Source organism: Hemiscyllium ocellatum, chromosome 30 (genome assembly GCF_020745735.1).
Source record: "Hemiscyllium ocellatum isolate sHemOce1 chromosome 30, sHemOce1.pat.X.cur, whole genome shotgun sequence".
In the NCBI taxonomy this organism is placed as follows: domain Eukaryota; kingdom Metazoa; phylum Chordata; class Chondrichthyes; order Orectolobiformes; family Hemiscylliidae; genus Hemiscyllium; species Hemiscyllium ocellatum.
The window spans coordinates 21,124,208-21,196,296 of NC_083430.1; the positions used below are offsets into that span (position 1 = coordinate 21,124,208).

Here is a 72,089-nt window from a genome sequence, read left to right on the forward strand (position 1 = left end):
TGGATCCAGAAATAGATAGGATTCCCAAGAGTGCTGCAGGACTATCTCCCAGATCTAGACAATTGGCGGATCTGAACAAAGAATTAGGATTGGTAGATGTATGGAGATGTCTTCATCCACAGGGCAGAGATTTTTCTTTCTACTCTAATCCACATAAATGTCATACCAGAATTGATATGTTTTTTGCCCCCTTGATTTTTTAAAATTCCATATCATCCTGTAAAATAGGTACTATAGCAATTTCCGACCACGCTGCTGTATATATGGAAACTAAGGCGAGGAACAATAGGACATCCGCTCAGCATTGGCGTATGGACCCCTTCCTGGTAAAAGATAGTAAATTTGTAAAGTACTTCTCCCAAGAATTTAAAACTTTTTTAGAAATTAATTCAGGTACAGCTAGCAACCCATCAGTGATGTGGGAGACCATCAAAGCTTATGTACGAGGTTTGATCATCTCCTACTCAGTGACCCAGAAAAAATTGAAGGGAGAACAACAGTGTCTGCTTGAAGCACGCTTAAAAGCAGCTGAAACAGCATACGCTGATAGACCTTCTATTATAAAATTGCAAAGGATTTCGGCTCTTAGGACAGCTCTAAACACTACGCTTACTCAAACGGCTAAGAAGGAAATATTATTTGCAAAACAAAGGTTATATGAATATGGCGACAAACCGGGTAGATACTTAGCATTTCTTGCAAAGAAAAAGAAGGCCCCTCAGACTATTACGTCTATCAAGGAAAGTACAGGTATTTTGACTCATGATCATAAAAAGATTAACGCAATCTTTAGAGAATTTTATTCTGAGTTATATAAATCGCAGGATTGTGAAGATAGGACTAGGAGGATGCAGTCATTTTTAAAAAATTTGACCTTTCCGGGTCTAACTCCGGAACAGGTATCGATCCTAAATGCTCCTCTAACAGTCCAAGAAATACTTGATGCAATTAGGCAACTTCAGAGCGGAAAGGCACCGGGCCCAGATGGTTTTCAAGCTGAATTCTATAAAGAATTTACAGAAATATTGGCTGGTCCACTTGTGGACATGTATAACTATGCATATAGTCAGGGCTGTCTCCCGCCTTCGCTGAAAGAGGCAAATATCTCTCTTATCCTTAAAAAAGGAAAAGATCCAGAAGATGTACATCATATAGACCAATATCCTTGCTAAATGTAGATTTTAAAATCCTTTCTAAAATGTTAGCACTGAGACTAGAAAGGTACTGCCACATATTATAAAGGAGGATCAGACGGAGTTTATTAAGGGCCGTAGATCATCCAATAATATTAGAAGGGTTTTGAATATGATTCAAGCCTGTCATCAGGGAAAGATACCAGGAGTAGTAGTTTCATTAGACGCGGAAAAGGCATTCGACAGCGTTGAATGGTCATATTTGTTTTACACATTGGAAAGGTTTGGCGTTGGACAGGTGTTTACCAAATGGGTCTCAACATTGTATAGTGATCCCAAAGCAGTTGTGGTTACCAATGGATTAGGTTCAGATAGCTTCAGTGTGGGTAGGGGCTGCCGTCAAGGATGTCCTCTCTCGCCATTGTTATTTACGCTAATAATTGAACCACTAGCAGAAGCTATACGGACTGATCCTAATATAACAGCCCCGACGATTGGTACAGGTAAACATAAAATTACCCTTTATGCAGATGATGTTCTTTTATTCCTCAGTAATCCTCTGATGTCCGTACCTCACCAAATCCAGGTTATTAATACATTTAGTGCATTCTCAGGCTATAAAATTAATTTTTCAAAATCGGAGGCTATGCCAATGGGTGGCCTGGTTATGACACCCCACTTAGTGGACGGATCCCTTTTTCCCTTTCGTTGGTCCCTGGAGGGCTTCTTATATTTAGGCATTTTTATTACTCCAGTATTTGGTCAGTTGTATAAGGCTAATTTTGTGCAATTACTGGAAAGGATAAGGCAGGACCTCCAGCGATGGGGAGACCTTCCAATTTCCTGGTTGGGTAGAATAGCATTAATTAAAATGAATGTTCTGCCCCGTCTCCTATATCCTATGAGAATGCTTTCGGTGATGCTGCCGAGGATGGCTCTACATAAATTATATAGCTGGCTGGGTTCCTTTATCTGGAATCATAGACGGCCCCTCATTAAGCTGAAGAAGCTACAGCTTCCACAGGCAAGGGGAGGACTGGACTTCCCAGACTTTAGGAAATATCAGTTAAGTTCCCTATTAAGTTACATAGCTGATTGGGTCTTGTCTGATCCACAATCAATCTGGCTGGACATCGAGGCTTCTCAGGTAAAATACCCACTTATTAACCTCTTATTTTCAGACAAGAGGAAAATCATTACAGATCACTGTAAAAACCCCATAACACTAAACACAATTAAGGCTTGGAATATAATGCGGCAAAATGAGGGTAATTTACATAAAACATCCCCCTATGCACCGATAGTAGGAGCATGGGGATTCCAATCGGGGTTTACAGATGCCACTTTTAAACTCTGGAGATCCAGGGGTATCTCATGTTTAGGGGACCTATTTAAAGATAGGGTCCTGATGTCTTTTGAACAGCTGTGTCAGAAATTCGGATTACCTAATGGAGACCTCTTTCGATACTTCCAAATTCGAGATTATATACAGAAGAAGACTACGTTATTAGATAGCCTTTATAAATCAGATAGAGAATGTAATGTCCTACGACCAGTGGGGGTATCCTCCGTCAGTACTATTTATCATTTACTACATGATGAAGTATTGGGAGATATGGACAATCTGCTTATAACATGGGATCAGGATTTGGGACTAGAAATCTCTATAGAAATGTGGAATGATATTTGGGAAAATGCTAGAAGAATTACAATCTGTAACAGAACCCAGGCTATCCAGCTGAAGATACTTCATAGGGCCTATATAGCACTGGTTCGATTGGCAAAATTTAAGGCAGGAGCATCTCCAATGTGTCCCAAATGCAAAATAGAGGTGGGCACTCTTGTACATTGCCTATGGACTTGTCATAAGATCCGTAGATATTGGACTAAAGTAACAAGTAACCTGACAGAAATTTTAGGAACCGAAATTAGAGTGGACCCTATATCTCTCCTTTTGGGCTTTTCGAACTTTCCCTCCCTGGATATGCATGGGAAGAGACTATTTTCTATTCTCTCTTTCTGTGCAAGGAAAAATATTTTGGTGAACTGGGTGGCTGAGGGCCCCCCTGGACTTTCAAATTGGCACAGATTAATTATGGAATGTATTCCCCTTGACTTCCTTACAAATATGGTGCACCGAAAGACTGAATTATTTTATAAAATATGGCAGCCCTTCTTGAATTACATAAATACAGATATTTCGGCCATCCTAACAAGGGCTTTTATTTAATGGAGATTACAAACCTGGCTGCTCCCGGGCCCCTTAGGAGAGGAATCCCGCATGAATACGGGTTTTATTACATTTGATGTTAATACATTCCGAGCATGTAAGAGACTTAAATATACACTCTGGTTAGTTATAGGTTAGATTAGTAGAAAGTTGAGTTTTGTTTTTTTTCTCTATTTCGGTTTTTTTTTCTTTTTTACCTTTGTTAAATTTTGACTATTGTATATTTGATTTAATTGTATATCAATGTTTATATTTGAGAGTTTTGTTTATTTTTGTAAACTTGTAAAAATGTTAAATTTCCTAATAAAAATATCTTAAAAAAAACATTCACTATCATAATCAGTATGTTTGATGTTCTTCAGCACTTTATATCAGACAACTATCACTAGCTTATGCAAGAAATTGGATGTTCAATGTATTACCTCTTATTTTCCCTGTCCCCAGTCAAACAATCTCACAGAATGCACTGTTCATACAATAAAATCCATGATCATTACATGGAAAGAACATTGCCAAGATTTTCAGATATCTATGTTAAATCTACATGCCACTCCTCTAGGCAATGGTTTACCTCTAGCAGCAACTTTCTTAACTGGAGGACAGATGGACATAGTTCTTCTGTTACACAATGCATTGTTAGAAAGGAAGGAAAAAGTAGATCACAAGTATGATCAGTATGCATACAGACATGTGTCACAACCTGAGCCAGGCCAAAGCATCAATGTATGAAATCCTTGCATGAATATATGGATTTGTGGTAAGTTGGTATAAGGAGTGTTTAACTCAGGTCATATGACAATGTCACAAATAATATGCATTGGAAAGTTGAGACAACTTGTACCAGGCACCTCAAAACACTGGAGAAATTATACCTTCACTAGTACCACAAAATCTGTTGATAAGTAAAGCAGTCTACCAGAGGTATCATCTCCCCAAGCCATTTTGCTGAGCATCACGCACTGAAATCTCAAAGTCAGTTTCATTTGACGTGTTTCCATATGCCTGACACTACACTCCTACAGCAACTGCTCTGCTGTGAAGGAAGAATCTCAGGAAACCAGTAGAAAGGTTTTGGTGATATCCTCAAAGCATTCCTGAGAGCATCCTTAAAGAGGTCAAACACATCTGTCACTCCTGGGGAGACCCACCAAACTGGAGCAGGCTCATTCAGAAGGCAGGTCGCTGATGCCACACGCTCAGTGACTTCCGCCACCCCTACTGCCGTGGTCACCACCACTTCCACCCCCACCAGCGCCACTCACTTGCATTCTGCTGACACGTGCCCCCCCCCCCCCCCAACAGACCCCACTGTCACTATCCCCACCCCCCAGAACCCCTGGTCATGACTCCACCCCCATTCAGCCCACCACCACATCCACTCCAGTTACAGGTTCCGCCCCCACTCCCAACTCCACACCCACACCAGATCCCAGCTCCCAGCCCTGTCGAGTTTTCACCATCCCTCCAGAACTCCCCCTCACTGAGGATGAACAATCAGTCCTCAGCAAAGGACTCACCTTCATCCCCCTCCGTCCACACATCAATGAATTTAATACACGCCGTGACGTCGATCAATTCTTCTGTCGCCTCCACCTCCGAGCTTACTTTCACAATCAGGATTCCTGCCCACCTTCCGAGGACCCCTTCGCCCACCTCCAACACACTGCATCCACCTGGACACCCCGCGCTGGCCTATTACCTGCCCTCGACCTCTTCATTTCCAACTGCCGCTGGGACATTAACCACCTCAACCTGTCTACCCCCCTTCCCCACTCCAGCCTCTCACCCTCAACGCGCAGCCATCCAATCCCTCTGCTCCAATCCCAACCTCACCATCAAGCCAGCAGATAAAGGGGGCACAGTGGTAGTCTGGCGCACTGACCTCTACACTGCTGAAGCCAAACGGCAACTTGGGGACACCTCTTCCTACTGCCCCCTCGACTATGACCCCACCCCCCCCATCACCAAACCATCATCTCCCAGACCATACAGAACCTCATCATCTCAGGAGATCTCCCACCCACAGCTTCCAACCTCATAGTCCGGGAACTCCGCACTGCCCAGTTCTACCTCCTTCCCAAGATCCACAAACCTGACCAACCTGGCCAACCCATTGTCTCAGCATGCTTCTGCCCCACTGAACTCATCTACCTACGTCGACACTATCCTATCCCCCCTAGTCCAGGAACTCCCCACATACATTTGAGATACCACCCACGCCCTCCACCTCCTCCAAGACTTCAGTTTCCCCAGCCCCCAATGCCTCATCTTCACCATGGATATGCAATCCCTCTACACCTCCATTCACCATGACAAGGGCCTCCAAGCCCTCCGTTTTTTCCTCTCCAGACGTCTCCAACAGTACCCTTCCACCGACACTCTCATTCGTTTGGCTAAACTGGTCCTCACCCTCAACAATTTCTCCTTCGAATCCTCCCACTTCCTCCATACCAAAGGGGTAGCCATGGGCACACATATGGACCCCAGCAATGCCTGTCTCTTTGTTGGCTATGTAGAACAGTTGATCTTCCATAATTACACCGGCACAACTCCCCACCTCTTCCTCCGTTACATTGATGACTGCATTGGCACCACCTCGTGCTCCTGCGAGGAAGTTGAACAATTCATCAACTTCACCAACACATTCCACCCTGACCTTAAATTTACCTGGACCATCTCTGACACCTCCCTCCCCTTCCTGGACCTCTCCATCTCCATTAATGACGACCGACTTGACACTGACATTTTTTACAAACCCACTGACTCCCACAGCTACCTGGATTACACCTCTTCCCACCCTACCTCTTGCAAAAATGCCATCCCATATTTCCAATTCCTCCGCCTCCGCCGTATCTGCTCCCAGGAGGACCAGTTCCACCGCAGAACACACCAGATGGCCTCCTTCTTTAGAGACCGCAATTTCCCTTCCCACGTGGTTAAAGATGCCCTCCAATGCATCTCATCCACATCCCGCACCTCTGCCCTCAGACCCCACCCCTCCAACCGTAACAAGGAGAGAATGCCCCTGGTGCTCACATTCCACCCTACCAACCTTCGCATAAACCAAATCATCCGCCGACATTTCTGCCACCTCCAAAAAGACCCCACCACCAGGGATATATTTCCCTCCCCACTCCTTTCCGCCTTCTGCAAAGACCGTGCCCTCCGTGACTACCTGGTCAGGTCCACGCCCCCCTACAACCCACCCTCCCATCCTGGCACCTTCCCCTGCCACCGCAGGAACTGTAAAACCTGCACCCACACTTCCTCCCTCAGCTCTAAAGGAGCCTTCCACATCCAAAGTTTTACCTGCACATTCACTAATATCATTTATTGTATCCATTGCTCCCGATGCAGACTCCTCTACATTGGGGAGACTGGGCGCCTTCTAGCAGAGCGCTTTAGGGAACATCTCCGGGACCTGCACCAATCAACCACACCGCCCCGTAGCCCAACATTTCAACTCCCCCTCCCACTCTGCCAAGGACATGGAGGTTCTGGGCCTCCTTCACCGCCGCTCCCTCACCACCAGATGCCTGGAGGAAGAATGCCTCATCTTCCGCCTCGGAACACTTCAACCCCAGGGCATCAATATGGACTTCAACAGTTTCCTCATTTCCCCTTCCCCCACCTCACCCTAGTTCCAAACTTCCAGCTCAGCACTGTCCCCATGACTTGTCCAAACTTGTCCTACCTGTCTATCTCCTTTTCCACCTGTCCATTCCACCCTCTCCTCCCTGACCTATCACCTTCATCCCCTCCCGCACTCACCTAGTGTACTTTATGCTACTTTCTCCCCACCCCCACCCTCCTCTAGCTTATCTCTCCACGCTTCAGGCTCTCTGCCTTTATTCCTGATGAAGGGCTTTTGCCGAAACATCGATTTTGCTGCTCCTTGGATGCTGCCTGAATGGCTGCGCTCTTCCAGCACCACTAATCCAGAATCATTCAGAAGGCACTAAACAATGGAAGTCATGATTTGGACTGGGGTATTTAAAGTTAGAGATCACACAATAACCTGATGAAAGAACAGCGCTCTGAAAGCTAGTGCTTCCAAACAATGAAAACACTCTGTCAGGAATGAGCTAAGGGAAAAATCAAGATGTTGACGTGAGTCCACAAAATCTCCAAGCTACCTACCTACCCAATCCTTCAAAGACCACCTATGTCTGTAGGGGCAGGATTACAGATCACATATTGGACTTATCAAGCATCTCAGAACCCAACAAACCAAAGTGAAAAAAATCAAGTCACCCACAATCCTAAGGGAGCACCTAAGAGACATGCAACAGCACCATCAGCAGGAAAGCAACAACATCACAATACCGCATTTTACTTAAAGAATATTGCATCTGTATAGCATCCTTCACATCGTCAAGGTACGTGATAAAGCTTCTATCCGATGTAGGGTTTTAAAAAATATAGCTGCATTTTGAATGTGTCTGCCAACATCTATCCATGAGCATGAATGAAATAAATAACAAGTTTTATTGATGGAGTTGGTTGCACAGGTCGGGGGAGTGGTGATTACCTTCATCAAGAATGCCCCTGCTTGCCACTGAAAGGTATTTTTAATATTCACTTGAGAATTACAGATTATTTCGCAATTGAAAATTAGACCACCTGCCAATGCAGAGCCCCATCAATACTGCGCTGGGATTACTGTACCCTGAAGTGTTGCTCAAGCCCTCAACCCACTGACTCAGAATTGAAATTGCTTTCCATGAAGTAAATTGCTTACTCATTTTTGACTCTCCTTGTTCTTTTTTCCATATGAGTTTGCTGATTTTACTTCCTCAAAGTTTTCAGGAGTAATTTTCAGTGGAGATATTAACCAATCAACCCATTCAGAGATGTAATTATACATCACTGGAGTAGGTGAGACCTGAACCCAAACCCTGGCCTCCTGGTCCTTGATAGGGACACTACCAGTTCAGGGTGAAGTTATGTTCTCAACAAGCTGTTCAGAGATGTCACTGCACAATCTTGGAGCTGGTGTGAATTGAACTCAGGCCTCCTGAGTCAGTGGGAGGGATACTAGCGTTACACAAAAGCCACCATAAAATCAATCCATTCAGAAAGGTTATGACATGAGCAGAGGGGACTTGAACTTTCTTGCTCAGAGGTAGGGACAGTACAATCTGAGCCCTAACAGTGAAGTGTTTACATTGTGGCACAGGCACTACTGGGATTTGAACTCAGAATTGCCCATTTTTAAGCAAGCAGATACTTTAACCAACTGAGCCACACCAGTCCCAGCTCAGAGTGAGGAGATATTTTCCAATCAATCTGTCCAGATCGGACTTAAATTCAGGCCCAAATTCAGAGATAGGGATGCTCCCACTGCTCCATAAGAATTCTCAAGTTCAGTGACCTTTATAAAATTAAAATGAATGCCGTTTCTGGATCTTGTTAATCAATTGCATCAGGTAGACTAGATGTTTCCAGGGTTCTGAAACTCAGTAAGTCGGACTCAACATTGACCACCAAACATCCAGTAAATTGTGAAGTGGTTGCTCCCCATTATTTAGCTCCAACGTTTGATATATGAACATTGCAGAAATTCTTTGTTCCAAAGTTTAACCTTTCCTGATTCCAATTAGTAAAATGCACCCTGTTGACCACCAATACAGCAGTTGGTAAGTGCGGTGCTGGAAAGGCACAGCAGGTCAGGCAGCATCTGAGGAGAGAAGTCAGTGATAATGTTTCAGGTGAAGTATGCCTGCCTCAGAACTCAAAATTGTCAGTCTTATCACAATGACGTTTATTTAATGAAGAAAATGAAAGTGTCAAACTGGGGTTGAAGATGTTCAGAAGATAGACTTGCTTCACTTTTGGCTGAAGTAAAGAATGCTTTATTTAACATCCAGAACATACTGAGAGTGTTTCAAACTATCGCAGGCTGTGAATGGTTAAAAATAAATTGTGAAGTGCACTTAAACAGTGCCTTGAAAAATATATAATTACAACACAGCAGAGTTTAGAAACTTTCCGCTAACCACTTCTGTGATTTGTAGCAAAATAAGAACTAAGTCTTCAAATCCACTGGCAAATGGCAGTTTTCCAAATAAAACAGGAACGCTTTTCTAAGCGTTGTGGATTGTTATCCTCGGGGAGACATTACATTATAGGCTAATAACACCTTGCCTGTAAACCTGTAACGCAACAAAAAAAGATTTCCTATTTAATGCCGTGTCATATAGAAAATAACATCAGGACACACCCTAGAATAATGAGAAGTGCAAAACTGAAACCCAGCCAATAGATTGTCCGCGAGCGACCGGAGACACCAGTTCTCAATAGTATCTGGGGCTTGGAAGTTGTAGCTGTCGAATTCGCCGGTGAGTATTCCTCTGAACACACTTTCTGTCTACTTTTGAGATCTCCTTGTCCAAATCAGACGTGGAACAAGGTAGAAAGAACTAGCCTATCTTTTGAGACTGGTCTTTGTCTGAGCTAACGTTGTAAACTGTTTTAAATTCGTATCTTCACATGACAAAGTTACAGAAACAGTTCAGGGAAGATCCGGTCTCGATCTTTGATCGGCATTTTAAACAGCCTCCAATCTGAGAGCCCCCTCAGTGAGGGGAAATGAGGCTGAAGTCTGGGCACTGGTATGTTTACTTACATTTAATCTGAAGTATCTCCAGAGCAGAAAGAAAGGTGTATCACTTGGGGGATTTTAAGTCTTTCCTTGTCGAACCCTATTCAGTTAAGGGATGTTGCGTTTTAATTAAAACAGGCACAGTCAATCAGCGCACCTGAAATACTGCTGAATTGTTTCCAAAGAATACGCCAACTAAATTTAATCAGATTCACTCCAACAATAAGTCTGGCAGTCTGATTTATGTACGTTAATCCGCACTTTATGGGAACTGTCTTGTGATTTGAAGTTGTGCCTGTCAATGATTAAGGAGCATAACACTCCTGCTTACCCTCTTTCTATGTTTCTAAAGCTTGCTGTTGTTTACATTTTGTGCCTATAAGTAATTGAAATGTATTTTAAGGGTTTCCCCAAACAGAAAGTCCACCAGTTTAAATCATTACTTTCAAAAATGTTTGATGGTATAATGACGACAGGCCGCTGCGCCATGATTTATTGTTTAGTTGTATTTTGTTTTGAAAATATAAAATACTCAGAGGAAGCTCTCCAGCCCGAAACCTGAATCCTTCAGATGTTAGTATGAGAGTACAATTTTACAAGTTGCTTTGAATCAACTAAAATATACCCAGATGCTTGGCACTGCATCTTTAATTGATAAAAGGCACTGAGTTAAGCTTTTCTGAGGGGATTTTGTCTCTCCCTGTCTTTTTACAGTTCCAGATCGCATGCCATCAAAGCTGAAAAACAATTTGTCTCCCAGAACCTCTGGCAATATTAATTTAAAGCTGGCTGGTGCATATGTTGTCCCTTCCTCTGAATCAACAATGAATTGAAAGGCTGTAGTTCAGATTTGGCCAAGGAGAGAGAACTGTGTTGAAAATAATTTGCATTTGTTGGATTGAGAGATTTAACACAGCTGTTGGTTTTCGCAATAGTGCTCAATAATCATCCCTCTGTTGGCAATTAAAACTCTTGCTGAACTGTTACTAATATGTGGATGAATCTCCCTTTCTCTCTTCCTATCGACTTTTAGGCCTTCATTAAGGTTAGTTTATTTCAATATTAATTTCCCTACACTGTCAATGCCTCCACAAGTCTTTAACAGCTTTATATCTGGGAAAGGGTACTGGTTGTTAACATATAACATTTCAGGAAGGTCACATCGTTAGTTACTTCATACAGCTACCACTTCAGACTTTAAGGCAATTATGTAGCATAACTCCTATTTCAGTCCCATGAGCTCTCTATGTCATTCTTTCACAATTGCAGCAGTTGTCCATTGACCTGCAGTGAGGCTGAAATTGGTTAGAATCTGTAAAAGGTTAGCTAAGCTTGAAATGATGTGGAGGTGTAGGTGTGGACTAGGGTGGACAAAATCAGAAGTCGCACTACACCAGGTTAGAGTGCAACAGGTTTATTTAAAATCACAAGCTTTAGGAGGTCACTTCACCTGACAAAGGAACAGCGCCCCAAAAGATTGTGATGTTAAATAAATCTGTAAACTGATGTTGTGAGACTTCTGACTAAGCTAGAAAGCAATGGCTTCAAGGTTAATTTCAGGAACTTCACCAGCACATTGCTGAGAGAACGCTTTGCTGACAAGTCTGCTTTTTTTTGGGTAAGTCCAGAAAAATATCCATCTTCTCAAGTGAATGTAAATAACTCCATTTCAAAGAGAGCTGTCCCACAGTGTTCTGGCCAATATTTGTTCCTCACCCATAATGGATAACACAAATAGTCTTCCCATTACTGGCCACCCTTTTGTCAGTGGAATTTTGCTGTCTGCAAGTTGGATGTTGCATTTCCTAATTTATAAATATGACAGTATTTCAAAGTACGGCAGTAAGTACTCAAAATCTACTGAGTTTTTGAAATTAAAAATCACACAACGCCAGGTTATAGTCCAAAAGGTTTATTTGGAAGTATTAGCTTTTGGAGCGCTGCTCCTTCTTCAGGTAGTTGTGAAACAGGATCATAAGACACTGAATTTATAGCAAAAAAAATCACGGTGTCATGCCTGCCACTGGTACGATATATCAAAGCTTTTTACTATCAATTAAGCATTTTTGAAACAGCATACAGCAATCTTACATAAAGACCAATGTGATAGTGACCAGATTATGTGTTTCAGTGTTGATGGAATGATAATTGATGTTGATGGAATGGTGGGCGGCATGGTGGCACAGTGGTTAATACTGCTGCCTCACAGCGCCAGAGATCCAGGTTCAATTCCCGACTCAGGCGACTGACTGTGTGGAGTATGCATATTCTCCCTGTGTCTGCGTGGGTTTCCTCCCACAGTCCAAAGATGTGCAGGTCAGGTGAATTGGCCATTCCAAATTGCCCATAGTATTAGGGGTATGGGTGGGTTGTGCTTCGGCGGGTCGGTGTGGACTTGTTGGGCCGAAGGGCCTGTTTCCACACTGTAAGTAATCTAATTATTGGTCAGAAAAAGTTCTTCCAAACAGATCCTATAATCTTTTGTCTCCATCTATAAGAATCTGTAAAGCTACAATGGTAAATGTCATTAAGAAGCATGGTTTCCCCCCACCTCGGTCAAATCCAGAATTTTCACCATTAGTCTAACCTACTTTTGGATAGCAGGCAAAATGCATTGGCTTCAACATGGCAGACCAATTTAAATGGCATGGACTGCATTAGAATCTGAATCAGAGAAAATTAGCCCTGTAAGTGAGGAAGCTGGTGAGTAAAGCCGTAACTCATGCTTTGTCATTTAGTGCTGCACCCCAGAGCTTCAGTGTACTGCAGTGCATCATCACCACTCATCCTCAGTACTATAGTTGTTTGGTAAGTGTTAAAGGCACACAGCCAATAGCAATATGCTCTCAGCATTCCAATCGCCACCCAATAGGATTATTGACCTTTACAAGACCTGGCCAACCCTGTTTACATATATCACCAAAACACAAAATAATTTGTTTTAGGAACGTCTAAACAAGATCAGTCCATTCAGCTCATCAGTCCTGTAGTGCCATTCAATTAGATCATAGCTTTTCAATATCTTATCAATATCTTCCCACGTCAGTTTTGTAACTCCTTGTCAGATGGCCAAAAAAAAGGCTTGCAGTTTATGTTTTGAAATTTTGAATTGATCAAAACATTTACATTCCCAAATCAGGAAAAATCCCCACATTCCATTGCCTGTGCGAACATGCTCTGACTTTAACACTATGTCCCTTATGCCCAACTCTCACACCAGAAGGAATGAATTTTCTCTACATGACCCTTGTAACTTTTTAATCTTCATATAGATTATACCAATTGTGTCACCACTTAATCTTCTATATTCAGGAAATATAAATTTAACAAGTTGGTCTTGTAATTTAATGCTTTTTATCCAACATATCCTTCTGCAGTGCTTAGAATGGATTGATTAGATTAAATCAGATTACTTACAGTGTGGAAACAGGCCCTTCGGCCCAACAAATCCACACCGACCCTCCGAAGAGCAGCCCACCCAGACCATTCCCCTACATCTAACACAATGGCCAATTTGGAATGGCCAATTCACCCAGCCTGCACATCTTTGGATTGTGGGAGGAAACCGGAGCACTCGGAGGAAACCCACGCAGACACGGGGAGAGTGTGCAAACTCCACACAGATTGTACTGCTCCAAATGGATAAACCAATACTTTTTATAACTCGCATAAATTTTATCACTTTTTCAATCCAGTTTCAATGTCCCATTGCCTTTTCTTTTATTGTTGTCCACTAATCCTTAATGGTTTTAGCACTTGGACTTATGTTCCTCTTACTCATTCTTACAATTTTTTCATCATTTAGAAAATAGCCCAGTCTACTTTTGTGAATCTAAAATGGATGTCCGCACGCTTTCCCACATTGAATTCCATCTGCTATCATTTTGCCTATTTTCTTAATCTAGTCAGGTTATTTTGCAACTTTGTACTCCCACCATCATTACTTATTGTGCCATCTAAATTGGTGTCACCAGCAAACTTGGACATATTTCTTCTGCCCTTTTGTAATATTTTGGGCTATGGCAGAATTTTTCCCCTTCTAAACATGATGTCAGAATGAGGAAGGAACTTCTACATTCCCAAACTGGGTCAGCAAAAAGTTAGCACTGAGGTTTTGGAGATCTTGTTCAAAGCCAAGCAGTTGTTAAGCTTGCTACTAACATTTCACAATCTTCTTTTCATCACCTGTCTTCGCTAATCTTCCTGACTATCCTGTTTCTCGGTGGCATTATCCTTTACCGCACTGACCTTGTTCTTATCATTATGAAATGTGCAAATTTTTGCCGCAGTTAATTCCCACTGATAAAAGTTCAAGTAGCACCTCTTTAACGGGAAATATATAATTTTAAAATCAAGTCCCAAACTTTTAAAAATCCATTATCAGTTTTCATTTATTATGTGGGAGTGACGTACTAAAATATGATGTTATTAGAACTCGTGTAAATCTGCAATATTTTTGATAATGCTAAGGATTCTTACCGAATTATTACACTATGTATTTCATTATTATAAAGTTTTAAATCATATCATTGGCTTTCCATACTAAAAACAGTTCCATCTTCATAAATCTATGCTTAAGGTCTTGATTTTTAAATCCAGGATCAACCGTAGTCTTTTGTCTCTATATATTTCTTAGACCCTCAAATTTTTTTTCAAAAACGCAACTAAAGCTAGTGTTTATAGATTTCCTTTTACCTATTGCATACTCTATGAAAGCCATTGTTCGCAATAGTTTTTCAACAGATGTTGGATAATACAGCTTTTGCTGCATCATCTCATTTTCCGTGACTCTCTAGAAAAGATTCCTCGTGCTTTGGGTTGATCTTAGAACACAGTTTTAGGGTGAAGTAACTGTCTGAAGGAAATGTGAACCCAACTCGCCCAGCGAAGTTTGAACTTAACTCATCCTGGAACAGTTGCCTGTTAATGTATTCCTGACTGTTACATGTCATTGATACCAGTGAAATGTGAATATAGGCAGACAATCTAATTGTGTTTTTACCTGACATAACTTCAACTAAAATTGTCTCTTCAAGGGTTTGGCTTTCCCTGTACCATCCATTCTGTTCATCAATATTAATATCACTCATCAGTTAAACAGATGCAACATGAAAAGCAGTTGTTCAGTTTTTTTTGCTGTTCTTTTTGTTTTAGATTGACAAGTAAATACATTCCAGGTGCAATGGACTGGGGGACCCTGCAAGGTGTGCTCAGTGGAGTGAACAAATATTCAACCGGATTTGGACGGATCTGGCTCTCTGTAGTATTCATCTTTCGAGTCCTGGTCTATGTGGTGGCAGCAGAAAGCGTGTGGGGCGATGAGCAGAGTGACTTTGATTGCAATACCCAGCAACCTGGCTGTCCAAACACTTGCTATGACCATTTCTTCCCCATTTCCCACATTCGGTTATGGGCTCTGCAACTAATCTCTATCACCACACCTTCCCTGATGGTTGTCCTTCATGTGGCATATCGAAAAGAGAGAGAGCGGAAGCACAGATTGAAGCATGGCGAGAATTGTTCCCAATTGTACAAAAATACAGGGAAGAAACATGGTGGGCTCTGGTGGACCTATTTGATCAGTCTAGTATTTAAAACTGGTTTCGAAATCGCTTTCTTATATATACTCCATCGAATTTATGATCGTTTTGATTTACCTCGCCTTGTCAAGTGTTCCATGTTCCCTTGTCCAAATATAGTTGATTGTTATATTGCCAAACCAACGGAGAAAAGGATCTTCACATACTTCATGGTTGGAGGATCAGCTCTTTGTACCGTCCTTAACATTTCTGAAATACTATACCTTCTCTTCAAACGATGTTTTCGGTGTTGCAAAAGGAAAAATGAAAGGGAAGAAGACACTGTAGCAAAGCCAAGAGGAAGACTCCTTCATAATGATACTGTCGAGAATGGAATTAGTCTGGAGGAATACATCCACAAGGCCTAACAAGCACTGTTGTCAATCAGTATCAACATCTTTTTCAGTGACATGTTTTGGAAAAGCTTAACATGAACAAAATGTTCTTATTTTTACCAGAAGAGATACAATGCTTATAAACAAATAAGACTCAGTGAGCAAGTATTGCAAAAGCCATTTGAATTAACTCTAAGGTTATTAATCCACATCCTTACGATGACAAGTCACCAATGGAAAGTGGAAGCATTGTTCAAGTTTGTATTTTCATTGGACGAGCAGATCCATAGCTTATGGAACATTAGCATTGAATAAGCAACAGCATGAATAGAGCTTACTCATCAAGGGACAGTTCAGGATTTGGAGAAAATTAATTCATCAATAGAGTAAAAAGGACATGAGCAGAGCATAGGCAAGCAAGTGAAGAGCAGAAAGCACATAACCACGACAGGTTTAACATACTTGGACACGAAGAACAATTGCAACAGGAGATCTTGAACTATCAGAAGGAAAGCGAGAAGTATTGTGGAGGATTATGCGATATTTGAAATAATAGACAAATTACATCATGAACTGTACAATATGCCAGTACAGAGAATACAGAAAATCTCCTGATTAAAGTGCACTGTATAAATCAATGATTCTTATTGTAAGTGCAGAAAATTTCACAAAGTGTTTCCAAAAAAATCTCCAAAATTATAAACATTGGGAACAGAACTTGATTTATACAGTCACCATTGAACATGCCTCAGATTTTCAGCTCAGCAATCTAAACTGGATAGTTCAGTGCTGAAACATTGCTGTATTGTTGGAAGTGCCACTTTTCTAATGAGGTGTTAAGTCAAGGTCTTGATGCCTCCTCAGGTGGATGTAAAGGATTTTAGTGCACCATTTTAAAGAAGAGCTGGGTAGATAATTCTGGTCAATAATAATTCCTGGTGAGCAACTATGTTAAAAGAGTGTTGTTTGTGGGATCTTCCAGTCCACAATTCAACTCACATTTTCTACATTACAAGCGAAAACAGGCACAAGACAAATCCAAACATTTCTTTCTTCTTGAGATTTGAGCCGGGTGACAGTGAATACTCAAGTTTTAGAAATAAGGATGCTGCAGTTGTCAACAGTTTGGAAATTTTGTGGTAATATATCAAGAGGCAGAGAAAGAGGAACATTGCCATGGTCCTCCCAGACCATAGGGCTGTTCTCTTATTAGAGAGAGATGACGGGAATGTGGTTATATGAGTGATGAAAGAAGTGTCTGGTATGTAGATCGTGTGGTGCTGACAAGCACATGGAGCACAGAAAATAGAGAATGGAAAAATACATCACTGCCAGATTAGCATTCAATTCTTATTTATTGGAGAGCTGCATATGCATTATCAACAGTTTTACACTGTCAGTGATGACACTCAGTGCGATCGGGTCTGTCTTCCCCCGCAACTATCATTATTAAGATTAAGAGAATGGCACAATACATACATATGGATACCAGATTAAATAATTAACAGCGCCAATTGCAACAAAAACAATTTTAATTGTACTGCGTACGAAACAAAACCTTTGGCACAAATTGCTACACTGCCTGCAGACAGAAGGCACTGCAATTTGAATCAAATAATAATCAAGGCTGTATATAGTGTTATTCCTTTTACTTTATATATTTGTTTACAAAATGTGTTTATATCACTGGTAAAACCAGAATGTATTCCCCAGCATTCAACTGTGTGGCTTGCTAATCTATTGCATTAGGAGAAAGTGAGGACTGCAGTTACAGGAGATCAGAGTCGAAGAGTGTGATGCTGGAAAAGCACAGCTGGTCACACAGCATCCAAAGAGCAGGGTAATCGAAGTTTCAAGCACAAACACGTCATCAGGAATTCCTGATGAACGTCTTATGCTCAAAATGTCAATTCTCCTGCTCCTCAGATGCTACCTGACCGGCTGTGCTTTTCCAGCACCACACTCTTTGACTTGGCTAGTTCATTACTCCATATTGCAATAAGTCTGGAGTACCATACAGACATCCTTCTTCAAGATAAAAAAGCCTTGCCTGAAGTTCGGACATTAGCAAACTAAAGGGGTTTTTGCTTGGTCACTATTATTCAAAAGAGTTTTTTAATTCCAACATTTTTTTAAAAAATGAAAATATCAATAAACCAGATGCCACAGTGTAATTTGAAATCATGTCATTCAATCATTAGTCATGGCTTCTTTTATTACTACCATTCCCTCATCACTGGATTTACTTGTAAATTTTCCCATAATAAACCATATCAATAGGGTACATCATTATTCTTGATACAGATAGTTACAGATTTAAATGATTTGTATTGTTATAATTTCCTCGAATTTCTGCAGTGGTCCTCATGACATTCACTGAAAAGGGGGAGTGACTTGTTGACATGGTATGATCTATTGAAATCAAAACAAGATTGAGCATTCAGACTTAATCTAACTGATCTTTGTTATCGGTTACAACATTGCAGAGAACTGATGGAGGACTCAGAATCTGTAAACAACTCAATCACTGCTCAAGCTTGCGAGATGATAACACTTCAAATGATTTCTGTTATAAACTCAGTTGTAAATGGAAGCCCCAGTTTAACAGTATAACATGTGATTTGACAACTAGGCATGTGCTGATTTCCCCAACTGATACCATTTTATATTAATATTTATTGAATTTTCTGCACTAATCATGGATTGCAGATATTAAATATGGCTGAGATTGTGCACGAGAGAATCTCTTATTATTTATTTTCAATAAGATTTCAGTACAAGCTCTGTCAAATTGGACTTGGCCTGATATTCTGGCTGTACATACTGCAATCCATACCCAAGTTACCAAGATGGAGCCAAGACTCATGAGCATATCTCTGCAAAATAACCCATTGTTCTCTTATCAATGGAGTCCCAAAACCTTAAACATGTAAGAGACATTGTCTATGTCACTCTTTACCCATTATTATAACCACTGTAATAAATTTAATTATCCTTCAGCACTGAGATTTTGTTTAACTTAGATATCCAGTGCCAAAATCCAGAATCTTTTATTACTGTAAATCCAAATCATCAGTCTTTAGTTCCATCCTTTCAGGACCACAGCCACACAGTGAAGCTCACTGACATTAGGGACATCACACCATTTACACTCCATACCATGAGCATTCTATGTAATAATAATGTAATGAAGAATAATTTTATGAAAGAAATTGCTACCCCTAATTGGTAGTTGCCCATAAGAGAAAGCTGAATGTTTGAACTTGAAAGGGCAATGGTGTCATTATCTATTATTAGATCGTATCTAGCAATGAAAAACTCAAACTGTGACTGGAAGTGCCCATTCAAACTGTGTGTCAAAAGAAGGAAATATCTCTGGAGTCTGAATTTCAGACATAAAGATTCTCAAAAAGTATATATTTTTTTCTATCTTTGTTACATATTTAGTACATCTGATATATTGTTACTGCTGTCTACGTTTTCTAAATAAATGGCTTTAAATATATGGAGTCACAAACTGAATTTGTTTTGTTCAGCAAGAAACCTAGCACCATGTTTAAGAGTTTCCAACCAACTGCTGAGATTTCAGCACATGTAGAATTGTTTTCTCAATCTCTGCGCAAGTTTTTCTTTGTGTAGAAAGAACCCTAATTAAATCCAGGGAAGAGGTTAACAACAAGGGCTGCAAATGCTGGAAACCAGATTCTAGATTAAAGTGATGCTGGAAAAGCACAGCAGTTCAGGCAGCATCCAACGAACAGGAAAATCAATGTTTTGGGCAAAAGCCCTTCATCAGGAATAGAGGTAGAGAGCCTGAAGGGTGGAGAGATAAATGAGAGGAGAGTGGGGGTGGGGAGAAAGTAGCATAGAGTACAATAGGTGAATGGGGGTAGGGATGGAGGTGATAGGTCAGAGAAGAGGGTGGAGTGGATAGGTGGGAAGGAAGATTTTATTGGTGGCTTTTACTGGTAGGGGAATTGAGTTCCAGAGTCCTGAGGTCATGTTGAGATGTATAAAACTCTGGTGCAGCCGCATCTGGAGTATTGTGTGCACTTTTGTTCGCCATACTATAGGAAGGATGTGGACGCACTGGAACGGGTGCAGAGGAGGTTTACCAGGATGTTGCCTGGTATGGTAGGAAGATCGTATGAGGAATAGGCTGAGGCATTTGGGACTGTTTTTACTGGAGCAAAGAAGGTTTAGGGATGACTTGATAGTGGTGTACAAGATGATTAGGGGTTTAGATAGGGTTGACAATGAGAACCTTTTTCCACGTATGGAGTCAGCTATTAGGAGGGAGCATAGCTTTAAATTAAGGGGAGGTAGGTATAGGACAGATGTTAGGGGTAGATTCTTTACTCAGTGAGTCGTGAGTTCATGGAATGCCCTGCCAGTAGCAGTGGTGGACTCTCCCTCTATGTGGGCATTTAAACGGGCATTGGATAGGCATATGGAGGATAGTGGGCTAGTGTAGGTTAGATGGGCTTGGGTCGGCGCAACATCGAGGGCCAAAGGGCCTGTACTGCGCTGTATTTTTCTATATTCTATGTTTAGATAGGCAGGTAGGACAGGTCATGGGGACAGTGCTGAGCTGGGGTGAGATGGGGGAAGGGGAAATGAAGAAACTGGTGAAATCCACATTGATGCCCTGGGGTTGAAGTGTTCCAAGGCGGAAGATGAGGCGTTCTTCCTCCAGGCGTCGGGTGGTGAGGGAACGGCAGTGAAGGAGGCTCAGGATCTCCATGTCCTCGGCAGAATGGGAGGGGGAGTTGAAATGTTGGGCCACAGGGCGGTGTGGTTGATTGGTGCGGGTGTCCCAGAGATGTTCCCTTAAGCGCTCTGCTAGAAGGTGTCCAGTCTCCCCAGTGTAGAGGAGACCGCATCGGGAGCAACAGATACAATAAGTGATATTGGTGGATGTGCAGGTAAAACATTGATGGATGTGGAAGGCTCCTTTAGGGCCTTGGATAGAGGTGAGGGAGGAGGTGTGGGTGCAGGTTTTGCAATTCCTGTAGTGGTAGGGGAAGGTGCCAGGACAGGAGGGTGGGTTGTTGGGGGGCGTGGACCTGACCAGGTAGTCACAGAGGGAATGGTCTTCACGGAAGGCAGAAAGAGGCGGGGAGGGAAATAAATCCCGGTGGTGGGGTCCGTTTGGAAATGGCGGTAATGTCGGCGGATGATTTGGTTTATGCGAAGGTTTGTAGGGTGGAAGGTGAGCACCAGGGGTGTTCTGACCTTGTTACGGTTGGAGGGGTGGGGTCTGAGGGCGGAGATGCAGGATGTGGATGAGATGTGTTATCGGGCATCTTTGACTACGTGGGAAGAGAAATTGCGGTCTCTAAAGAACGAGGCCATCTGGTGTGTTCTGTAATGGAACTGATCCTCCTGGGAGCAGATACGGCAGAGGCGGAAGAATTGGGAATACAGGATGGCATTTTTACAGGAGGCGGGGTGGGAAGAGGTGTAATCCAGGTAGCTGTGGGAGTCGGTGGGTTTGTAAAAAATGTCGGTGTCAAGTCGGTCGTCATTAATGGAGATGAAGAGGTCCAGGAAGAGGAAGGAGGTACCAGAGATGGTCCAGGTAAATTTAAGATCAGGGTGGAATGTGTTGGTGAGGTTGATGAATTGCTCAACCTCCTCACGGAAGCACGAGGTGGCGTCAATGTAGTCATCAATGTAGCGGAGAAAGAGATGGGGAGTGGTGCCGGTGTAACTACAGAAGATGGACTGTTCTACGTAGCTGTCAAAGAGACAGGCATAGCTGGGGCCCATATGGGTGCGCATGGCTATCCCTTTGGAATGGAGGAAATGGGAGGATTCAAAGGAGAAATTGTTGAGGGTGAGGACCAGTTCAGCCAAACGAATAAGAGTGTCGATGGAAGGGTATTGTTGGAGACATCGGGAGAGGAAGAAACTGAGGACTTGGAGACCCTGGTCATGGCAGATGGAGGTGTAGAGGGATTGTTGTGGTTCTGTTCGCCGAGCTGGGAATTTGTGTTGCAGACGTTTCGTCCTCTGTCTAGATGACATCCTCAGTGCTTGGGAGCCTCATATGAAGTGCTTCTGTAATGTTTCCTCTGGCATTTATAGTGATTTGTACCTGCCGCTTCTGGTTGTCAGTTCCAGCTGTCCATTGCAGTGGTCGGTATATTGGGTCCAGGTCAATGTGCTTATTGATAGAATCTGTGGATGAATGCCATGCCTCTAGGAATTCCCTGGCTGTTCTCTGGTTGACTTGTCCTATAATAGTAGTGTTGTCCCAGGTGAACTCATGTTGCTTGTCATCGAAGTGTGTGGCTACTAAGGATAGCTGGTCATGTCGTTTCGTGGCTAGTTGGTGTTCATGGATGTGGATCGTTAGCTGTCTTCCTGTTTGTCCTATGCAGTGTTTTGTGCTGTCCTTGCATGGGATTTTGTACACTACATTGGTTTTGCTCATGCTGGGTATTGGGTCCTTCGTCCTGGTGAGTTGTTGTCTGAGAGTGGCTGTTGGTTTGTGTGCTGTTATGAGTCCTAGTGGTCGCAGTAGTCTGGCTGTCAGTTCAGAAATGTTTTTGATGTATGGTAGTGTGGCTAGTCCTTTGGATTGTGGCATGTCCTCATTCCGTTGTCTTTCCCTTAGGCATCTGTTGATGAAATTGCGTGGGTATTTGTTTTTGGCGAATACATTGTATAGGTGTTCTTCTTCCTCTTTTTGCAGTTCTGGTGTGCTGCAGTGTGTTGTGGCCCTTTTGAACAGTATCTAGATGCAACTTCTTTTGTGTGTGTTAGGGTGGTTGCTTTCATAGGTTAGGACTTGGTCTGTGTGTGTGGCTTTGCTGTATACCTTTGTGATGAATTCTCCGTTCGGTGTTCTCTGTACCATCACGTCTAGGAATGGGAGTTGGTTGTCCTTTTCTTCCTCTCTAGTGAATCGGATTCCTGTGAATATGGTGTTGATGATCCGGTGTGTGTTCTCTATTTCTGTGTTTTTAATGATTACAAAGGTATCATCTACATATCTGACACAGAAGCGCTTCACAGGAGGCTCCTAAGCACTGAGGATGTCACCTAGACAGGGGACGAAATGTCTGCAAAACAAATACCCAGCTCGGTGAACAGAATCACAACAACGAGCACCCGAGCTACAAATCTTCTCACAAACTTTGTAGAGGGATTGGATATCCATGGTGAAGATGACGCATTGGGGGCCGGGGAATCGGACGTCTTGAAGGAGGTGGAGGGCTTGGCTGGTGTCTCGAACGTATGTGGGGAGTTCCTGGACTAGGGGGGATAGGACAATGTTGAGGTAGGTAGAAATGAGTTCAGTGGGGCATGACATGCGGAAACAATGGGCTGTCTAGGGTGGTCAGGCTTGTGAATCTTGGGAAGGAGGTAGAACCAGGCAGTGCAGGGTTCCCGGACTATGAGGTTGGAAGCTGTGGGTGGAAGATCTCCTGAGGTGATGAGGTTCTGTGTGGTCTGGGAGATGAAGGTTTGGTGATGGGGGGTGGGGTCATGGTCGAGGGGGTGGTAGGAGGAGGTGTCTTCAAGTTGGTGCCTGGCTTCAGCGGTGTAGAGGTCAGTGCCCAGACTACCACTGTATCCCCTTTATCTGCTGGCTTGATGGTGAGGTCGGGATTGGAGCAGAGGGATTGGAGGGCTGCACGTTGTGAGGGTGAGAGGTTGGAGTGGGGGAGGAGGTTAGGTTGAGGCGGTTAATGTCCCAGCGGCAGTTGGAAATGAAGAGGTCGAGGGCAGGTAATAGGCCAGCGCAGGGTGTCCAGGTGGATGCAGTGTGTTGGAGGCAGGCAAAGGGGTCCTCGGAAGGTGGGCGGGAATCCTGATTGTAAAAGTAAGCTCGGAGGTGGAGGCAGAGGTGGCGGAAGAAGTATTCGACGTCATGGCGTGTATTAAATTCATTGATGTGTGGACGGAGGGGGATGAAGGTGAGTCCTTTACTGAGGACTGATCGTTCGTCCTCAGTGAGGGTGAGGTCTGGAGGGATGGTGAAAACTCAGCAGGGCTGGGAGCTGGGACCTGGTGTGGGTGTGGAGCTGGGGGTGTGGGGGGGGGGGTGCAGAGCCTGTTACTGGACTGAGCATGGTGGTGGCGGGAATGGGGGTGGAGTCATGAGCAGGGGTGGTGTTCCCCTCGGGGTTCTGGGGGGTGGGGATGGTGACAGTAGGATCTGTGGGGTGTATGTTAGCAGAATGCAAGTGAATGGCATTGGTGGGGGCGGAAGTGGTGGCAAACATGGCAGCGGGGGGAGCGGAAGTCACTGAGCTTGTGACATCAGCGATGATATGAGGGGCAGAAGTAATGTCATGTGTGGTGCATGAGGAATTGTGAGGGGTGGAAGTGGTGTCATTGATCACTGTGGGGATGGTAGTTGCATCAGCCACATGGCTAATGGCATCTGAGCAGTTCCAGAGGCCGGGGGAATCTTCTGGAATGTTTGAGGAGTGCTGGTTATGGAAGTGGGTAGATAAAAGTTTGTTGTACTTATAGTTTTTGGAGATTGAGATAGTGTTGAAGTACTGTTTGTTGAGAGTATGAATTCTCCTGAGAATATAGTAAAGGAGCGGTCGTTTGCAGTTCTAAGAGATTGTGGCCCTCAGCTGAGGCAGGGCAGGGAAGTTGGGCTTAGGTTGATTGCAGTCAAGATTTTAGACTTTCCACTGAGTCACCAAGGCTTCATTTGGGCAAAGCTCAGATAGAATAGTTTCCACTTGCCTGGATGGATGCAGCTCCAATAATACCATAGAAGCTTGACGCCATCCAGGACAAAGTAGTTAATTGATTACCATTCCATCCACCTTACACATTTAATCCCACCCCACTGATACCTATGCAGTGGCAATTGCATTTTCACCTGCAAAGTGCACTGCAGCAACTCATCAAATTTCCTTAGCACTTTCCAAAGCCACATTCTCTACCATCTCAAAGAACAAAGACAACAGATACATGGTAACACCACAACTCCAAGCTACATACCCGTCTTGACCTGGAACTGTCTAACCATTCCTTCACTGTTGCTGGGTCAAACCTCTTAGGACTTCCTTCCTAACAGTCCTTTGGATATTCATGCACCAGATGGACTGCAACAGTTCAAGAAAGTTGCTCACCACCACTTCGTCAAGGGCAATTAAGGTGTGACTTTTAGAACTATGGATTATGTAAACTTATCTGGAGTTGATGGTACTCTCCATTGCTAAGTCCCATAATAAGCCAGGCCTACTGATCAGTGCCATGGTGCAATGTTCCACTGTCAGGTGTTTTAATATGCAAATTTCACCCCAATGAGTTATCTCCATTTTATAATAGGCAACAAGTGTTTTTATTTAGATAGTGCCTTGAACACAATACACAAGAGCCTCATTAGAGCAATATAAACCACCATGTCAAATTGTGGCCCATTAGGAGATGACAGGCAGATGATCAAATGTTGGTTTTAAGGAGCATTTTAAAGAAGGAAAGCAACATTGATTGTGAGGTTTGATCAGCAAGTTCTCAAGGCTCAGGCCCTGGCACCTGAAGGTATACCCACCTAGAGGTGCAACACTTAAAACTGGGAATGTTCACATGGGCAAAATGGGTGGTGTACAAATATCTCAGAGGGCTATGGGACCAGATTAGGTGGCAGAGAATTTTAAATTAAAGTGCTGCTTAACCTGGATGCAAGGTAAGGCAATGAATGATTGGTGAACATAACCTGGACTAGGGTATAAGAATGAAGTTGCTGAAAATGTGTTGCTGGGAAAGCGCAGCAGGTCAGGCAGCATCCAAAGAGCAGGAGAATCGACGTTTTGGGCATGAGCCCTTCTCTGGATCAGATATGTTGATGACACCTTTGTAATCATCAAAAACACAGATATAGAAAAAACACACCGAATCATCAACGCCACACTCACAGGAATCCGATTCATACGAGAAGAGGAAAAGGATAGCCAACTCCCATTCCTAGACGTGTTAGTAGAGAGAACACCCAACGGAGAATTCACCACAAGGGTACACAGGAAACCAACATACACAGACCAAGTCTTAAACTATGAAAGTAACCACCCCAACACACACAAACGAAGCTGCATCAGGACACTATTCAAAAGGGCCACAACACACTGCAGTACACCAGAACTGCAAAAAGAGGAAGAGGAACATCTATACAAGGTATTCGCCAAAAACGGATACCCACGCAACTTTATCACCAGATGCCTAAGAGATAGACCGAGGAACGAGGACATGCCACAACCAAAAGGACTAGCCACTCTACCATACGTCAGGAGCGTCTCAGAACTGACAGCCAGACTACTGCGACCCTTAGGACTCATAACAGCACACAAGCCAACATCCACGCTCAGACAACAACTCACTAGAACAAAGAACCCAATACCCAGCATGAGCCAAACTAACGTAGTTTACAAAATACCATGCAAGGACTGCACAAAACACTCTATAGGACAAACAGGAAGACAGCTAACAATCCGCATCCATGAACATCAGCTAGCCACAAAACGACACGACCAGCTATCTCTAGTAGCCATACACTCAGACAACCAGCAACATGAATTTGACTGGGAAAACACCACTATCATAGGACAAGCCAGACAGAGAACAGCCAGAGAATTCCTAGAAGCATGGCATTCATCCCCAAACTCCATCAACAGACACATTGACCTGGACACCATATACAAACCACTACAGCTGAAACTGACACCCGGAAACGGCAAGAACATCCATCAACAGACACATCGACCTGGACCCCACATACAAATCACTGCAGCTGAAACTGACACCCGGAAGCGGCAAGAACAAACCAATATAAATACCGGAAGAAACATCAAAGCAGCGCTTCACACGAGGCTCCAACAGCACTGATGATGTTCCCTAGCCAGGGAACGAAACGTTTGCAGCAAAAACTTCCAGCTCGGCGAGCAGAACCACAACAAATAACAAGTCGTCAAAATGTTATGATCTCAGTTGATGTTATTTTGGGGTAATTCAGATCTCAGACTGAAATCTGGTTGGATCAATCTTATTGTGAATTTTTTTCTTTGGTTTAATGAAGTGTCGCCTTTCAAAAAGATAAATATGTAACGTTGCAGATTTATTTTCACTCAGAAAGTGGTAAGGGCATGGAATGCCCTACCTGCCAATGGAGTCAACTCAGCCACATTAGGGAGATTTAAACAATCTTTGGATAAGCACATGGATAGTGTAGGGGGACGAGCTGAGAATAGTTCACAGGTTGGCATAACATCGAGGGCCGAAGGGCCTGTTCTGCGTTGTATTGTTCTATGTTCTATGTTCTATGGAACAAAGTTCATTGTGCAAAAGAAATGAAAATAAGTCGTCCAAACTATTTACATATAAGACACATTTGAAGATTTTGTAACAGATTAATCCCATTACTCCCAAAGGCATTTCTTTAATGTAGTCACACTAGATAGAATTTCCTTCTCTATTACCCTATAGAAGTTAATTTAAATATGGCTTCAGCTACCAGGCTTGACCCTCTGAGAGCTTCATCCTGTAACTGGTATACAACTGAAATTACATTTTCCCAATTATAAATAACCTCTTCAGTGTTTTAATTGAACACTTCTGGTGTGGAACTTTTTCGAAACTCCTTAAATTGAGGAAACCTATTTTTAACAATTCTGAACAGTCTTTCTTTCTCAGGAGAAACTGCAGCCAAGATCAAATTTCACCCAAACCCCAAAGAACCATCCAGTTCTAACTATACAAAAAAGAACATTTCTTATCAAAGCTATAATCACTTCACCTAATTGAAAGAGAAAAAAAAATCACTCTATGGACTTTTCTAAACTCGATCCTAATGCTCAACTGTTAACTTTGATCACTTGTAAAACCCCACTCCGGCCTATCACCCTCACCTTGACCTCCTTCCACCTATCGCATTTCCAACGCCCCTCCCCGAAGTCCCTCCTCCCTACGTTTTATCTTGGCCTGCTGGACACACTTTCCTCATTCCTGATGCAGGGCTTATGCCCGAAACGTCGAATCTCCTGTTCCTTGGATGCTGCCTGACCTGCTGCGCTTTTCCATCAACACATTTTCAGCTCTGATCTCCAGCATCTGCAGTCCTCACTTTCTCCACTTGTAAATTTCGCCCAGTGTGAATAAAAAACCTTTACCTCGCAGGAAGTCTTACACTCAAACTGCTTTAAAATGGTTTGGAGATGCCGGTGTTGGATGGGGTGTACACAGTTAAAAATCTCACAACACCAGGTTATAGTCCAACAGGTTTAATTGGAAGCATACTAGCTTTCGGAGCGACGCTCCTTCATCAGGTGCTCCGAAAGCTAGTGTGCTTCCAATTAAGCCTGTTGGACTATAACCTGGTGTTGTGTGATTTTTAACTTTTAAAATGAATCACCATGGCTGCAGAAATAGTTAAAAGTTAATCATTAAACCTCTTCAGATGCACAGCACGAAAATAAGGTGCTATTTGTTGTTTAAGCACCAATTGAACAACAAATTCTGGCACCCATATGTTAAATGTGTATTTTATGATTTCTTGTGTCAAACACCACTCTCAGAATGATATGGTCTGAGTACTTCCCCACATGTAAGCCCACGTAACATATATATGAAGAACTGGTCTTTGCTGTTATGAATCAGGCCAGTCCCCCTCAAAATATTTCAAGAAAGTAGCCCAGACCCTAACTTTGCTTGTTGTTTTAAGCAGGTGTATGCAGATATTCCAGGAGGGATGCAGCTGGTCAAACCACTTGGTTCTAAACAAAACAGAATTTATTTAAAAGGTTACCGAATGAAACACAAAAGAGAACAGAATACAGAATAACTTAACCTATCCGAAAACCCAACAGATTAATGATGCCAAGTGTTCCAAATACTTGCAACAATCCCCATAAACACCTCTTGGCACAAAAGGTAAAATCAAGCACAGGGTCTTACAGGAAAGATGTCAGAGAGAGAGAATCAGCATGGACCTGCTTCTTTTATGTCATTGTTTCTTGGATCAGCAGCCTCAAAACTGACAGACTGCTTTCAGCGAACAGCCAGACAATACCAGAGAGAAGCTGAGCTGGGAGCACTAGCCACTCCCCTTTCAATGTACACGTTTTCTTTTTAGCTTGAAAGCTTTTCGTCCAAGGCAGTATCTGTTGGTTATAATCAAATTGGCCCTAAAACTCTTCAAATCAGGAACTTTAGAATTGCTGTTTTCATGGTATCTCTGATAGAAAATGCTAAGGAGAGCATAACCTTGTTAAAGGAGCATCGTCACATTGTTGAGATAGATGCCTTACATATTATTAAGAACGTTAACTAGTTACAATGTTATAAGATCTCAGGCTTACATGTAGTCTGGGTTCTGTGCTGACTGATATTGCCGCTATATTAGATGACCATAACCCTACAAATCAATCTCAGAAATTATGACACATTCCATTGATCTCATTGTTCTGTGCTGTGACTACTAAAGTCGAATAAGTACTGTTATACTAGAACATCATATATTGGAATGTTATCTAACTGTCATAATGGTACACAGCCTTAGCATTGCTGCCTCACAGTGCTAGGGACCTGGATTCAATTCCAGCCTCAGGCGAACTGCCTGTGTAGAGTTTGCACGTTTTCCCTGCATCTGTGTGGGCTTCCACTGGGTGCTCCAGTTTCCTCCCACAGTCGAAAGATGTTCAAGTTAGGTGGATTGCTCATGCTAAAATACCGAAAGTATTCAGTAATGTGTAGGTTAGGTGCCTTTGCCATGGGAAATGCAGGGTTACAGGGATAGAGTGGGGGATAGGTCATGGTGGGATGCTCTATGGAAGGTTGGTGTGAACTTATTGGGCCGAATGGCCTGTTTTCCACACTGTTGGGATTCTATTAAAAAAAACTATTGAATAGATTTGGGATTTGCTCATTGTGATGCAATTCTGTCCATTTTAGCCACTGAAAATTACATTGTGTCATTTGGGTCATGTTTTGATTGTGTGAGTGAACTGCAAGTCCTTCCCTGACATAGTAGGTATTGGTTAAATGCACCAAAATGAGATAAGATTTGCTATTTATGTATGTGGTATATATTATTTTAACATTGTGGCTTAATTAATGCCAAACATCTTCTGAAACTAGCTTTTACAGGTAAAGGGCTGGATTTGGTGTTCCTGCCAATGGGTCCCACTTCTGGTTAAAGAACTGCTAGGAGACTAACATTGGTCTGATTGGGGAGACCTGACTAAGTTAAATATGTGGTCAGTGTCAAGCCTTCCCCAAGATTTTGGACCTGAGAGGGAAGTGCAGCATCCCATGAGAGAAATTGGCATGTCAGTGTCAGTGTCACTGGGAGTAGTGGCTGCTGCTCATACCGCACCTACCAGAGACACAGCATCAACGAGGAAACCAGGTTTCACCCTATGTGATGGAGGGCTGGAGGTTGCAAGGATTAACTCCACTGAAGAGAGGGTGAGGTAACTCAAGGGCATCAGCAGTGGATGGCTCTCTGATGGCAACCACTTCCCCACAATTTCTGATTCCTTGTCTGCCAATTTGGGCAATAAGTGTCATTGAAAAGAAGCACCTCATTGGAGGCCACTGGCAAACCTACTAGGGCGTACTGCTCAGGTTTTCTGACATCTTTGGAAGAATCTATGAGCCACCTTTTACATCCTATTTAGGTCAGGGATAATGACCATTAAGTGGCTCATCAATGAGCCTAATGAGCCAGTGCCAGGTTTCCCCATCAGGCGATTGCCAATGCTGAGTTCATGGGGGTCAGTTTTCCCAACTGAGGGTGCAGAGCTTCCCCAGCAATTATGGGGGCGTCACATTCTACCTAGCTGAGAATCTCATTCTTTAGGTGCCCTCATGTGGCACATTGGTAGTGTCCCTACCCCTAGTCTGGGAGGCCCAGGTTCACGTCACATCTGCTCCAGAGGTGTGTAATAATATCTTTGAGCAGGATAATCAGTAAAACAATTTGATAACAAAAATCCTTCAGCATCTATATATGTTGGGGATGCAAAAAAATTGCAAGTTTCAAAATTCTTTGATCTCTGATCTTTCTTTTAATTTCATCTTTAAATCCCTCTATTTTCTTTTCTATATCCAATATAATGTTCAATTTACTTCTCTAACATACACTGCTAGATCAGACTCTACACTTTGAGCTTAACGAGTTGCACTGTTCAAATACATGACAGATACGATGTTGAGGCGTAATTGACTGACAGGAATATTTGTCACAAGGCCAATGAAAGTCTATAACCAAATGGTAACGAACAACAAGTGCCACTTACCCTTTGGCCACAATAAAAGCTGAAATGATATCTGTCATTGTTAAACTAGCATGCCATTCAAATTATAATGAGTAATGTTATCAGATATTTCTAAAACTCAAATTCTTGAAATAAATTTATAGGGAGTCTCCAAAGACAATTAAGATAAAATATTTATCAAATAATTATTATCCATTTGCTTCCTTCAATATTTTTGAGAATTTTTTTTCAAAAATTTTAAGCTAATAATACAGGGAAGAATAGGAGTTTCAGAGTCACTGCTCCCAACAGTTCAACAAAGCCGAGCTATCTTTGTACAATTGATGAAGCGCAACCAATGAAATTCTTCCTGCATCATCAGCATGGGTTAAATTAACTCTGATTCATACTGCCCTTTTGTGTCATTAACATCAGTTGAAATGGAAAATAACACATTGAGAGGCTTTTTGAATACAGCTATGCTGGAAAGCTGGAATAATAACGGGAGAGTTGTTTCAGTGAGTGTGTAATTTCCACTGGTTATTGCTCCTTTGCAGTAATTCCTTCCATGATGTTGTCACTATTTAGTGTTTATGCCAAAAGATTTTGATGACTATCACTTTGGCTTAATCACGCACATTAAAGTGGCCGATAATGCAAAGCCTAGTGAAAGCAAAGTCAAGTTGAAATAAATTGAAAGGACAGCCGTAAAATAGATGTCACCAGCAAAAAGTGAACAGAAGCTTTCAGGAATTGCCCATTGAAATTCCTGAGGAACAACTTCAGGATCGATGTCGGGAAATGTCGAGGTCAATTATATAACATGACATTTGAATACACAGAAAGCCCAAAGATCAAGAGACATAGATTCTTTGTTCCATTGACATCATATTGTTACATGCAGAAAAAGAAATTAAAAATAAAAACGACTTAAACTATGTGCATGGACTGGCCATATGGGTTACTTTGAGCTGATGAATTCCTTTGCGTATCTGCCCTCCTTTCCATCAGGCCTCTCTTTACCAAAGACATTCTTTTTGTTCCAGCAAGAATACTTTAAACCATCCTAGCTGCCCAGTCACACTTTCACCCCCTGCTGATGGAGATCTGAGAGGACTGCTCAGCTCCCCTTGCTCAGTGTCCTCTGTCACTTTTATTACCTGCCACTAAGTGATCCTCTTACACACTTATCTGCTTGAAATTTGACTGTGTGCTGAGCAGTTGCATGATTAGAAGGTCCAATTGTGTCATGATGGCTAGAATATTCAAGTTCACATAAATAGGAGTGCTCTCTTTTTGCATCATCTGGGCAAATGATAAGGGTTGGGATTATATCCAGTATTGTCTTGAGAAGGCCTTTTCAGATTTTTATATGTACTGGTGTTTTCTGGGGGATCTGGGCTCTGTGGCGTATCTCCTGCACTGGGGTGCAAGACAGTTGGGTACCCAGGAGTTGTTTGATAGGTGGCACTAGTGCTTCAGTTTAGATTAGTTACAGTGTGGAAACAGGACCTTCGGCCCAACAAGTCCACACCGACCCGTCGAAGCGCCAACCACCCAGACCCATTCCCTACATTTACCCCTTCACCTAACACTACGGGCAATTTAGCTTGGCCAATTCACCTAACCTGCACATCTTTGGACTATGGGAGGAAACCGGAGCACCCAGAGGAAGCCCACACAGACACGGGCAGAATGTGCAAACTCCACACAGTCAGTTGCTTGAGGCGGGAATTGAACCCGTCTCTGGCGCTGTGAGACAGCAGTGCTAACCACTGTGCCACCGTGCCGCCCTCAGTTGCTAGTCCTCCCTGCAGCATTTCCAGGGCAGGAGCAGGTCTCCCCAGTCTGGATAAACTCCCTGGATTCTCAACGCTCCAGTCCCTCCAAGATTCCACAACACCAACTAAATCCACTTTACTCGAGCTAACAGACAGCAAGGTTCTGAAACATTTTGAATGAGCTACTTGCCTCCATGTCAGCCACTAGACTCCTGGCCTCAATCAAATCCCTGCTGGGAACTATTTTCTGCGGCTATCCCCAGCTATTAGTTCAATAATGCAAATGTGGCCACTTGTGTGCCCAGCACTACTGGATAACTCTATGCGGTTTAGGGTCCCACACATCCTGTAGCTTACTCTGAGTTCTGATATTCCAGTATTGAAGGGATCCCCTTATACTGATTAGAAGCTCAGTCCTGTCAGGCATGTGATCAGTCAATATTTTTCTTCTCAGCATTTCTCTCTCAGTCCTCATGGATGCCATCTTGAACACTTTGCTTAGCCTCATGTGATGCTTAGTGATCCATTCATTGACCTGGCATCCCCATCAGAAGTTATGGCAATACTGTGGGAATAGTCCATTGGAAGGACTGACTCTCACTCAAAGATGGCATAGCAATTAGAATAATCCATGATGAGTGATTTACTATTATAAGGATAAACTAGCCCTGGAAGGTACTGAGGCCACTTTTGTCTACTTTCAGAGGCAAGGTGTGCAGATGGTCACGCAGAGTAATGTTGAATCATTCCCCTATCCATTTCCCTCTGGATGTTAGGGAGTGGCACAGCTCTTGACAATTGCATTGACCTTGCTCCTGTGGGGTTTTGCCCCCAATATTGCACACTCAATCATTTTAACCCAACATGGACAAATCAATTATGGACTAAGCACCTGGACACAGTTGAGGCCTTTTGGTTATAGATGAAAATAGCCTGCATGAACTTAGTGAAGATTTCTGTGAGTATATGAATATGCTCAGACCCATTAATACTGGAATCAAGGACCATAAAATTCATTGCAAGAACCTTTGGAGATCTGTAGATGATCAGGGATGTCATACTGAGGTGAAGTCACTTCCCTTATTTGATCAAAATAAAACTCCCACCATTGTGTTAGTAGTTATTAATATTAACAGTCATCCTGAGTCAGTAACACAATGTTCTAGTCAAGGTAGTCACATTTGCAGTTATTTATTGTCCTGCTTGCTCATAGACTGTTACCAACAGTTGACCCTTGAGGCTGTCAGGAAGGATGAATTGCTTCACTTCTGTCTCATCATTACAAACCAAGTGTCACTTCTGTCTCATCATTATGAATCTCTTCCAGCACCTCAGTCATTTCAGTGCCTGTTTGGATTCCCTCATCAACTGGGGTTGCGTTGGTAGATTTTGGGTTTTTCAGTGATGGTGCAAGCTAATGATCCCCATTTCAATGAGCTGATCAGTTTGCGGTCCTTTTTCCGAGGTTGATGACCAAGGTGAAACCACACCATGCACTATCTGTCTGGACCTGGTCTTGATTTTACTGAAAAGTGCATCGATGACATTCGAATGAACCTTTGTTTGAATGGCATAGGATTTATTGTTGGAATGCTGCTTCTGACTAGGGGTATGGGCACGAATATGTTATCAGCCACACATCAGACATGTTCATACACACGTTCATCCTTCACCCAAGGGTGTCAGCATTTCTATCACAGCTGCCTGCCTTATACCAAGTCTGGAACTGAAACTGCATGAGGTCAGTGACCCATTGAATCTTTGTTGCCCCCATCTTGGTGAACATGTGAAAGCAATTGAGTGGGTTATGTCAGTAAACACTTCAAGCTCTGCATCAATCAGAGTGTCTCTGAGCCTCTGGGGGATAGCTCACCTCAATGCTAGTTGTCTGAGTTTCAAACTGGACTCATTCTCTATATTCCTCTCATTCAACTTGAGAGTCCAACTGGCATTAGTGATAACCATGTTATTTTGTCCTCGAACCTGTGACAGCATCCCTCCTCAACCAAGGAAAGTGTTGTTTTTTATCTGTGTGAAACAGAGTTGGAAATCTCCAGAGCCAAGGACAGGGTGTAAGACCAGCTCCTGCTCGAGTGTGCAAAAGGAGTCTTCATATTCTGGAATCTCAAACCTAGCTGGAGAGTAAACATCCTCATGAAGCTTTGTGCTGAGTGTCCAATAATTAATTTTTAAAAATCCTCATTTACCTGTCTTTCATCTTATGAAAATAATGGGACTTGCGAATTGGAAGGTCTGTCTGGATCTGTGAATTAAGTTTCATCGAAATCCTTTGAGACAATTAATAAAATGAGATAGCTTGTGTAGTAAGTGATTAAATTAATCACCATATTTTTTTTTAAATCTGTAGGTTAACAAGGCCTTTGAGAACTCCATTATGAGAAGCTGTCAAAGATGAACATGTGTTACTGCTATTATTCCATTGTCCCATCAAAACTTAATAATAGTGTTTGCCAATATAAAGCTCTAATCATACTTTTGTGTTGGAGCAGTGACTTATGGAGACAAGAAGGATTTGATAGATGCATTGGACTGAGTCATTGGTATAAATAATATACAAAACAGCTCAGTGTTCACTGTTTGAGAGCAATCTGGCCACTAAATCTCATTGCTTACACACACATATCTGGTTAGAACACACCAGGTAAACTGTGAACAGTTTCAGTCCCCTTATTTAAGAATACATATATTGGCATTAGTGTTACAGTCCAGATGAGCTTTGCAAGGTTCATCCCCAGTATGGGGGGACTGATTTATGAGATAAAGTTGAGTATGTTGTACCTGCATTCCTGGACTGAGAGACAGCCTCATTGAAACTTTCAAGATTCTTAGACAATTTGATCGGCTAGATGCAGTGAGATTGTTTCCCCTTGCAGGGGAGTCTAATAATCTTAGAATACGGTGTTACCTATTTAAGGCAGAGATAAAGTAGGAATTTATTCACTCAGCTAGTAGTGAATCTATGGAAAACCTTACCACAAAGGGCTTTGACATTGGGTTACTAAAGACTAAGATATACAGGTTTTTTTAAAAACAGTCAATGAGTCAATGATGATGCGAGAAAGGAAGGAAAATGGTGTTGAGGATTATCAGATCAGCCATGATCTCATTGAATAGCAGAGCAGATTCATTCAGCTGAATGGCCTACTTCAGCTCCAGCTCATCATCATGTAAGATCCATCTGGTAGATTTACAGGGAATGTGCAGAGCCTGGTTAGTCTATAGTGGCAGGGGAAATACCCCTGGTAGTCTAATAAGAAAAATAGTCAAACGAAACATAGTTTATTGCATACAGTACAAGTTACTTTGGGAGAATGGACATTGTTACAGAGACCAAGAGGAAGACCTCGAAATTAGATCTTACTACTTCAAATCTGTTCTCCTGCCCAGGTCTGTGTGACATTATTATATTGGGTGCTATTTAACACACTCCTCAGTATTAACTCTTTCAGACTCTTACAGCTTATACAATATTATAGACTTATCACTTGTCATTTTTACAGGTGCCACATTGCAACTGCCAAAAAGGTCCCTATCTGAGCAATGGTCCTGATGAAGGGCTTTTGCCCGAAACGTCGATTTCGCTGCTCGTTGGATGCTGCCTGAACTGCTGTGCTTTTCCAGCACCACTGATCCAGAATCTGGTTTCCAGCATCTGCAGTCATTGTTTTTACCTAATGGGCAGGTGAGCATGCTCCACATGTTGTACACCTTTCCTGACAGCAGTCATGATGGTTTTACTTTTACTGCTGTGCCATAAGCCGCCGCAAGAGGTGACAGGAGGGCTACACAGTGACAAGATCTATCTGCCGTTCAGCTGCCTCATAACTCTGGATATAAAAACAAAAGATGGTAGATGTCAGTAGTTATTGAAAAAATACAGATGGAGCTGGAAACACTGAGCAGATCTGATGGCAGAGAATCGAAACAAATTTTTCAGATCTCTGGGTATCATGTATGTAATATTAATTGCCCTACTGTTGAGAAGATAAATCCAGCAGACTACTGGAGTGTTTAAGCAATGCTTCTGCTGCCGGGACTGCACTGGAGCTGCCCTGTGTTAATCATTGGAGCTCATCTCATGATTCATTGTGGTCTGCTGCATCCCAAGAATACTTTCCTTGCCACCAGTGATACAGGAAGCAGCTGAAAAGCAACAGCAGCAGGAAGGGTGGAGGTAACCAACACACACTCCCTTTCCATTCATGCTTCAGTTATCTGCTGTTCAGACCATAACAACAAAGAATGCAATCCTAAATCTCCATTCACTAACAGTTCCACACTTTAACTCCCTCTGTAACTGCCCATCCCTGTACTCTCCTGGGCACAGGGCTACAAAAGAAGCTACTACAAAGTAATCGTTATAATTCATTTTTACCAATGCTAAATTATTAAATGCTCTGTTGCCTTTAGGAAGGCGAGGGTTGAATGCTATTATTCTAGACTATTAATTCAGACAAGTAAAAAATGAGGTCTGCAGATGCTGGAGATCACAGCTGAAAATGTGTTGCTGGTCAAAGCACAGCAGGCCAGGCAGCATCTCAGGAATAGAGAATTCGACGTTTCGAGCATAAGCCCTTCATCAGGAATGAGAGAGAGTAGCCAAGCAGGCTAAGATAAAAGGTAGGGAGGAGGGACTTGGGGGAGGGGCGATGGAGGTGGGATAGGTGGAAGGAGGTCAAGGTGAGGGTGATAGGCCGGAGTGGGGTGGGGGCGGAGAGGTCAGGAAGAAGATTGCAGGTTAGGAGGGCGGTGCTGAGTTGAGGGAACCGACTGAGACAAGGTGGGGGGAGGGGAAATGAGGAAACTGGAGAAATCTGAATTCATACCTTGTGGTTGGAGGGTTCCCAGGCGGAAGATGAGGCGCTCCTCCTCCAGCCGTCGTGTTGTTATGTTCTGCCGGTGGAGGAGTCCAAGGACCTGCATGTCCTCGGTGGACTGGGAGGGAGAGTTAAAGTGTTGAGCCATGGGGTGGTTGGGTTGGTTGGTCCGGGCGTCCTTGAGGTGTTCTCTGAAGCGTTCCGCAAGTAAGCGGCCTGTCTCCCCAATATAGAGGAGGCCACATCGGGTGCAGCGGATGCAGTAGATGATGTGTGTGGAGGTACAGGTGAACTTGTGGCGGATATGGAAGGATCCCTTGGGGCCTTGGAGGGAAGTGAGCGTGGAGGTGTGGGCGCAAGTTTTACATTTCCTGCGGTTGCAGGGGAAGGTGCCGGGGGTGGAGGTTGGGTTGGTGGGGGGGTGTGGATCTGACGAGGGAGTCATGAAGGGAGTGGTCCTTGCGGAACGCTGATAGGGGAGGGGAGGGAAATATATCCTTGGTGGTGGGGTCCGTTTGGAGGTGGCGGAAATGACGGCGGATGATACGTTGTATGCGGAGGTTGGTGGGGTGGTAGGTGAGAACCAGTGGGGTTCTGTCTTGGTGGCGGTTGGAGGAGCGGGGCTCAAGGGCGGAGGAGCGGGAAGTGGAGGAGATGCGGTGGAGGGCATCGTCGATCACGTCTGGGGGGAATCTGCGGTCCTTGAAGAAGGAGGCCATCTGGGTTGTGCGGTGTTGGAACTGGTCCTCCTGGGAGCAGATGCGGCGGAGACGAAGGAATTGGGAATATGGGATGGCGTTTTTGCAGGGGGCAGGGTGGAAGGAGGTGTAGTCCAGGTAGCTGTGGGAGTCAGTCGGTTTATAATAGATGTCTGTGTTGAGTCGGTCGCCCGAGATAGAGATGGAAAGGTCTAGGAAGGGGAGGGAGGAGCCTGAGACAGTCCAGGTGAATTTCAGGTCGGGATGGAAGGTGTTAGTAAAGTTGATGAACTGTTCAACCTCCTCGTGGGAGCACGAGGCTGCGCCGATACAGTCATCGATGTAGCAGAGGAAAAGATGGGGGGTGGTGCCAGTGTAGTTGCGGAAGATGGACTGTTCCACATATCCTACGAAGAGGCAGGTATAGCTGGGGCCCATGCGGGTGCCCATGGCAACTCCTTTAGTTTGGAGGAAGTGGGAGGATTGAAAAGAGAAGTTATTCGGGGTGAGGACCAGTTCAGTCAGTCGAAGGAGGGTGTCAGTGGAAGGGTACTGGTTGGTGTGGCGGGAAAGGAAGAAGCGGAGGGCTTTGAGTCCTTCGTGATGGGGGATGGAGGTGTACAGGGACTGGATGTCCATAGTGAAAATAAGGCGTTGGGGACCAGGGAAGCGAAAATCCTGGAGGAGGTGGAGGGCGTGGGTGGTGTCCCGAACGTAGGTGGGGAGTTCTTGGACTAAAGGGGACAGGACTGTGTCGAGGTATTGGGAGATGCGTTCGGTGTGGCAGGAGCAGGCTGAGACAATGGGTCAGCCGGGGCAGGCAGGTTTGTGGATTTTGGGCAGGAGGTAGAAACGGGCGGTGCGGGGTTGTGGGACTATGAGGTTGGAGGCGGTGGATGGGAGATCCCCTGAGGTGATGAGGTCATGGATGGTCTGGGAGATGATGGTTTGGTGGTGGGAGGTGGGGTCGTGGTCAAGGGGGCGATAAGAGGAGGCGTCCGCGAGCTGGCGTTTGGCTTCAGCCGTATAAAGGTCAGTGCGCCAAACTACCACCGCACCTCCCTTGTTTGCAGGTTTGATGGTGAGGTTGGGATTGGAGCACGTTCTGAGGGTGAGAGGTTGGAGTGGGTGAGAGGGGTGGACAGGTTGAGTCGGTTAATGTCACGGCGGCAGTTGGCTATAAAGAGGTCGAGGGCGGGTAGGAGGCCAGCACGGGGTGTCCAGGTGGATGGGGTGTGTTGGAGGCGTGAGAAGGGGTCGTCAGAGGGTGGGCGGGAGTCTTGGTTGTGAAAGTAGGCACGGAGGCGAAGGCGGCGGAAGAATTGTTCAATATCTCGGCGCGTGTTGAACTCATTAATCCGAGGGCGTAGGGGAATGAAGGTGAGGCCCCTGCTGAGGACTGATCTTTCATCCTCAGAGAGGGGGAGATCTGGAGGGATGGTGAAAATCCGGCATGGTTGGGAGCTAGGACCTGGTGTGGGACTGGAGCTGGGGCTGGGGGCGGGGTTAGGGGCAGGGACAGAGATCGAAGTAGGGGCGGAGTTAGACGTGGTGACACCCAAGTAATGTTTCCAGAGTAGTAATCGCGCAATGGCAGATGGTAGAATTTCAAATTCTGGAATTCAATAAAATTCTGGAATTAAGAGTATGATAATGATCATTAAATCATTGTCAGAAAAACCCATCTGGTGCATTAAAATCCTTTAGGGAAGGAAACTCATCCTTATTTGATCTGACCTACATGTGACTCCAGATGCACAGCTTAAGCTGACTCTTAACTGTCCTCTCAGCAATTCGAGATGAGCAATTAATACTGGCCTATGAATGAATATAAATAAATAACTTCAACAATTAAATCAATCTTGTGCCCTCCCTCTACACCAGTCTTCCATCTCCTCCTCCCTGTTCCGGTACAGTGCTACCCCAGCGACTGCAGTCTGGCTGGAGGAAGGCTGCTGAATTTCATTGGGAGAGACTGCAGATGGCCTCGGAGGATGTTCATGAATAGCCCTAGGTCTATATGAACTGCCATATAACAATATAGGCCCTCTGCGAAGACTGGCCGACAGGCTATCAGCAAGGCCATGAGTTGAGTTGAACAACATGCTGCCATTCTGGGAGACAGCAGCAGGTTGTTGCTTCCTGGATCCACAACTTTCCCCTGGAAGCAATGCCTCAGGTGTCAAAGCAATGCCTTAGCAATGTGAGCAATGTGTTGGTGTTAGATTACTGAACCAGTGTCATAGTCCCTTTAAACACTGGCATCTGCAGCTATGATGGCAACAATATGAACAGGCAAGGCATTGCACTGACATATCTGTCTTTCCAATGCAGCACTCAGTATTGGGAGAGGGGGGCAGTGGAGGGGAGAAGTTGGAGCTAGTGCTACAGTGGAAGCTGCATCATTGGCCAATGACTGGTTTCAAGAAGGTCACTCTCTCGGCAGAGCAGGTAACGGCTGTCTGGTGGTGTTTTTTGAAGTCGTGGGTATAGTCCAGTTAGTGTTTTTTAACAGTTAAAATTTAAAGTTTTTTTAAGCGCCTAGCGGACCCAGAAGCTGGTGTCGCGCTAGGTTACCTGGGGAGGGTTTTTTTTTCTTACGTAAGTGCGCCGGTGAGGAACCTGAGGCACTACAGGGGTAGAGCCTCCCACCCGCCCTCCTCCTCTAACCTAATAATAAGACCCGTTGTGGTAAGCAGGTAAGTGCTGCATTTTGCTTGTTTGTTTCTTTAGGTCTAGTTTTTAAAGTTTACCTTTTAGAAGGATGGCAGCGAAGGCAGTGCAATGTTCCTCTTGCAACATGTATGAGGTGAGGGAAGCCATTAGCGTCCCTGCTGATTACACTTGCAAGAAATGCACCCATCTCCAGCTCCTCCAAGACCGTGTTAGGGAACTGGAGCTGGAGTTGGATGAACTCCGGATCATTCGGGAGGCAGAGGTGGTCATAGATCAGAGCTTTAGGGAAGTAGTTACTCCAAAAGTTATAGAGAGATGGGTGACAGTGAGGGGGAGTGGGAGGAAGCAGCCAGTGCAGGGACCCCCTCAAGAACAAGTATACCGTTTTGGATACTTGTGGGGGGGATGACTTACCAGGGGTAAGCAATGAGGTTCAGGCCTCTGGCACGGAGCCTGTCCCCGTTGCTCAGAAGGGAAGGGTGGAGAAAGGTAGAGCGATAGTTCTTGGGGACTCAATAGTGAGGGGCACAGATAGGCGGTTTTGTGGGGGCGACAGAGACTCACGTTTGGTATGTTGCCTCCCAGGTGCAAGGGTACGTGATGTCTCTGATCGTGTTTTCCGGATCCTTAAGGGGGAGGGGGAGCAGCCCCAGATCGTGGTCCACGTTGGCACCAACGACATAGGTAGGAAGAGGGGTGAGGATGTCAGGCAGGCTTTCAGGGAGCTAGGTTGGAAGCTCAGAGCTAGAACGAACAGAGTTGTTGTCTCTGGTTTGTTACCCGTGCCACGTGATAGAGAGTCGAGGAATAGGGAGAGAGAACAGTTAAATGCGTGGCTACAGTGATGGTGCAGGAGGGAGGGTTTCCGGTTTCTGGACAACTGGGGTTCTTTCTCGGGAAGGTGGGACCTCTATAAACAGGATGGTCTACACCTGAACCTGAGGGGCACCAGTATCCTTGGGGGGAGGTTTGCTAGTGCTCTTTGGGAGGGTTTAAACTAACTCTGCAGGGGCATGGGAACCTGGACTGTAGCTTTATGGTACAGGACCTTGAGTGTAGGGAGGTTAGGACCAAGGCATCGATCTCGAAGGAGGGTGCCTGTAAACAGAAAGGTGACTTGAAGTGTGTATACTTCAATGCCAGAAGTATAAGAAATAAGGTAGGTGAACTTGCAGCGTGGGTTGGTACCTGGGACTTCGATGTTGTGGCCATTACAGAGACGTGGGTTGAACAGGGGCAGGAATGGCTGTTGCAGGTTCCAGGGTTTAAATGTTTTAGCAGGGTCAGAGATGGGGGTAAAAGAGAGGGAGGTGTGGCATTGCTTGTCAAGGATAGTATTACAGCGGTGGAAAGGACGATGGAGGAAGACTTGCCATGTGAGGTAGTTTGGGCTGAGGTTAGAAATAGGAAAGGTGAGGTCACCCTGTTAGGAGTTTTCTACAGGCCTCCCAATAGTCCGAGAGAAGTAGAGGAAAGTATTGCGAGGATGATTCAGGAGAAGAGTGAAAGTAGCAGGGTGGTTGTTATGGGGGATTTTAACTTCCCAGATATTGACTGGGAAAGCTATAGCTCGAGTTCGTTAGATGGGTCGGTGTTTGTCCAATGTGTACAGGAGGGTTTCCTGACACAATATGTAGACAGGCCAACAAGAGGTGAGGCTATACTGGATTTGGTTCTAGGTAATGAACCAGGCCAGGTGTTAGACTTGGACGTAGGTGAGCACTTCGGGGGCAGTGACCACAACTCGGTGACTTTTACTTTAGTGATGGAGAGGGATAAGTGTGCACTGCAGGGCAAGAGTTATAGCTGGGGGCAGAGAAATTATGATGCGGTGAGGCATGACTTAGGATGTGTGGATTGGAAAAATAGGCTTCAAGGGAAGGACACAAATGATATGTGGAGCTTGTTCAAGGAGCAGCTATTGGGTGTCCTTGATAAGTATGTACCAGTCAGGCAGGGCGGAAAGGGTCTTGTGAGGGAGCCGTGGTTTAATAAGGAATTGGAATCCCTTGTGAAAGGGAAGAGGGCGGCCTATGTAAAGATGAGGCATGAAGGTTCAGTTAGGGCGATTGAGAGTTATAAGGTAGCCAGGAAGGAGCTAAAGAGAGAGCTAAGAGCAGCGAGAAGGGGACATGAAAAGTCCTTAGTTGGTAGGATTAGGGAAAACCCAAAGGCTTTCTATAGGTATGTCAGGAATAAAAGGATGACTAGGGTAGGTATCGGTCCAGTCAAGGATAGTAGTGGGAAGTTGTGCGTGGAGGCGGAGGAGATTGGAGAGACACTAAATCAATACTTTTCATCAGTATTCACTCAGGAACAGGACACTATTGCTGATGTGAATATTGAGTCACAAGTGATTAGAATGGATGGCCTTGAGGTATGTAGGGAAGAGGTCTGGGGAATACTGGAAAGGATGAAAATAGATAAGTCCCCTGGGCCTGATGGCATTTATCCTAGGATCCTCTGGGAAGCTAGGGAGGAGAAAGCAGAGCCATTGGCCTTGATTTTTAAGTCGTCATTGTCTACGGGAATAGTGCCAGAAGACTGGAGGATAGCGAATGTGGTCCTCTTGTTCAAGAAGGGGAGTAGGGATAGCCCGAGTAACTATAGGCCAGTGAGTCTCACTTCTGTTGTGGGCAAAGTCTTAGAGAGAATTGTAAGGGATAGGATTTATGAACATCTGGACAAGAATAATGTGATCAAGGATAGTCAGCATGGTTTTGTGAAGGACAGGTTTTGCCTCACAAACCTTATTGAGTTCTTTGAGAAGGTGACTAAGGAGGTGGACGAGGGTAAAGCAGTAGATGTGGTGTATATGGATTTTAGCAAGGCGTTCGATAAGGTACCCCATGGTAGGCTAATGCAAAAACTACGGAGGTATGGCATTGAGGGTGCATTAGAGGTTTGGATTAGGAATTGACTGGCTGGAAGGAGACAGAGGGTAGTAATTGATGGAATAGGTTCATCTTGGAGTGCAGTTACTAGCGGTGTTCCACAAGGATCTGTTTTGGGACCATTGCTGTTTGTCATCTTTATAAATGATCTAGAGGAGGGGCTTGAAAGCTGGGTGAGCAAGTTTGCGGATGATACGAAAGTCGGTGGAGTTGTGGACAGCGAAGAAGGATGTGGCAGGTTACAGCGGGATATAGATAAGTTGCAGAGCTGGTCAGAAAGGTGGCAAATGGAGTTCAATGTAGCTAAGTGTGAAGTCATTCACTTTGGTAGGAGTAACAAGAAAATGGATTACTGGGCTAATGGTAGGCTACTTGGTAGTGTGGATGAGCAGAGGGATCTTGGTGTCCATGTACACAGATCTCTGAAAGTTGCCACCCAGGTAAATAGTGCTGTGAAGAAGGCATATGGTGTACTGGGCTTTATTGGTAGAGGAATTGAGTTCCAGAGTCCTGAGGTCATGTTGCAGTTGTATAAGACTCTGGTGCGGCCTCATCTGGAGTATTGTGTGCAGTTTTGGTCGCCATACTATAGGAAGGATGTGGAGGCATTGGAACGGGTGCAAAGGAGGTTTACCAGGATGTTGCCTGGCATGGTAGGAAGATCGTATGAGGAAAGGCTGAGGCACTTGGGGCTGTTCTCATTGGAGAAAAGAAGGTTTAGGGGAGATTTGATAGAGGTGTACAAGATGATTAGGGGTAGACACTGAGAACCTTTTTCTGTTAATGGAGTCAGCTGTACTAGGGGACACAGCTTTAAATTAAGGGGTGGTAGATATAGGACAGATGTTAGGGGTAGATTCTTTACTCAGCGGGTTGTGAGTTCATGGAATGCCCTGCCAGTAGTAGTGGTGAACTCTCCCTCTTTATGGTCATTTAAGCGGTCATTGGATAAGCATATGGAGGTTATTGGGCTAGTGTAGGTTAGGTAGACTTTGGTCGGCGCAACATCGAGGGCCGAAGGGCCTGTACTGCGCTGTATTTTTCTATGTTCTATGTTCTATGTTCAATGGCATTGGCCTTTACTTCCATATCAGCCACAATGAGCACTATACTATGCATATCCTTGTGTCGGCTTATCACTAACTGGACACCCTCCTGCTCCAAGATTTCAACCAGGTCTTCAGTATCTCAGTGCATGAAGCCCTCCGTGTTCTCCTGTACATCACAATCTTCATTCAAGTCCTCCTCAGCAGAACTATCATGTGACATCACCCTCTGGTCTGTTGGCACCAGTGCTACCTTTGCCTGCTACCCTGGCTGCAGGGCATTTGTGCTCAGTCCCTTGCTGTGCACTGATCCTGCTTCTAAATATTTCTAATTCTCCTATTCAGGGATGTTATAACATATCCCATAAAGCAGAGTTATCCAACCTCTTCACATGGTACAGGAGGGGGGCACCTTTCAAGTCTTCTCTCACCAAGAGAGCTGTGAACAAATTTCAGAAAATTGGCAATAACACTAAAAATGAAATTTGCAAAATAGGCAATTCCAAAGCAAAGTATCAATCATTTAAATTAGTAATTAATAAAAATGACCATTAAAAGGCACCAAGCAACAGAATAAATGATTGGACCTTTTAGTTTGGCTGCTTATTTAAGAAATGGAGCGAGAAACAGACTTGGAGCCCAAGTCCTGAACACCAGGGAAGGCATTGGGACCAAGGCTGAGAGGAGTTGTAATGAACAAGCATTGATTTTGGTTCACCTCTGGTGAGACATACTCTGAGCTGCCTTCAGCAGAATTCACCTACAAGAAGGGATTGGAAGGGAATTGCCTTTAACATGGGATTTCGACCTCTTTAAGCTTGCTAGGTTGTCGACGGGTAGGGGGCAGGAGGAGGAGAGTGTGAGAGTGTGTGTGTGTTTCTGTGTGTTTGTATCTGTGTGTATGTGTCTGTGTATATGTGTGTGTGTCTGTGTCTGTGTGTATCTCATTCCCACTCACTAACAAAACCACACCTTCCTGACCTCTAATCCCCCCCTCCACCCCAAGTCTCTGACTCACCCATCCATTTAGCCCCTCCTCCAAACACCCTCTACTCACTTACTCATACACCTCCCCCTCCTGGTCTAGGCACTCAGTCACCTCCACCTATCCTCCCATCACTCACTCACCAACTGAGCACCCCTCCAGATGCACCCACCTCACACCTCCCAAGTCACTTCTCCACTCAACACCCTGAATTAGTCAGCCATTCACCCAGCCACCTTCCCTTTCTCTCAGTTGTCTGCCTCACACTCTCAGCCCTAATCAATCCTTCACTCCCCCACTCAGTACACCCCCACGCCTCTCACTCAGTCACTGCAGTATGCACTCAGTACATCACCTCCCACCCAAACTGACTCTGAGGCTATCTTCCCCTCTCCCGACAGCCCACCTGTTTCTCAGCACTTGCCCCCAGCAACCTGACTGTCATCTCCCATCTCCCCAAGCCATTTCCCTTCTCCCTAAGCCAGTGGATCCCAGAAACCCTCCCAGTGCTTGTCCCACTGGCTTGTAGCATGAATCCAGGCCTCAGATCCAAGCTGCTCAGGCTGTTCTGTTTAGTGCTTCTTCAATCGCAGGCTGGTTCACTCCCATATTTGCTGCTGCTAACTTCACTATTCAGCCTATTAGAAGCAAATATGAGAGAGAACTGACCTCTAATTGGAGGAATAGTTGAGTTCAAAATCTTCCATTTGATATTATGACCCCAGAATGAAATCTGGCTTGATAGATCATTTATTGATTCCATTTAGCAAGGTGGCCTTTCAGTGACTCAGGCACACAATGCTCCAGTCTGGTTTTGACAGTGAAACCATATTATATACATATAACATGATTTGAAAGAATTTGCAACATATTTAAAAAAAACTACTCAAATCATCAACTTACATTGCTCAAATACCAGTGAGAATTCCTTTCTCCAACACATTTATAGGTTTTAAAGTCTTCAGAGTTCAAGGCCCTCATCCTTGATCAATCACACAACTGACCTTAGACTTCCTTATCTTTGAATAACCTCTTCAAGGTTCTATCCAAACACTTCCAGTCTGGAACTTTTAAACTGAAGTCCTAACACTTAGGTAACCTGTCTCTGAATTGTTCTGAATTATCTCCTTTGATCAGGAGATATTTCCCTTTAGGGTGACACAGTGACTCAGTTTTTAGCACTGATTCGATTTCACCCTTGGTTGACTGTGTGAAGTTTGCACATTCTCTTTGTGTTTGCATGGGTTTCCTATGGATGCTCCAGTTTATCCCAACAATTGAAACATTAGGTTAGGTGGATTGGCAATGCTAAATTGCCATAGTGTCCAGGGATGTGCAGGCTAGGTAGATTAGACTTTAGGATTACGGAGATGGGAGTGTCTGGATGGGATGCACTTCGGAGGGTTGGTGTGGACTTGATGGGCTGAATGGTTTTCTTTGAAGTCATAGGGATTCTGTGTCTTAACTCCAACCGAGACCTCTACAAACTGCCGACAAAAGCTTCTCAAGCTATGAGTTTCCCTCCCAAGAAAAAGGAAAAACACAACTCGTCATTCTTCTCACTGTAATGCTTTTTAATGTTTATTCTGTCCAGTGCAAACAAATCCCAATTACCACTCCAGAAATTCTTTCTCCTGTACTGGTTGTAAAATATCATGGCTCTTGAAAGACAAACAATTTATTCTTAATCTTCCTCATATACACAGAACAAAACCAATATACCACTAGTTCCAAACTCTAAAATAGATGGCATGTATCGCACACCTTGCATTACAGTTATACTTATTCATTAGCAAAACAAAGGAGCTGGCCATTGACTTCAGGAGGTAGAGTGGAAGACACGCCCCTGTGTGTATCAGTGGCGCTGAGGTAGAGATGGTTAGTAGCTTTGAGTTCCTGGGAATGACGATCACCAACAGTCTGCCCTGGCCTACCCACATCACCACGACGATCAAGAAAGTACAACAGCTCCTTTCTCAGGAGGCAAAGAAAATTCAACATATCCAGAAGGACTCTGACCAATTTTTATAGGTGCACCATAAAAAGCATCCTATCTTCCCAAGACTGCACGAAACTACAATGAGTCATGAACACAGCCCAGTCTATCACACAAACCAGCCTTCCTTTCATGAAGTAAAAAATGAGGTCTGCAGATGCTGGAGATCACAGCTGCAAATGTGTTGCTGGTCAAAGCACAGCAGGTTAGGCAGCATCTCAGGAATAGAGAATTCGACGTTTCGAGCATAAGCCCTTCATCAGGAATAAGAGAGAGAGAGCCAAGCCGGCTGAGATAAAAGGTAGGGAGGAGGGACTAGGGGGAGGGGCGATGGAGGTGGGATAGGTGGAAGGAGGTCAAGGTGAGGGTGATAGGCCGGAGTGGGGTGGGGGCGGAGAGGTCAGGAAGAGGATTGCAGGTTAGGAGGGCGGTGCTGAGTTGAGGGAACCGACTGAGACAAGGTGGGGGGAGGGGAAATGAGGAAGCTGGAGAAATCTGAATTCATACCTTGTGGTTGGAGGGTTCCCAGGCGGAAGATGAGGCGCTCCTCCTCCAGCCGTCGTGTAGTTGTGTTCTGCCGGTGGAGGAGTCCAAGGACCTGCATGTCCTCCGTGGAGTGGGAGGGGGAGTTAAAGTGTTGAGCCACGGGGTGATTGGGTTGGTTGGTTCGGGCGGCCCAGAGGTGTTCTCTGAAGCGTTCCGCAAGTAAGCGGCCTGTCTCACCAATATAGAGGAGGCCACATCGGGTGCAGCGGATGCAATAGATGATGTGTGTGGAGGTACAGGTGAACTTGTGGCGGATATGGAAGGATCCCTTGGGGCCTTGGAGGGAAGTGAGTGTGGAGGTGTGGGCGCAAGTTTTACATTTCCTGCGGTTGCAGGGGAAGGTGCCGGGGGTGGAGGTTGGGTTGGTGGGGGGTGTGGATCTGACAAGGGAGTCACGAAGGGAGTGGTCCTTGCGGAACGCTGATAGGGGAGGGGAGGGAAATATATCCTTGGTGGTGGGGTCCATTTGGAGGTGGCGGAAATGGCGGCGGATAATACGTTGTATGCGCAGGTTGGTGGGGTGGTAGGTGAGAACCAGTGGGGTTCTGTCTTGGTGGCGGTTGGAGGAGCGGGGCTCAAGGGCGGAGGAGCGGGAAGTGGAGGAGATGCGGTGGAGGGCATCGTCGATCACGTCTGGGGGGAATCTGCGGTCCTTGAAGAAGGAGGCCATCTGGGTTGTGCGGTGTTGGAATTGGTCCTCCTGGGAGCAGATGCGGCGGAGACGAAGGAATTGGGAATATGGGATGGCGTTTTTACAGGGGGCAGGGTGGGAGGAGGTGTAGTCCAGGTAGCTGTGGGAGTCAGTCGGTTTATAATAGATGTCTGTGTTGAGTCGGTCGCCCGAGATAGAAATGGAAAGGTCTAGGAAGGGGAGGGAGGAGTCTGAGACAGTCCAGGTGAATTTCAGGTCGGGATGGAAGGTGTTAGTAAAGTTGATGAACTGTTCAACCTCCTCGTGGGAGCACGAGGCAGCGCCGATACAGTCATCGATGTAGCGGAGGAAAAGGTGGGGGGTGGTGCCAGTGTAGTTGCGGAAGATGGACTGTTCCACATATCCTACAAAGAGGCAGGCATAGCTGGGGCCCATGCGGGTGCCCATGGCAACTCCTTTAGTTTGGAGGAAGTGGGAGGATTGAAAAGAGAAGTTATTCAGGGTGAGGACCAGTTCAGTCAGTCGAAGGAGGGTGTCAGTGGAAGGGTACTGGTTAGTGCGGCGGGAAAGGAAGAAGCGGAGGGCTTTGAGTCCTTCGTGATGGGGGATGGAGGTGTACAGGGACTGGATGTCCATAGTGAAAATAAGGCGTTGGGGACCGGGGAAGCGAAAATCCTCGAGGAGGTGGAGGGCGTGGGTGGTGTCCCGAACGTAGGTGGGGAGTTCTTGGACTAAAGGGGACAGGACCGTGTCGAGGTATTGGGAGATGAGTTCGGTGGGGCAGGAGCAGGCTGAGACAATGGGTCGGCCGGGGCAGGCAGGTTTGTGGATTTTGGGCAGGAGGTAGAAACGGGCGGTGCGGGGTTGTGGGACTATGAGGTTGGAGGCGGTGGATGGGAGATCCCCTGAGGTGATGAGGTCCTGGATGGTCTGGGAGATGATGGTTTGGTGGTGGGAGGTGGGGTCGTGGTCAAGGGGGCGATAAGAGGAGGCGTCCGCGAGCTGGCGTTTGGCTTCAGCGGTGTACAGGTCAGTGCGCCAAACTACCACCGCGCCTCCCTTGTCTGCGGGTTTGATGGTGAGGTTGGGATTGGAGCGGAGGGAGTGGAGGGCTGCACGTTCTGAGGGTGAGAGGTTGGAGTGGGTGAGAGGGGTGGACAGGTTGAGTCGGTTGATGTCACGGCGGCAGTTGGCTATAAAGAGGTCGAGGGCGGGTAGGAGGCCAGCACGGGGTGTCCAGGTGGATGGGGTGTGTTGGAGGCGGGAGAAGGGGTCGTCAGAGGGTGGGCGGGAGTCTTGGTTGTGAAAGTAGGCACGGAGGCGAAGGCGGCGGAAGAATTGTTCAATATCTCGCCACGTGTTGAACTCATTAATCCGAGGGCGTAGGGGAACGAAGGTGAGGCCCCTGCTGAGGACTGATCTTTCATCCTCAGAGAGGGGGAGATCTGGAGGGATGGTGAAAATCCGGCAAGGCTGGGAGCTAGGACCTGGTGTGGGACTGGAGCTGGAGCTGGAGCTGGGGGCGGGGACAGAGATCGAAGTTGGGGCGGAGTTAGACGTGGTGACGTTGCTCGACGTGGGGGCGGGGTCATGCGTCGTGACGGAAATAAGCGTGGGGACGGTCTCCAGCCACACTTCCCGCTGCCTCAGGAATACAACCAATATAATCAAAGACCCCCACCACCCCCACCCTCATTATAGTCTCTTCCACCCTCTTCCATCAGGCAGAAGATATAAAAGTTTGAATACACAAATGAACACATTCAAGCTTCTTTTCCGCTGTTATCAATCTTATGAACGGATCTCTCAATGTTCATATTTATTTCTCTCTCTCTATATGTATCTTCTTTGCTGATGTAACACTGTATTCTGCACCCTGATGCACTTTGTATGGTATGATCTACCTGTATAGCACACACAACACCTTTCACAATATCTCGGTACACGCAACCACAATAAATCAAAACAAAGCTAGTCAAATATTTATATTGCAAATAGCTGCTTGATGGTTCCCAGAGGTCAAAATATGACCTGCAGGCCTTTTGAAAAGGGTGATTGATGGCTAAGTAAGGCAGATGAACAACCAATTAAACAAAACATTTTGCATAATCTAACCAGTTCAACTGGTTTTAAGGAAAATGTTTGCATAGACAGGAGCTAAAACTAACAAGCCAAGGAGTGTCTGTCAAATGCTGAACAAGATTGCAGAAATACTGCAGGGTGAGCTACCTTAGCACATCATCCCTGGGCCCTGGCTTCCAGGGTATGCACAATTTAGTGATACCAGAAGCTCTCATCATAACTAGCCCACTGCACCTCCATTTGGAGGTTCCCCAAGGCTTTGTTAACTCAGTTAGCTGGACAGCCAGCTTGCAATGCAGAGCGACGCCAACAACATAGGTTCAATTCCCACACTGCCTGAGATTAACATGAAGGACTCTTCTTCACAACATCTCCCCTTGCCTGAGGCATGGTGACCCCCTGATTAAAGTCCCATCAATCATCTCTCATTGTAACCAGAGAATAGCCCTGTAGCAGCCTCCTGGCTACTAAAATACAACAGAGCAGGCAGGTGCTAATGACATTAGCATAATGTAAAAGGCAACAGTTCCACCCCCGCCCCCTGCCACAACTTATCCACTAAACAGAGGAGGGCCCAGACAGAAAGGCACTGGGTCCTGCTACATTACAAAAGAAACAGCTGTAAGTTATCCAAATGATTGACAATGTGTCGAGCTATTAAGCCCATTTCCCTGATTAGCTAGACGTATAGAAAGTTACAGGAAACAATCCAAAAAGGTAAACAAATGGGGTTCACCAGCAAACTCGTCTCTCTTGGACACTCTAGGACCTTCCGAGGAGATCAGCATGGCCAAAGGCAGAGACTCAGAAGACAGCTTTGTAGTCCTACAGAGAGAAAGAGAGAGCAGCTGTGCAAATCTACAAGAGACTAGGGACATACGGTAAGTTTAGGGGGCCAAATAGGATTACAGATAGTACTGTTTTGTAGTAAAAGCTATTGTAACATGTTTCCTAATAAAGCTGAGACTGTTTTGCATTGGCATGGGCTTGTGCTCGTAGTGATTTGACCACTGCACAGTTGTGGGACATCTGGGCAAATTCATTCAAAACAGTCTGGGTGGGGAGTTGTCTAACTTGTTAAAAGGGTTAAAAATCACACAACACCAGGTTATAGTCCAACAGGTTTAATTGGAAGCACACTAGCTTTTGGAGCGACGGTCCTACATCAGGTGGTAGTGAAGGGCTCAATCCTAACACACAGAATTTACAGCAAAAATTTACAGTGTGATGTAACTGAAATTATACATGGAAAAATTGATTGTCTGTTAAGCCTTTCACCTGTTAGAATACCATGATAGTTTCACTTCTTTCATGTGTAAATCACAAAACCTATTTTTAAAAAGTTGCATTCTTAGGTTAACTGTTAACAATGGTGATAGCTAGACCAACGTTGAAGGTGTTAGCCCCCTGTGTTCTCTGTCTATGCCATGGTGTTTAGATTGATCCTAACCTAAAAAGTGAGATAATGGAGTTTTACATGAATTCATGCAGTTTTTGAGTTCAGAGTTCTATATGAATGTATGCAGTTTTTGAGCAAAGTACAATGTAACCCTGCAAGTACAAATTCACCCCACAAAATATATGTGTGCATGTGGGTCTTTGTCTGTCTGTCTGTGTGTGTCTGTCTGGGTTGGGGGTTGTGAGTGTGAGAAAGTGTATGTGTGTGTGTGTGTAGTGAGTGCAGAGTGTCTTTAGTCTGTGAGGGGATGCATGTGTGAGTGTGGAAGTGTGTGTGTCTGTAAAGGTGTGTGTGGGTGTCTGTGTGCGCATATGTGTATATGTATGTCCATGTATATGTGTATATAGGAGTGCCTGTGTGTGTGAGAGAGTGTGTGTGTGTGTAGGAGTGTCTGTGTGTGTATGTGTATAGTGCAATGGTGGTCACCTGTAATGTGACATGAACCCAAAGTCCCTCCCTATGGGTACCGGACTTAGCAATCAGCCTCTGCTTGGACACTTTTCACTACTGCCTTTCACAAAGTCCACCTTGGAGGATGGTCACCCAAAGGTCTGAGGTCGAATGTCCTGGACCACTGAAGTGTTCCCCAACTGGGAAGGAACCCTCCTGTCTGTTGATTGTTGTGCGGTGCCCATTCATCCGTTGTCGTAGCCTTTGCTCAGTTTCCCCAACGTACCATGCCTCCGGGCATCCTTGCCTACAACATATAAGATAGACAACATTGGCTAAGTCACATGAGTACCTGCCATGTACAAGGTGGGAGGTGTCCCCATGCGTAATGGTGGTATCCATGGCAGCAGCGAAAAGTGGCAGAGCAGAGGCTGGTAGCTAAGTTCAGTACCCATAGGGAGGGCCTCAACCAGGACCTTGGGTTCATGTCACATTACAGGTGACCATCGCTGCACTATACACACACACAGATTCTCCTACACACACACACTCTCACACACACACAGGCACTCCGATACACACATACACATCGACACACATATACACAGACGCGCACACAGACATCCACACACACCCTTACAGACACACACACTCGCACACTCACACATGCAGCCCCTCACAGACTTAAGACACTCTGCACTCACTACACACACACACACACACACACATGCACACATATATTTTGTGGGGTGAATTTGTACTTGCAGGGTTACATTGTACTTTGCTCAAAAACTGCATGAATTCATGTAAAACTCCATTATCTCACTTTTTAGATTAGGATCAATCTAAACATCATGGCATAGACAGAGAACACAGGGGGCTAACACCTTCAACATATCGTCTAGCTATCACCATTGTTAACAGCTAACCTAAGAATGTAACTTTTTAAAAATAGGTTTTGTGATTTACACATGAAAGAAGTGAAACTATCATGGTATTCTAACAGATGAAAGGGTTTAAATATATATATGGCTTACTTTTAGAAAAGCTTGCAGACTGCGAGTGGGCGTGTCTTTGCCGTTCGGCAGTCATGTGGTCCTCTGATGCGTGATGCTCCGAGACGCGGGCGCGGTCACGTGGTCTCCCTGTTTTGCGCTCCGGAAGAGTGCCGGGAGGTCATGTGATCGGCCGTTTCGCGACCCGGAAGTGTGCGAGTCGGCCGTTTCACACCCGAAAGGAGGCCGCATGGTGCTCCTTTTCGGAGACAAAGGAGGGTCACGTGGGATCGGACATCCGGGAATGCGAGGAGGCGGGGAATGGAGTCAGAGCAACAGCCAATTAGAAGACAATCTCATTTGAGTGATGGTATGATGTTTTGTATGGTATAAAAGACTGGGTCAGGGGCAGAAATACGTCTTTGTTCTTTGTGAACTGACTTACTTAGTAGTTTGTCAGGGACAGAAAGGTTTAGACCCAGAGCTCTGTATACTTTATCCACTTACTGATAGAATAACACTAACAGTGTAAGATTGAATATCTTCTCCTATTGCTTTATTTAAAGAGCACGCAGGACTGGGCTCACACATTGAAGAAAGTAAGTTGATAGATTGAGCCTAAAGTCCAGCAATTGGCGACCACGACGTGATACAGACAAAGTGACGTAAAAGAGAGAAAAATAGAAACAACGGACACTGACGTCTGATGACGACAACAAGTGGTGCTGCATTAAAAAAAAGGTGAGCAGACACCTGTTTATATTGAAGTTCTGCAATTGGAGATACTAAATTGATTGTTGTCATTAGACTGCAAGTGTCCTAGTAATAGTAAGTGGATAAAGTATTGATTTAATACGTACGGGTTTAAAGTCCCATGGGGTTAGAGTCCTCATAAAAGCACCAAGGTACATAAGTGTGAGAAGGTTTAAAGTCCTTTGAGCAGGATCTCATAAAAGCACCGCTCACGAATTTTGGTTGATGATTCATGTGCTTTAAGTTTTATAATTATATTGGGAATGTACAGAGGGTAGTAGAAAAGCCAGTGATGTCTCTGAGACAAAGACGGTGGTATCTCAGTGAGAAAGAGTAGACAGTAGAAACTTAAAGGTGATAACAAAACTGCTGATAACTTTAACTGTAAGAGTCAGTTGTTCGGGTGTATTTTATACAGATTGATTGGCAACCGGACTTGTTTTTGATTGGGTTGGTTGTTCGGCTATATTAAATATAAAGTGATTGGTTATTGGGCAAGAGGATTAAAAAAAAACAGAAATACATAAAATGGTAGGGGAATTTGATAAAGAGTGTGAAGAAAACAGAAGATGTTCTTCTGATTTAATGTTGTCCGTAAAACAGCAGTGGGGTAAAGTTAGAAGTCAGTTAATTGGTGGGCTTGCAAAGAACAAACAAAAAACAATGATGGACAAATATGGTAAGATTTGGGAAGATTTATAAAAGCAGGGCAAAGTCCCTAAAGATGAGGAGAGGAAGAAATTGTCGCCGTTTTTGGGAACAGCAGAAGAGCAGGTTAGATTAGAAGTAGAAGAGCATGTGAAGGGAAAGAAAGGGTCGATATTGCTTAGAAGAAAGTGGATAAAAGAAGACGAAGAGAAAGAAGAGAGGAGGAGTCAAGGAGTAGCACAGATAGTGAAGACGATGAGTCCCGCCCAGGGGGCAGTCCAAACACGTACCCTGTCACTTTAAAAGGCTCACTTACTATGCATACTGAACAGGGCCCACCAGGGGTACAGCCTCTGTTTGAAAACAGTTATGATTTGCGACGGAGGGAGATATTGCGGCAGCCCATAAAATATCAGCACCAACTACCTCTAGTTTATAAAGGCTATTTTACTGGGGATGTGTATCAGCCTTTTACCTATACGGATATGAATTGTATTTTGGATAAAATGCCCCCACCCATGGAGGGAGGTGGACCCTGGATGACTAAATTTTGCCAATACACACTAAGCTTCAAGTTGGCCATAGGCGATTGGAGAGCATTATTGGGCAGATAATTGAGTATGTGGGAGGTACAGCAGATTAAAGCATTTGCGGGGACCACCTTAGTACCTGACTCAGACCCGTTTGTGCAGCATGTCACCTGTGTGGGAAGGGCTATGAGGGATAGATTCCCAACTCCACCGGGGGCGACGCACTCACTCACCTTCACAATGAAGGAGGGTGAGGATATGCCTGCCTTTTTGGCTAGATGTAAAGGCACGTGGACAGATACTGCGGGGAGCCATCCGGGGTCAGGTCAGCTACAGACCACGTTATTTAGGAATGCCGTTATGGCAGGGATGCCTAAGGAAGTAAAAGAGGCAATGGAGAGTAATCCTGATATCCCAGGATGTTCAACAAAACAGTGGGAAGAACATTTGATGCATCACATGAAGCCTTATAGGACAAAACAGGATGAAGATAAACAGAGTAATGAGTCAGCTCAAGTGCAGTTGCTGAAGTTACAGCTTGTTGAGGCTAGACGGAAGGTTAATGAAACAAAGAAGGCCTCCAAAAAGACAACTAATCAGATGGTTCAGCAGCCGTCGCCACAAAACCAATCTGCCGAGTCTATATCCAACACCTGATTCAATGCCATATTACCCCCTTTATGGGGGCAGGCCAAGAGGTGTTCCAGGAGGAATGCGTGGTAGAGGAAGGGGCCGTGGAGGAGTCAGAGGTTAGCCACCGGACACTTGTTTTGAATGTGGCCAACCTGGGCATTGGAGAAGAAAATTGTCCCCTGCTGTGGGGGCCCTAGGGACACCAGGGATGGATCCGAGGACAGTATGTCCCCTTAAATCAGCCTCCTAATCTGCCTTTGACATCGCCACTGGTCGCATCAGTGGTCGGACAGACTTTTTATCATCAATATGTTTTATCACCTGCATGCCCTATGAATTTGATGGGACGTGACTTGCTGGTGAGATACAGGGTCTCGGTTCTGTGCGGACCAGACGGACTCGTAGTGACCTTTCCAAATGGCTATTCTGTTAACTGTTCGATGGCGATGATTCACTCTGGACCCCAAATGATATTATCACCAGACACATCACCAAGGGCAGAAGGGCAGTGGGCAGATATATACTGGGGACTCCTTGAATCTGAGGAAGGGCAGAATAACGGCATAAAGTCTTTATACAACCAATGGCGACCCTGGGCTCAGATGCTGCATCCCTATGCTCCTCCTGCAGATCCCCTTCATGTGACCCTATATTACGACAGATGATAATAAAATCTATCAGGATGCATTCTATCAACACCTAGAAGGTGTGGTGGGTGTTGTGGAACGAACTCTGGAACAGTTGGAATGATATGAGATGTCTGAAGAAGCTATACCGCATGTCACATTAGCAGTGCATGCTGAATATCAGGCCAAGGATCTGGGACCTATGTCCAAACGCTTGATGGAGCTAACTGATTGGGTTTGGACTCAGTTACTCGACTTGCAATATTCACCCTCAGTTGAAGCTTATAGACTTATGCACAGAACAACTGACAAGGTGCTGCTGGAACATAGGCAGATTAAAAGGTTTCATGGCAGGGAAAAGACGGACCATCCACAGGCTGCAACGATGCTTGATACACTACCAGATGCCTTGTGGTCAGCAGGTTCAACGAACGATGGTTACTGTGAACACGTCACACCAATCACATTCGATTTAATAGACCACACTCTGAGTGGGCAGAGACAATACCCACACAAACCAGAGGCTGAAGCCGGCATTGCCGACACAATTGAAGGATTGGTAGCAGCAGGGGTGCTAGAACCCTCTCAATCAGCCTGGAACACTCCTATCTTACCTGTAGAGAAGCAGAATACAGGCAAATATAGGATGGTGCATGATCTTAGACGGATCAATAGTGTTGTTTCTACTCTGACAGTTCCAGTCCCAAACCCCTACACTGCGATGTCTGTGCTGACTCCTGACCATAAGTGGTTCTCGTGCATTGATCTGGCCAACGCGTTCTTCTGTTTGCCCCTAGCTGATCATTTAAGGGACATTTTTTCGTTCACCTATAAAGGCCAACAACTTTGTTATATAAGGGTCCCTCAAGGGTTCATTTTGTCGCCTGGGGTGTTTAATCAGGTACTGAAACAGCAGCTGAAGGATCTGATGCTCCCAAAGGGGGTGGTATTGATGCAATATGTGGATGACATTCTTTTGGCGGCACCCGACCATGTTTCTTGTTTGGCAGCTACAAACTCGTTGCTGTTACTCTTGTATAACGTCGGTTTCAAAGTTTCACGGGCTAAATTACGATGCTGCAGACAAACGGTGTCTTTTTTGGGTAGAGTTATTTCCGGTAAGGGAACAGGTGTGTCTCCATCCCATAGATCCTCTATTCTGCATCATGCCAAACCAGTCACTGTAAAAGACATGCTCTCATTTCTTGGGTTGGCAGGATACAGTAGACAATTTGTTCCCTCCTATCGGGAGCTTACTTTCCCTCTAAGGGCCATGGTAAATGAGCAAGGCATGAGAAATTTGTCGGCCCATTTGCAGTGGACCACGGAGGTAGACGAAAGTTTCATATCTCTTAAACAGGCCCTAACGCGGGCTGCTGATTTAGCGGTCCCGGATTACAAAGAGCCATTTTTCCTCTATTTCTGAAAAAGCACACACAATAAATGGTATTCTTTTTCAGAACAAAGGGGGAGGCAGGCAGGTGCTGATGTATGTAAGTGTTACCCTTGACCCAATAGAGGACAGATACCCGCCATGTACAAGACATGCAGCAGGGGTAGTAAAGATTCTCCAAAAGGTAGCACATATAGTCATGGGACATTCACTAACAGTATTGACGACACATAGTATAGTGGCCTATGTGAACTCAACAGCCTTTACAATGATGTCACTGTGGCAGATCAGGTTAGAGAAAACCCGGAGTGCACATATAATTTTTATACATGAAGGAATTAACATGGCTGATAAGATGGGAGAAGGAGAGCCACATATGTGTGAGGAAAGGGAACAGAGAGATGCCAAAGTTAGGCCAGATTTACAGGCAATTCCATTAGTAGACCCAGAAGAAGTGCTGTTCACAGATGGTTGCTATTACAGACATCCAACTGAAGGACTTAAATCAGCCTATGCAGTAGTGCGACAGACAAGTAAGGGATTTGAAGAAGTGTTGATAGGAAAAGTGACAGGCAAAGTATCAGCCCAATTGGCTGAACTACAGGCAATGATTGAAAATTATATCAGAGAATGTAAAACGTGTTCAGAATATAATGTAAAAGCAACAGTGAAACCACAAGAGGGAAAATTTCCTCTCCCAAGAATGCCAGGTCAGGAAATAGTGATTGACTACACTGACATGGTAGAGAGAGTAAACGGAAGCAGGTGCTTTTTGGTACCAGTGGATGTATACACTGGTTGGCCAGAAGTGATACCTGCGAAAAAGGAAGATGCAAAGACAGTGATCAAATTTTTGATAAACCAATATATTCCAACGCATGGATTTCCAAAGAAAGTCAGGTCAGATAATGGCACACATTTTAAGAATAAAGACCTGCAAAAAGTAGAAGCAGCTTTAGGATTGAAACACGCGTTTGGAACGGTCTACCATCCTCAGTCACAGGGAAAAGTGAAGAGAATGAACCAGTCCATAAAGGGAAAAATAGGAAAAGTGTGTGCACAAACGAAGTTAAGCTGGGTGGATGCCCTACCTCTAGCCTTAATGTCTATTAGTAGCTCAGTAAACTCTATTACAGGGTTTACCCCGTACGAGCTAACCACAGGGCAGCAGTTCCCGGGACCAGGAGCTGGAATACAGATGTTAGAGGGAGGAGCCTCTATAAGGTACAAACCTTATTATGACCAACTAACAGCTTTGGTCTCAGCTTTTTCTAAACAGGTTGGATCAGAAAAGGGGGACCTACAGAGCCAGGCGCCATCCACCACAGAGTGGGTCCTGCTGAAGGTGATCAAACACTTGGTACCATTGGAGCCAGTGTGCAGCCACGGAACCACCAACTCTAGAACAAATAAGAACAGAAAAAGAGTAGAAGGATCTTAAACTGTTAATTTTTGTGTAACGAATATCATGTTTATTTTAGTAACTAGCCCACATTATCCTAGGCTGTTAAGGTTGGGAGTTTTTACTATTTTATGTGTAAATGTTATGATACTGTTAATAAGGGCATCAACCACGAGGGACAAACACACAGACGAGGTAGAGAGTCCCAGGAATAAGAGATCAACAGGACAAGAGATGGACAAATGTTAAGGGAGCCGGATACACATTAGACATGATAAAAAGCGTGTTACAATATACCAGTTTGACTTATGCCAAGTAATTGACTGTGGCCAAGATACAGGGAGCTGGAGGGAGTATGATGTATATCTTTGTATCTACACTATTTACAATGACCCATGCCCGTCGTGGGATAATGTAGTAACATGGACTGGGGTACAATGGACACCGAAGAAGTCGTCACCCTTGGAAAATAGATGGGAGGTTAGAGACCATGTGAGCCTGACAAAGGGGCAACCCGACCATTCCTCAGAGCTAAAAAATCCACTCTTGTTAACCCTGACAAGATTCAACATTAATCCTGGTTCTGAAAAGGTACAGATTTACTGTGGAATTGATGACAGAAGCTTTTATTTTGTAATAGGGGTTCCCCGCGGCATACCTGATGAACATAAGTTGGTAGACTGGGTAACAACAGGATTTGAGAATCTCCCAATTATTAGTGCTTTATTCCCAGTTACGCTGAATAAAAATGTTGATCGAATTAATTATGTACATTACAATGTACTCCGGCTAGCCAATAGAATTAGAGACTCCGTGGCGGGACTCTTTGAACAACTGGCAGCGATCTCATTGATGACAGTACAAAATAGAATGGCCTTAGATATGTTGTTGGCAGAAAAAGGGGGAGTGTGCTCTATGTTTGGAGATCAGTGTTGTACGTTCATCCCCAACAATACAGCACCTGATGGCTCGGTAACCAGAGCCCTGGAAGGATTAAGAACCTTGTCTGAAGAAATGCATGAACATTCAGGTATTGACAACCCTCTAGGAGGCATTTTCGATTCCTGGGTAGGGAAATGGAAAGGATTAATTGTGTCTGTGTTTATGTCCCTCGTTGGTATGACCATTGTGTTCGTGTTGTGTGGATGTTGTATCCCCTGTATTAGATCTTTGTTGAACAGGGTAATTATTACAGCAATTGAAGGGAAGGCTCCCCCGCCCTACCAGATGTCACAGATGGAGGCAGAAACCATGGCTCTGGCAAGAGGGGAGGACTATGCGTCAGAGAGTGAATGTGAGGCATAAAACTGGTTTGTTGGTCTCATTTTCATGAGACCAAAAGGGAGAGTTGTAAATATATATATGGCTTACTTTTACAAAAGCTTGCAGACTGCGAGTGGGTGTGTCCTCGGCGTTCGGCGGTCACGTGGTCCTCTGATGCGTGCGCAGAGGATGATCACGTGATGCTCCGAGACGCGGGCGCGGTCACGTGCTCTCCCTGTTTCGGGCTCCGGAAGAGTGCCGGGAAGTCACGTGATCGGCCGTTTCACGCCCCGGCAGTGTGCGAGTCTGCCATTTCGCGCCCGAAAGGAGGCCGCGTGGTGCTCCTTTTTGGAGACAAAGGAGGGTCACGTGGGATCGGACATCCGGGAATGCGAGGAGGCGGGGAATGGAGTCAGAGCAACAACCAATTAGAAGACAATCTCATTTGAGTGATGGTATGATGTTTTGTATGGTATAAAAGACTGGGTCAGGGGCAGAAATACGTCTTTGTTCTTTGTGAACTGACTTACTTAGTAGTTTGTCAGGGACAGAAAGGTTTAGACCCAGAGCTCTGTATACTTTATCCACTTACTGATAGAATAAAACTAAAAGTGTAAGATTGAATATCTTCTCCTATTGCTTTATTTAAAGAGCACGCAGGACTGGGCTCCCACATAGAAGAAAGTAAGTTGGTAGATTGAGCCTAAAGTCCAGCAAGGTGTAACAGACAATCAATTTTTCCATGTATAATTTCAGTTACATCACACTGTACATTTTTGCTACAAATTCTGTGTGTTAGGATTGAGACCTCCACTACCACCTGATGAAGTAGCATCGCTCCGAAAGCTAGTGAGCTTCCAATTAAACCTGTTGGACTATAACCTGGTGTTGTGTAATTTTTAACTTAGTACACCCCAGTCCAACACCGGTATCTCCAAATCATTGTTAAAAGGGGAACAAGCAACTTCTGACACATTTAAGAAGGTCCTAGGCTATGGTTACTTTACTTTAGAGCGGAGTAAAAGAAATGGCTATTGATCTTCAACCTCTGACTGAGACATTCTGCCTATGCAGGAAGTGAGCTTGTGCCCTATAGGTAGGCTTGGAGCTTTTCCAGAAGCATTAATGGGTCCCCTGCTAGGTTTCTGTTGGTAAGTGCTCCTCAGAGGAGTTAATGAGCAGAATTTCAAGGTTACACAAGATGAGGCTTTGCTACGTCAACTTCACATCATGTTCGTAGTGGGAGTAAGAGTGGGTGAGGGATGCTCTACAATAGACACTTGACAGGGTAGTTACAATGATTCTAGTAACGCTGCCTGATAAGATCCTGAAGGATAACAATGAAGGGAGTTCTTCCTCAGATGAGGAGCAGCAGGAGGAGGAGGAGAATGAGAAGCAAGGCTCACAAGTGGAATCCCAGAGATGGTGTAGATAACATTGCCATCTAGAGGCTGAGACAGTCATTTGGGTCAACACTGTAGCTGGAGATTTGCTGACATTCCAATAATGGACACTTTCCAAGAGTCCAGAGGTTGATCTGGAAGGAGGGGAGATTTTTTGAAGACCCCAGGGGAAGGGCATTGCAACTCTTTATGTGGCTTGATGAAGGCCAACTGAATTCTGAGCTGTCATGGTAAGGGAGGAAATTAAGATGTTTGATGTTATATAAATTGAAACTGTATATTGTACATTACATTACACGTGTGTTTCATATTTTACTTTATGCAACATAACTTACCCAAACACTACATTGATGCAACTCATGCTCAAACTGACATGGTATTGTTGTGAAATATTTTAAGAGGATAGCATAGATCTTAATGTTTTCTCATTTAAAGGTAGATATGAACTGGGTGTTCCAGGTGTGATGCAGCTGGTCAAACCACTCGATTTAAGCAAAACAGAATATATTTAAACACTGCAGTTAAAACACGAACAAAAGAAAGTGGAATTTTGAATAATTTAACTTATGGAAAATTTAACTGAATACTCAATACAGTAACTTGACTAATTAACTGTTCCAATACAGTAACATCCCATAAACACACCCATTGGCAAAAAGGTAAATTCAAACGCAGATTCTTATAGGCATATTCAAATCCAGGAGGGATCAAAAACCAGAAAGATTTCAGAGAAAGTCAGTTGGGACCCATTCACTGAAGCGTGCAATCATTCTGGTACTCATACATCTTATGGCATCTACAGCTAAAATAAAAACTAGAACCTGGACTGGGACAACTGGCCACTCTCCTTCTAAATTGTTTTAAAAGAAACACTATTGATTCAGGCTGGATCCCTAGCCACTTCACCACCTTTGCGTTTACAACCTCTCTTCAAAAAAACCCAAAACAAAATAACCTTTTTAAAATGACAGCATTGTCACAGTATAGGGAGAACATTCGTATGAGGAGGAGTTGAGCAGAGTGGGCTTATACTCTTTGGGGTTTCAGAGAATGAGAGAAAACCTTATTGAAATTTGTAAGATTCTCAGGTGGTTCGACACCGTCGGTGGAAAGGCTGTTTTCTTTTGAGTCTAACAGATGTACAGCTCAGAAACAGACCGTTTGGTCCAACTCATCCACACTGACCAGATATCCTAACCTAATCTAGTCCCACCTGCCAGCACTTGGCCCATATCCCTCTAAACCCTTTCTATTCATATACCCATCAGATGTCTTTTAAATGTTGTAATTGTACCAGCTTCCACCACTTCCTCTGGCAGCTCATTCCACAAATGTCCCACCCTCTGTATGGAAGAAGTTGCCCCTTAGGTCCATTATATATCTTTCTCCTCTTACCCTAATCCTATGCTGTCTAGTTCTGGACTCCCCACCCCAAGGAAAAGACTTTGTCCATTTATCCTATCCATGCCCATCATGATTTTATAAACATTTATAACGTCACCCCTCAGCCTCCGATGCTCCAGGGAACACAGCACCAGCCTGTTCAACCTCTGCTTGTAGCTCAAATCCTCCACCCCTGGCAACATCTTTGTAAATCTTTTCAAGTTTTACAACATCCTTCCAATAGGAAGGAGACCAGAATTGCATGCAATATTCTAAAAATGGCCTAAACAATGTCCTGTACAGCTGCAACATGATTTCCCAACTCCTGTACTCTATACTCTAATTAATAAAGAAAAGCTTACCAAACATCTTCTTCACTATTCTATCTAACTGCGACTCCACTTTCAAGGAGCTATGAACTTGCACTCCAAGGTCTCTTTGTTCAGCAACACTCCATAGGACCTAATCATTAAGTGCATAAGTCCTTCTCTGATTTGCTTTTCCAAAATGCAGCATTTCGCATTTATCTAAATTGAACTCCACCTGCCACTTCTCAGCCCTTTGGCCCATCTGAGCAAGATCCCATTGTACTCTGAGGTAACCTTCTTCACTATCCACTACACCTCCAATTTTGTTGTTGTCTGCAAACGACAACAATTAATTATATCTCCTTTGTTCACATCCAAATCATTTATATAAATGATGAAAAGTAGAGGACTCAGTACCGATCCTTGTGGTACTCCACTGGTCACAGGCCTCCAGTCTGAAAAGCAACCCTCCACTACCACCCTCTGTATTACCTTTGAGCCAGTTCTGTATCCAAATGGCTAGTTCTCCCTGTATTCCATGAGATCTAACCTTGCTAACCAGTCTCCCATGAGGAACGCCTTACTGAAGTCCATACGGATCACATCCACCACTCTGTGCTCATCTATCCACTGTGTTACCTTTTCAAAAAACTCAATCAAATTATATGAGACATGATTTCCCACACACAAAGCCATGTTGACTGTCCCTAATCAAATACTTTCCAAATACACATACATCCTGTCCCTCAGGATTCCCTCGAACAATTTGCCCACCACTGATGTCAGGCTCACCGGTCTATAATTCCCTGGCTTTTCCTTACCACCTTTCTTAAATAGTCATACCACGTTAGCCAATCTCCAGTCTTCTGGCACTTCACCTGTGACTATCAATGATGCAAATATCTCAGCAAGAGGCCCAGCAATCACTTCCCTAGCTTCCCTCAGAATTCTAGGGTACACCTGATCCAGTCCTGGTGATTTATCCATTTTTGTGCATTTGAAGACATCCAGCACCCCCTCCTCTGTAATATGGAGTCTTTCCAAGGTGTCATCACCTATTTCCCCATATATTATATCTTCCATGTACTCCTCCACAGTAAACGCTAATGCAAAATACTCGTATAGCATCTACACCAACTGCTACAGCTCCACCCATAGATTGCCTTGCTGATCTTTGAGGGGCCCTATTCTGTCCCTAGTTGCCTTTTTGTCCTTAATGTATTTATAGACCAAAGGACAAAGTCTCAGGGTAAGGAGCTGCCCATTTAAGTCAGAGTTGAAGAGGAATAATTTTTCTCAGAGGATTGTGTATCTGTGGAATTCTTTACCACAAAGGACTGTAGAGGCAGGATCACTAAGTATATTCAAAACTGAGAAAGATGGGTTTTAATTAGCAAGGGAATCAAGGGGTTATAGGATAAGGCAGAGGAGTGAAGATGAGGATTATCCAATCAGCTCTGGCCTAATTGAATGGCAGAATGGACTGGACAGGCTGAATGGCTCCTGTATCTCATGGTCTTATGGGTTTCTCCTCTCTTGGGCACTCTGATATGTAAGGATGCCCATGTTGCCTTGAAGAGTCACACTCTTATAGGTTCAAGGAGTTGAGATAATCTTCCTCCTTCAAAGGAGAGATTTTGGATGACTATGGGGAAAAGATGGCACAATGCAAACCAAATCATTCTTGTTTCGATACATAGAAAATAGGAGTTGGAATAGGCCATTCGAGTGTTTGAACTGGCTTCGCCTTTCATTATGATCAGGCCCTGAACTTCAAACTCAATGCCTTGTTTCTGCTTCTCCCTATTGCCTTTGATGACTTTAGCCCTAGAAATTACATCTGAACCCTTCTTGAAAACATTCGATGTTTTGTTCTTAACCAGAGAATTCCACAGTGTGAAGAATTCTATTCATTGGGTGAAGAAATTTCTCCTCATTTAAATGGCCTACCCCATATCTTTAGCCTGTGACTCCTGTTTCTGGACTTCTCTGTCATCAGGAAAATCATTCCTGCGTTGACCCTGTCTAGGCCTATTAGAATTTTATAAGTTTTATAGATCCCTATTCATTCTTCTAAACTCCAATGAGTACAACCCTAACCATTCCATTCTCTCTTCATAGATGAGTATAGCCATCCCAGGAATCAGTATGATAAACCTTCATTGCACTGTCTCCATAACCTTCCAGATTATCCTTCCTCAGATAAGGAGACCAAAACTGAATACAACACTCTAGGGTGTGGTCTCATCAATTGCAGGAAGACATCCTTGTCCTCACACTCAATCCTTCTTGCTATGAAGTCTAATATTTACTTTCCTCACCTCCTGCCACATCTTCATGTTTACTTTTGCAAAGAGACAGGATGGACCAAACAGCCACTTTCTGAGCTGTAGCCATTCTACGAAGATAGCAAATTACATGGTCAGATAGGTCTGGGGGTAATCTCATGTTTCAGAAGCCACGCGTTGGTTGCCAGTGAGCCCACCATCTGCTTAAGAGTATCAGATGTTCTCCTGATACAGCAGGCCAGACCAGAGGCCACATCATGTTGAAGCCTCAGCAACACCATCCAGGCCCAGGGACAAGTTGCTGCCCCCGGTCCTGGTCATTATCCGAACCATACAGCCAAAGCTATAGACCTCAAAGCCCGGCTGTAAAAAACAGTGCTGATTTTATCGAGCCAGTTTTTCAGAGTCACTTGCACTGACAGTCGTGGGCAGCTGCTTCCAATTTTCAGCCAGCGTTGTGGTTTTAATTTTATTTTTGAAAAGCCTGTCAAGAAACCACAAAAGTGCCTGGAGGTCAGCAGCTGCAGTTACTCCTTGCAGCAACAGTCACTGGCCTGTTCTTGGTTGAGGATCTGAACGGAAATGGTCAGTGAAATCCCGGAATTCTTCAGTGAGCCATTTGGATGTGGTAGGGTGGGTGACTGTACAGTCTCTGATGAATGAGATGGTCAGAACTAGACAGCCTTTGTCATCCATAATTATTTTGCAAACTGAGAGTGGAATCGTTGCTGGAGTTCTGTTCATTTGAGAGAAATGTGTGAAGTGTCCAGCAAGGCATTCCACGATGTCAGGAGCAACGAATCGCATTTTCCAACAAAGTCTCGGATGTTGAGATGAAATTCTCACTAATGAACAGAAAGTGGCCTGTTAATTACTCACGATCACCCACATTACCATCTGATCTGAAATGCAGATTGTGATTTTACCATGTGCCAGGCAGAAATTGGAGACTGCCGTACTCACTGCATGGTGAAAGTCAGAGCATTCACCTGGTGACTCCAGCTCTCTGTTTGCTCCTCCAGACATCCATCTTTGTCACCCAGCAACCAAGTCGCAGTACATGCTCCAGACCAGTGACTGCATGCCCTCTCATTTCCATAGGCACTGACATCCAACATGTGCCAACTTCTCCACACCACCCTGGGTACATCTCCCTGATCCACGTATAGTCCGCTACTGCACTTTAATGTTGCATTTTGGAGTGCATAGGCACCTCACAATGCAATGCTGCTGCAAGGATACTTTGTGCACAGATAAAGGAACACAGCTCATGAACTGGACCAGAGTGTATCTCGAGGCTGTTCACTTACTCTCTTTATGCTCACTCACTTAACATCTACCCATGCTTATAGTATCCCCTTTGTGTTTTGTGCCCTGCAGTCAGAGCTGAAAGGGTCTCAGTGCTGCTTTATTGCTCTGCACAGACACAAAGCTATGCAGATGGTCATCTAGGTCAGTTGTTATCTATATGGTTTGGATATCTTGCGATGTGACACATTGATATCTCAGTCTCCCAGCTGAATCATATAACCAACAGCTTATGTGGCAAACACATTATGAACAGACGGTCATGTCTCAAAGTCTAAGGAGGATGGTCCTCAATGTAGTCGCGGGAGACACCTGCCATTTTGGATGTTACAGCAGTCCAGGGGCAGTCAAAATCTCCTTGGAGGGGCTGAGCAGCCAAATGCCCATTTTGTCTCTTTCTGACCAATTGTGGTCCATGTCACTTCCAGAATGAGATAAAGAGAGAGACTGAGTGAGATGACAGTGACTAACACAGCTGTTATTGCTGGTGCAGATGGGGGAGAAGTAGTAAGGCCTCCCACTGAGTGAGTTGGTAATGCAGACAGCATGCAGGGTTAGCAGTGTGGGTGATGGCGAGCGAGGGAAGCTGCAGCACGAAGTGAGTATGGTAGATCATGCAGTGAGTACAGTAGACCATGCGGTGAGTACAATAGACCATTCAGTGAGTACAATAAACCATGCAGTGAGTACAGTAGACCATGTAGTGAGTATGGTAGACCATGCTGTGAGTACAGTAGACCATGCAATGAGTATAATAGACAATTCAAAGAGTACGGTAGACCATGCAGTGAGTCTAATAGACCATGCAGTGAGTATGGTAGACCATGCAGTGAGGAGAAAGTGAGGACTGCAGATGCTGGAGATCAGAGCTGAAAATATGTTGCTGGAAAAGTGCAGCAGGTCAGGCAGCATCCAAAAAGCAGGAGAATCGACGTTTCGGGCATGAGCCCTTCTTCAGGAATGAGGAAAGTGTGTCCAGCAGGCTAAGATAAAAGGTAGGGAGGAGGGACTTGGGGAGGGGTGTTGGAAATGCGATAGGTTGAAGTTGAACACTTCAACTCCCCCTCCCACTCCACCAAGGACATGCAGGTCCTCGGACTCCTCCATCACCAGACCATAGCAACACAACGGCTGGAGGAAGAGCGCCTCATCTTCCGCCTAGGAACCCTCCAACCACAAGGGATGAACTCAGATTTCTCCAGTTTCCTCATTTCCCCTCCCCCACCTTATCTCAGTCGAATCCCTCGAACTCAGCACCACCTTCCTAACCTGCAATCTTCTTCCTGACCTCTCCGCTCCCACCCCCACTCCGGCCTATCACCCTCACCTTGACCTCCTTCCACCTATCGCATTTCCAACGTCCCTCCCCCAAGTCCCTCCTCCCTACCTTTTATCTTAGCCTGCTGGACACACTTTCCTCATTCCTGAAGAAGGGCTCATGCCTGAAACGTCGATTCTCCTGCTCTTTGGGTGCTGCCTGACCTGCTGCACTTTTCATACCATGCAGTGAGTACAGTAGACCATGCAGTGAGTACGGTAGAGGAGAAAGTGAGGTCTGCAGATGCTGGAGATCAGAGCTGAAAATGTGTTGCTGGAAAAGCGCAGCAGGTCAGGCAGCATCCAAGGAACAGGAAATTCCTGATGAAGGGCTTATGCCCGAAACGTCGAATTTCCTGTTCCTTGGATGCTGCCTGACCTACTGCGCTTTTCCAGCAACACATTTTCAGCAGTGAGTACAGTAGACCACGCCGTGAGTACAGTAGACCACGCAGTGAGTATGGTAGACCATGAGGCTTAGTGAAAGGTGGGTGCAGTGGCAGAGATAGTGAGTGTGAATTTGCAGAGAGCAGATAGGGGTACTTACCCTGGTTGATCAGCGGAGGTCATTAACATTGCTGGGCGTTCTGCACTGACCCTCTGGCAGCCTGAGACCAGTGACTGTGTGCCCTCTCATGTCCACAGACACTGACATCCAACAAGTGCCAACTTCTTCCCATCACCCTGGCACAATCCCTTGATCCACATGTAGTCCCTTACTGCACTTTCATGTTGCATTTTGGAGTGCACTTGCACCTCACAATGAAATGTTACTGCAAGGACATTTTGTGTACAGATAAAGGAACAGAGCTCATGAACGGGACCAGAGTGTATCTTAAGGTTGTGAGTATGAGGTAGCAGAGTGTGTTGCGACCTATTTCAGCAGGGGTAGTGGATGGTCACATCCATCAGGACCTTCAGATCCCTGTCAACAAAGTGGGACACTGATTATCCCTTATTCTCCATATCTAGGGCAGATGTTCACAAACTGTGAAGCACAACTCTGGAGTGGTAGCCTTTGACCAGGTGCTCAACTGCATTTAAAATATGGTGCCAGTGTCAGGGATGTCAGTAAGTTTTAGGACATTCCTCTCCCAGTGGCTTAGACTTCCTGCAATAGTAACTGGGAGAATTCAACTAGAGTCGGATGAGAGAGGTGCCATCGGAATGCAGCAGGTAGTTAATGCCTCAGGGTCCAATGGCCTGTCAGTTTTGGGGCGATGATGTACTGAGTGTGTATTGCAGTGACTGAGTAAGAAGCTGTGAGGGTGTACTGAGTGGGTGGGTGAGTGAAGGATTGATTGGGACTGAGGGTGCGAGGCAGATGATTGAGAGATAGGGAGGGTGACTGGGTAAATGGCTGACTGATTCAGGGTGGGTGAGTGACGTGGAGGTGCGGGGTGTGTATCTGGAAGGGTGCTCGGTAGGGGAGTGAGTGATGGGATTGTAGGTAGGGGTGAGTGAGTGCCTAACTAGAAGGGAGAGGCTTGTGGGTAAGTGAGTCGTAGGTGTTTGGTGGAGGGGCTAGGTGGGTGGGTGAAACGGAGACTCAGATTTGGGGTGGAGGGGACAGACAGGCATGGTTTGATGGATGGGTGGGTTAGTGAGTGGAAAAACACACACACACACACACACACACACACACACACACACACACACACACACACACTCCTCCTCTTGTCCCCTACCCCTCAAAAACCCAGGAAGCGTATGAGGAGGAAAACCCTTGTTAAAGGCAATCCCCTTCCAATCCGCTCTTGCAGGTGAATTCTGCTGAAGATAGCTTAAAGTGTGTCTCTCCAGAGGTGAACCAAGATCAATGCTTGCTCATCACAATCCCTCTCAGCCCTGGTCTCAAAGAACAAAGGCAAAAGCGTAGACTGCAGATGTTGGACATGAGAGTTGAGAGTATGGTGTTGGAAAAGCACAGCAGGTCAGGCAACATCTGTGGAGCAGGAAAATCAATGTTTCAGGCAAAAGCCTTTCATCAGCAATCATCAATTCCTGATGAAGGGCTTTTGCCCGAAACATTGATTCTCCTGCTCCTCAGATGCTGCCTGACCTACTGTGTTTTTCCAGTGCCACACTCTTGACTCAAAGAGCAAAGAACAATACAGCACAGGAACAGGCCCTTCAGCCCTTCATGCTTGCACTGACATACTTTTCTCTTCCATATTAAAACTGTCTTCACTTGCAGGATTCATAGCCCTCTATTCCCTCCTTATTCATGGATGCTGCTATTGTGTCTGCTTTCACCATCTCTTTTGGCAGGGCGTTCCAGGCACTCACCAACCATTGTGCGAAAAACCTGTCTTGCACGTCTCTTTTAAACTCCCCCACCACCCATTCCCCAGCCATGAGCCTGTGTCTCCTACTAATTGACCCTTCCACCCTGGGAAAAAGCCTCATACTTTCCACTCTATCCATGCCATTCACAATCTAATAAACTTCTATCAGATCACCCCTCAACCTCCTGCATTCCAGTGAAAGAAACTCAGTCTATCTAATCCTTATTCACAGCTAAAATCCCCTTTACCAGGTAACATCCTGGTAAACCTTTTCTGTACCCTCTCCAAAGCATCCACATCCTTCTGGTAATGTGGTCACCAGAACTGTGTGCAATGTTCCAAGTATGGCCTAACTAACGTTCTATAACGCTGTAGCATAACCTAGAACATAGAGCATAGAAAA

At 44.7% G+C, this 72,089-nt stretch overlaps 1 protein-coding gene across 1 annotated transcript; it reads left to right on the top strand.

The window, feature by feature from the left end:
* Nucleotides 1-9,557: 9,557 nt before the first annotated feature.
* On the top strand, nt 9,558-19,384 carry LOC132829815 (gap junction beta-3 protein-like). The gene is made up of 2 exons (XM_060847179.1): nt 9,558-9,704; nt 15,122-19,384. The coding sequence occupies exon 2, from the start codon at nt 15,150-15,152 to the stop codon at nt 15,912-15,914; it is 765 nt and encodes a 254-aa protein (XP_060703162.1). The 5' UTR covers nt 9,558-9,704; nt 15,122-15,149; the 3' UTR covers nt 15,915-19,384.
* The last annotated feature ends 52,705 nt before the right edge of the window (nt 19,385-72,089 follow it).

What these genes read in the sequence shown, in the direction of transcription:
- LOC132829815 (XM_060847179.1), top strand. Translation starts at nt 15,150, where the DNA reads ATGGACTGGGGGACCCTGCAAGGTGTGCTCAGTGGAGTGAACAAATAT.